This window comes from Urtica dioica, chromosome 9, assembly GCF_054948205.1.
Source record: "Urtica dioica subsp. dioica isolate 48M chromosome 9, U.dioica_male_clone48M_v1_H2, whole genome shotgun sequence".
NCBI classification, from domain to species: domain Eukaryota; kingdom Viridiplantae; phylum Streptophyta; class Magnoliopsida; order Rosales; family Urticaceae; genus Urtica; species Urtica dioica.
In genome coordinates this window covers 11,357,866-11,429,954 of record NC_142764.1, presented here as the reverse complement: position 1 = coordinate 11,429,954, position 72,089 = coordinate 11,357,866, and the positions used below count along the sequence as shown (strand labels likewise).

At 38.9% G+C, this 72,089-nt stretch overlaps 3 protein-coding genes across 3 annotated transcripts; 1 reads left to right on the top strand and 2 right to left on the bottom strand.

Moving 5' to 3' along the window:
• The first annotated feature begins 44,218 nt into the window (after positions 1-44,218).
• On the top strand, positions 44,219-45,844 carry LOC149384926 (transcription initiation factor TFIID subunit 8-like). Its single transcript, XM_089625230.1, has one exon. The coding sequence runs from the start codon at positions 44,316-44,318 to the stop codon at positions 45,054-45,056; it is 741 nt and encodes a 246-aa protein (XP_089481356.1). The 5' UTR covers positions 44,219-44,315; the 3' UTR covers positions 45,057-45,844.
• Positions 45,845-45,917: 73 nt separating this feature from the next.
• Positions 45,918-49,577, bottom strand: LOC149384925 (vesicle-associated membrane protein 721-like). The gene is made up of 5 exons (XM_089625231.1): positions 49,161-49,577; positions 47,685-47,826; positions 47,448-47,568; positions 46,468-46,530; positions 45,918-46,357 (listed from the first exon to the last, which is right to left on the bottom strand). Exons 1-5 carry the CDS (start codon positions 49,348-49,350, stop codon positions 46,208-46,210), a joined length of 666 nt encoding a protein of 221 aa, XP_089481357.1. The 5' UTR covers positions 49,351-49,577; the 3' UTR covers positions 45,918-46,207.
• A 14,539-nt stretch (positions 49,578-64,116) lies between these two features.
• On the bottom strand, positions 64,117-67,468 carry MSI1 (Transducin/WD40 repeat-like superfamily protein). The gene is made up of 6 exons (XM_089626004.1): positions 66,931-67,468; positions 66,283-66,609; positions 66,040-66,192; positions 65,618-65,742; positions 65,409-65,504; positions 64,117-64,576 (listed from the first exon to the last, which is right to left on the bottom strand). The coding sequence occupies exons 1-6, from the start codon at positions 67,273-67,275 to the stop codon at positions 64,351-64,353; spliced, it is 1,272 nt and encodes a 423-aa protein (XP_089482130.1). The 5' UTR covers positions 67,276-67,468; the 3' UTR covers positions 64,117-64,350.
• Between the last annotated feature and the right edge of the window lie 4,621 nt (positions 67,469-72,089).

The following is a 72,089-nucleotide window of genomic DNA, read 5'->3' as shown; positions in this document are numbered from 1 at the left end:
ACATATTGAAGACAAGACAAATCGAGAATTTCCCTTGCAATCTCGATTAAGTCCCCTAACCTGGCTCCAATCTCGGTCAGGCTGTCGTGATTCCAGTGGTCAAAAGGAAGACCCTCTAAGCCAATCCAGCTGTTTTTGAGAAACACCTCGAGATCCCTCCTCATCTCGTCGAAGGACCATGGACAAAGACTGGCGATTTCTCTCTTCTTTTTGACGACCACCGGAGAAGAAAGGGTGGCGGCTTTCTCTTCCTCATCAGCACACCAAATCACAGCTTTGTTTCCTGCAACCGGGGACCATGAGAGAGTTTTGTCCAACCTTTTTTGAATCTTTTGGATAATGTCTTTCCAAAGGTCCACCCCTTCAAACCTACAGACGAGCACAACTGCATTCCAATCTCGGGATAAGAGAGTCTCACTCTTGTCTTCGATACTTGGGCTCCTTGCATCCCTAAGCTCTTTACCTTTCGGTACTGAGGACGAAGAAAGAGATGAAGAACCGACGCCGGTAATGACTTCTTTAAAACTCCGTCCGTTCACCCCCGTGTCCTGTCTCATCTGCTATCGGGAGACGATGGACAATCTTCACGTCTTCGAGGATCTTGGAGAGAGAGCGAGCGAAGAGCTGCCACCCCTTCAAGTTCCTGCCTTCAGGAACAAGGATAATCTTTCTATTACCATTGGCTACCTTCAAAATTCTGATGCACCTGCCCCTTTGATTCTCTAACACGTCGATGAAGAGGAAAACATTGTTGATGGAAAAACGTCTGCGATAGAAGGCCGGGTGAAAAGCTTCTAAGATCTCCACCGTCCTGTCTCGAATCCATGCTGCTGCTCTCCTCTGAACAAAGATGCTGAAAAGCTTCCCTTTACAATCCTCCTGAATTCTCACTAAGTTACCATCCTTCCCTATAGAACATCTAAATTCCTTGTTTTCAAGTTTGAACTTGTCAACAAAGCCGTTTACGTGGTTCACACAAACGGGTGGGACGCGGGGGACGCTAGTTGCAGGACTTTCAAAAGTCCTTGGCGGTCGGTCTGCTCGGTCCAAGAAAAGTTCTTCTCGAGATGTGGCTGGAAAGTGCAAGATGGTTCAGTGGTTAGATTCTGGGAAGATGAGTGGGTGGAAAGCGATACCTTCTTAGATAGATTTCCTGGGCTTGCCCGTCTTTGCCCGTTCAAATTGGCTAAAGTGAATCGGTTTGCCATTTTTTCCGATGAGTTCTCTGGAAAAGTTGATGGGGATTAAAAATTTCCTCGGAATCTTTCGGATAGGGAAGCGATTGAATATGCGAAGTTAAGTCATCTTTTGGATCTGATCTCCTTATGGACTGGCTTCGAAGACCGAAGAAAATGGCTCGATGACTCTGGCTCCTTCTCTTCAAGGTCTATGTATTCAGATTTGGCTTCCTTCTCTCCCTCTCCAGCAGTGGCCATGGTCGATGAAATATGGAAGGCGAAAGTTCCTAAAAAGGTTCAATTCTTTGGATGGAGATTGGTTCTTCTCAAAGTAAACACGTTAGATCTCGTCCAAAGGAGTAATCCCCAGTGGACCCTCCTCCCTAGCTGCTGTCCCTTTTGTAGAAGGGCAGTGGAAGATATCCAGCATCTTTTCTTGGAGTGTCCCTGTTCATCCCTCGTCTGGGACTGGATCTTTAAGAATTTCTCGCTCGACAACCATCGGCCTACTTCCGTGCCCGAGTTATTTTCGTCGCCAGCTGCGTACAACAGGAATTCTAAATGGATGATTGCTTTCAAGATAGCTAGATTGGTCGCTGTTTGGTGTATTTGGGGCAAAAGAAACAAGATCATTTTCGAGGATGAGGATTGGAACTTCGGGGCAGTGATGGAAAGCATTAATCACTGTATTGCTCTTTGGTTACATGTTAACTGTAAAGATTTTAATGATTTCCCTTTCTCTATTTTGTCCAGGGATTGGGTTTCCGCTTTGATTTGATGTTTTTTTGGCTCGGCAGTTTTTCGTGGCTGTTGTTTTAGGCCTGTCTGAGCTTTGCTCTTCTCTGTACTGCTCTCCCTCGATTTGGAGTTTTTCCAGTTATTAATAAAATTTACCGTTTCTATTAAAAAAAAATGTCCTCGGTATTAGGGTCAAATGACAATCTAAGGTGAACTACGAGAAAATGGGGATAGTTCATGTGATTACGGAGATATGCCGATTCAACAACGATGTAGAAGCTTTCAAGGATCACAGTGCCCACTGGGTTGGTCAGTGAGAAGGATGGTGACGTGGAAGGGTCAGCTAAAACTTTAGAAAGCGATGATGTTGACAACAAACCTGAATCAAATGAGCCACCACGTCCAAAGGAACCAAGATGTGTGGTTTCAGAGAGCTGTCCCATTGAAACAGAAAATAAAGATGCAACTAAGAAGCAGAAAATACCGTAGATTTGGTGTCCGAAATCTTGCATTCAAAAGAGTTTGAAAAGGTTTACGAACGGACATGAGCTATTTGTCATAATCCTGGAAACCCGAAGAACAAGTTGCAGATCATGAAAATGTCTGACAGAATGACCTAACCAAGTATGTGTCAGAGGTAAGGTACGAATTCAGAGCTCTCAGCACTCTCTTTAGGGCTGCAAGTGTAGCCGCAAAACTAAAATATGTTAAAAAGGCAAGGGTTGAAGATACGATAACTTACTGAGGAAGTTATGGAGCTTGCCCAACTCACGAGCTTGACTTCGATTTCCAGTGAAGAAAAGTCAATCCACTGCCCTGGCGAAAAAAGAGAAAAGTCTAAACCAGGAACAAGTAACACGACGAAAAAAAAGACCGAACTCTATTAACATAAACCCTTTATCCAATCAAACAAAAAAAAGGACGGGATAAGAATTTTACATAATCAATGGCATAACCACAGAGACCGCTATCAGGCTTCAAGCGGGATGACATCATCTCTGACATCTCCCTCGCGGTGTCAAAATCAACTGATTGAGAAGGACCAGCTTCTTTTAGTTTCTCAACATCGGCGCTGCACAACTACGATTATAATAAATAAATAAATAAAAACAATATATGTTTTTATATATCAACACGCTTAGCTTCACGCAATACCATGCGAGAAAACATTCTACAAACTAATACAAGTAGATTTGGGAAAAGTACATGAATATTTGTTCGAGAGAGCTAACCGATATTTCACGCACCTACTGGATGGTCTTGTCTTGTCGTCTTTCAAGCCAAGTCGTGGAGACGGGCTTTGACCTTGTTATTGGGACCGGGATTTTGTTGTTTGGATTCTTGTAGTCGTTTTTTAGTAGTATCGTTTTTTTCTCGAAAGAAAATTGACATTATAACGTGTAACGAATACAAATTTCTTGCTTTTACCCTGATCAACTTTCGGAATTTCAGTTTCTTATGGGCTCTTTGCATCAAATGTCTATTCTAATTGAAGAACTGAATTACCAAAAAGTCTCATACCCTTTTTCTGCATCATAATTCTGAATGATATCAAACAATATTGCAGCAAAAGAAGGGCATTGTTATTCATGTTTATCTGTACTTGCTTTGTATTAACTGCAAATGGCTCTAAACATTACTGAGTAACTCTACTTTCACATTATCTTCCTTTCCTTTTCTTTCTTTTTTCCGGTAAGGAAAAATTCACAACAATTACGAAGGGACAGAGTTTTGATTATTGATCAGTATCAAATGAAAACGGTCAACCATATTTGTTATGTTTGTCTGCTTCAGCCACCTCAGAATTGGAAACATAAACGTATCCTAAAAAGTGCAATACGATTCAGGTTAAGCGATAATCTGAGTGTCATATGCAACAAGAGTTACAAATAATCAAAGGACATGACAGATTCTAATATCCTTTCATTAAAGTCGTTTACCAGAATGGAAGAAGGAAAGAAAAAAAAAAAAAAAAAAAAAAAAAAGCTGTTTTCCATTACCATCTTAACAAACTCAAGTAGTTTTGCAAGGTTTGAATGGTGTTAAGTTTAATACCGGACCGAAAAAAGCCTGCCCGCATGGCAAGGAACGGTCAATCTGACTATCATTACTATGTGTAACAATATGTACAAAGTGCAACAAAGCTGTAAATTTTGCTAAAATGTTCAACGTAGTAATTGATATGTACAAAAAATGCAATGAAAGATATCCTTAACCTTTCAACCTTCCCGGCCCTGCAGAGGCCGTTGAGCAGCAAGTTGAACGCCACGTTGACTCCTCCGTCACACGGTCGATCGTACGTGATCTTGTCCAAAGGACATCCGCGGAACACCATGTCGTTCACGAGCCTCTTTGATCTCGCCTCTTTGATCTCGCCTCTCTTCAAGAGATCGGTTATCAGCGTATTCGCGAGAACGACCTCCGAGAGCATATCGCGCAAGAGTCCCAAGGCCTCGTCGATCCTGTCAGCGCTGCAGAGCCCAAATATGAGCATTGTGAACATGTATACGTTGGGTTTACAGCCCTTGGAGCGCATCTCGAAAGCCCTATTCATGTTCCCGGCCCTGCACATCGTGGAGACGAGGCTGTTGACTCAGGCTTCCATTTCTTTCAAGAGATGAGGCAGTTACAGAGAGTGTCGATCAGCATGGTGTACGTCACCACGTTCGGCTTCGTTCCTTCCATATCGCTCACTAAAGAACAAGCCGAGTGAATCAGACCCTTCTCTCAGAGCCCGTGGATCAGCGTGTTGTACGTGAAGATGTCGGGTCGAGACCCGGCTTGAGCCATCTCGCCGTGGAGAATCTCCTCCGCTTCTTCGAGCCGGCCCTTGGTCACGTACCCGTGGATCGCGTGTTGAAGAGGATCTCGTGTTGTACGACGTCTCGGAAATTCCAAATCTCCGGCCAACAGCCCATCAATAGCATCTCCTCGAAGAGCTTCACGGTCTCGTTGACGTCGTTCTTCGACTGAGCGTGGATGAGAGTGTGGTAGATCTCTGAGCTCGGGACACAAGCGTGGATGAGAGTGTAGACAAGCCCTCGCTCAGCATTTCATCGAACACACGGCGAGCGACCATCGGACAGTCGCCGGAAACTCAGAGCGTAAGAGTAAACGGTCTTCATGTCAGAGAGAATTCGAGTCGCTTTCCCGGGAAACCCAGCTCGGCCGTAATATTTGATGATGAAGATGAATGTGCCTTCCCTGAAGATCACACCTTAATCTTTCATCCGGGCCAGCATAGCTTCGATGGCTTTGAATAGCTCCTCTGCGAACCAGCCCACTCGAAAATGTTGATCGAGGTCAGAATGTCCAATGGGAGCATGAGAACCTCGTAGAGCTAATTTGGACCCCTCTTCTCCGAAGCTCTATTAGATCAAAAGGCTTGATCAATCTTTCCCATTCATTCTCGGATTTTGTCTCGCGAGCTTTGTTTTCAAGGCTATCGTTACCCGACGAATCATTGGCTGAGAAAATCCCCGAACTCGGGTTTCTGAACAGGTCTTTCAAGCTTTTGCTCGGTTTTAGCATTACTATAAATGTGTAGCTAAGGATTTTTGTATTACATTAAGAGGATTGAGCAAAATGAATTGTTTTCGGTTCGAAAAGACTTGCAAAGATTTGGCTGGAAAGTTCAGTATGGCTCGTTTCTTTCAGGTATATCCCTAGAGTCACTATGGCTGGAAAGAGTACACTTACGTTTTATTGCTTTTAAACGTGAAAAAGCTATGAAATCCGAGGGAAAACCTGTGCAGACTTTTGCTGACTCTCATGTGAGAGACATGAGAGCAAGGTTTGCCTTAGAGATCACCAGAGGAAAATATATGAGAACTTGAGGGGTATTCAATAAATATTTTGTAAAAAATATATATTTTTCATATTTTGCAAAACTAAACATATTTTTCATAGCTCATCATACTTCAATCTCAAACGAAGACAAAGTTCAACATAAAGTTCAAAGTTCAAACCAAAATAAAGTTCAATATGAAATATCATAAGAATATAAATTTATTACAACACGTATGACAAAATATAAAACAAACTAATTAGTAATTATAGGTGGAGTGTTTGGAGTATCTCGTCAGTCGTGAATGTCTTTCATGTTCAGGAATCGATGGTAAGGCGACTTGACTTTTCATGAATGAAGACTCGATCGATGATTTTGGCCAACTTCTTCTTGACCCCGGGGTGCGATCTTCTTGGATCGGAGGACCCCGAAGATACATCGGGACTTTCGTTTATTTTTTCATCAGAGTCCCCTAGACTTTTCCGGAGGTCGGTTCGCATCGACTCACCCGAACTTTCACATTGCTTATTCTTTTGAGAGTTATTGTAGAGAAACTCTCGCAGTTCCTCATGTACTTCATGAGAAATCTTGTCGCACATCTTCACACTTTTAGTCTTGTCCATGTTTGCCAAGTAGTTCTTCACAAGAGTGACTCCACCACCGCCTATGATGTACCCGCAAAATTTGCATTTGCATGCATTCGGTCGTTCGTCCTTCGACGAGCTCGCAATACTTCCGTGCCAGTTCGGATGCCATACTTCATAATCATAATCATCAATTCATCAACATATTCATTATCACAATCATCTATTCATCATCATTTTCATCTGAAATCAACATACTCATCATCCTAATCATCAATTCATCATCATACTCATATAAAATCATCAATTTATCATCATATTCATGGATTAAAACACAAAATTAAGAAAAAATGAAAAAATCCTAAAATTCGAGAAATCCGAGTGAATTACTTCGCGGGTACCATGAAAGTTGACAACTTGTGCTTGGGACGATCGGAATCCAACGGGAAGCATGACCAATGTTAAGGAAATCGGGAAATTTGACCGGAAACTAAGCAGATGTGCTCTTAGTGAAACGAAAGCCGTGAGCCCATAGTTTCGTCAAAATGGGTGTCAGGAACTTTTCACAAAAATTAGACCAAATTACGCTTTTATTTAACGGAATCCAGTCCAAAGGAATCCGGTCCGGTTCGACCAGGTTCCCAAGGTTTCTTGAACGAAAACGATTTTGGTCTCTACCCTTCTGGTCCTCTCCGGTCGCCATATTAACAATAAAAACTAGCAATATTAATGAAATTAACGATTATTTACAACAATTTACACCATATTAACACCATATTTATGTTAGGAATTCTTGCCCATGAGAAGATTTATTTGTAATCTTCGCTGAAATGATCAATAAAATTAAGTTATGACATTTTATCTATATGAAACGAAAGCGTTATTTTTGTTTAAAGATTTATGAAACATTCATCAACTCCTTAGTCTCCGTATTAAACTGAATTACATGTTGGGCATCTAAGTTCGGACGGTGAACTAAAACAATGGTCAATGATTGATTCTGTTGGAATCGATCTAGGGTTTGAGAAAATAATTAACGCTTCGGTAAGCGGCGGAATTTTAAAAATTTTCTTTTACAAGTAAAAACGGTTTTTACTAACCTAGACAAGTGCAAGTACATGTAATTAAAAACCAATATGAGCTAGAAGTTTACTAACCTTTCTTGAAGCTTGAACTTTGAAGAAGCTTGTGGAAAGTTTGCAACGCTCGTCTCCCCTCGCAGCACGTCTCTCTTTCTTTCCTCGGCACCTCGAGCAACCACGAAAGTTTCTATCACTAAATCACTCGAAAAGAAGGAATCAGTGAGTGGGCACTTTTAAACACTACGACTTAAGAACGAGTCTCGAAGTCGCAGAGCTAAACACTAGGTTGAGTGAGGACCTAGGTGCCAAAGCAAGAAAAATCGAAAATATAAACTAGAGAGAGAGAGGAAGGGGCGACCAAGTCTAGAGAGAGAAGCTCTCAATCTCTAAAACTTGGATGAATGAAATGTGTGGAATGAGACTCCTATTTATAGGAGAGGTCTCACCTTCAATAAGGTAGTTTCCTCTTCTATAGAATATCACATATTCATGAGCAAATATTGCCCATTTCCCTCTTATTCCACACGGCCAAGGCAGCCTTCTAGAAGGCTTGGATTTGTTTCCTTTTATGTGCCTTGCCTTGCCTTTTTCTTACTTGGCCGAAATTCTTAAGCATCCTTATGCAAATTTGTTTCCTCTTTTTCTTTTGGCAAGTATCTATATACATTTATGCACAAAATAAACTCTCTTTCTTTGGGTATTATGGGCGCCCAATTAATCATATTATGGCCGAGTGACATTAAGTCATCAAATGAACTTGTCAAAATTTATTGACATCCATTTCATCCTTATGTCTCAAAAGACAAAAATACCCTTTCGACAATTTTCGTTCTTGTTTTGACTTAGCTTCCAGTTTAACTATTCCTATCGATGTGATTCGTGACAGTGACCTCATGGACCCAAATGAACAAAGCTTGAGCTAAACACTTGGACTCAAAAGTTCACAAACCTTTTCCAAGTTTAGCTTAATGCCAACTGACTCCACTAAAGAGCTGACACTGAAAATCTCTCGGTTCAAATGAATTTATTTTCTACTCAAGAATTCACCTAATTATAATGAGCGGATCCACTGAATATTATCTATGCTACCCTTCATGAATGTCATCAGCTAGTCGGGATTTACTAAATTACCATTTTACCCTTCTAGCTGTTATTTCCTCAACTCCTTTGTCGCTTGTGAATAAGTTAGAAACAATGTATTGACGAGGAGCTAACAAGTCACATTGTTTCATCCAAAAGAGTCAGGACTCAATTTGGACACTGGCCAGTTCATTTATTCACACTCCAAGGAACAAAGCATGAGGTGACATACATTGCATTTCAGCAATCTTGTACATGAATTCCATATCTATGAGAACTTCACAAAGTTACTCATGACAGACTCACAACTTAGTACCTCACCAATAGGCCTTGTTCGGAATCACATAGTGAGTCCGAAATTTGACTTTCTCAAATGAGAATACTAAGGTGTGAAATGACATGTCTCATTTCAGGATTAAGGTAAGCATGATGCAATTCATACATAGTGACTTCGAGACATAAGAGGTTAAATGGTTTGTTCTTATCTTGTCTCTAGAAGTGCACTGGTCAATTCAGTACCTTCGGAAGATACCTAGAAGAACTATAGAGTCTCCAACTCTCAATGCCTCATAACCAGACATCATAGATTCTTCTAACAATCATACTGAGGTCAATAGTCCTTTGACCCTAAGATTGCGAATATATCGTTTTAAGCAAACTACGAAGAGTTTGTTCATGCAAATCTACATTTGTCTCTTCGTAAGTTGTTTAGTTTGTTTATGGACTAAAAGACTATGGTTTTATCATAAAGCTTCAGACAAGGAAGATTGAATGAACGTTTCAACTTTTTATTAATGAATAAGCAATTACAAGCAAGAGTCTTCGTAAGACTATATGACATCAAATGTACATAAATACACACTACTACTCTTCTTGTGGGCACCATTGACAACAAACTCCCACTTGACTCAAAGAAGATGTGAGTAGTCCTACATGCCTAATCCCTCTCGAAGTTGGTCGAAGACCATGTTCGCTAGGGCCTTGGTGAATGGATCTTCCAGAGATCTACTTCACCTCCACGTCTCCGCGTTGCGCGATCTCTCGAATCAAATGGTATTTCTTGTCAATATGTTTAGAGCGCTTATGGCTTCTAGGTTCCTTTGAGTTAGCGACAGCCCCACTATTATCACAATAAAGGATCATGGGCTCGTCGACGTTTGGAACAACTTCCAAATACTTAAGGAACTTTTTAAGCCATACAGCCTCTTTGGATGCTTCACAAGCAGCCACATATTCTGCTTCCATTGTGGAGTCAGCAATGCAAGATTGCTTAATACTTCTCCACACAACAGCTCCACCATTAAGGATGAACACAGATCCCGAAGTGGATTTCCTGGAATCCTTATCCGCTTGAAAATCGGAGTCGGTATATCCCGTCATAGTCAGGTCAGTACCTGAGTATGTAAGCATCAAGTTCCTAGTTCTTCGAAGATACTTAAGAACATGCTTAACAGCAATCCAGTGCTCGGGTCAAGGGTTGGATTGGAAACGACTAACTACGCCAACGGCGAAACATATATCAGGTCTAGTGCAAAGCATAGCATACATGAGGCTTCCTACGGCAGAGGCGTAAGGAATCTTCCTCATGTCTTCAATCTCTTATGCAGTCTTGGGAGACTGGTCCTTAGAGAGTGAAACTCCATGCCTAAAGGGTGTTTGACCCCTCTTGCAGTCTTGCATCGAGAAGCGATCCATCACATTATCAATATAAGATGCTTGAGAGAGCGACAGGGTCCGGTTTTTCCTATCTCGAAAGATTTGGATCCCCAGAATGTACGCGGCTTCTCCTAGATCCTTCATATCGAATTGCTTTGCTAGCCAGACCTTAACCTCAGATAACTTACCCACGTCATTACCAATGAGTAGTATATCATCGACATATAGTACCAGAAACACAACTTTGCCTTCGTGTATTAACTTGTAAACACAAGGCTCATCTATTGACTGTTCAAAGCCGAAGCTCTTTACAGTTTCATCGAATCTAATATTCCATGACCTAGATGCTTGCTTTAGTCCATAAATGGATTTAAGCAACTCACAAACCTTGGTCTCTTGACCTTTATCCACGAAACCGTCTGGTTGAGCCATGTAAATGCGCTCGTCAAGATTGCCATTCAGAAAGGCTGTCTTGACATCCATTTGCCAGATCTCATAGTCGAGAGCTGCAGCTATGGATAGGAGTATGCGGATGGATTTAAGCATCGCGACTGGCGAGAAGGTTTCTTCATAGTCAATCCCTTCTTGTTGGGTATAACCCTTTGCCACAAGTCGTGCTTTGAACGTCTCGACGTTCCCATCAGGACCCCTTTTCTTCTTGTATATCCACTTACACCCTACGGGTTTAATCCCTTCAGGAAGGTCTACAAGTTTCCAGACTTTGTTGACATACATCGAGTGCATTTTAACTTTCATGGCGTCAAGCCAAAGGTTTGATTCAGAACAAGCCATCGCTTGGCTATAGGAAACAGGGTCATCCATGTCGGAGACGGCTACAAGAGAGTCTCCATAAGACATGTACCTGTCAGGCTTTTGAGTAGCCCTCCCACTACGCCTAAGTACTACTTGACGAGATTCTGATGAGTTAGGTTGTGTTTCAGTTGGGGTAAGAACAGTTCTTACAGATGAGGTAGAAGCTTCCTCACCCAACTTTTCTTCAAGCACAATTTTGCTTCTAGGTTTCGCATCCTTCATAAAGTCCTCCTCAAGGAAACGAGCATTCGTGCTAACGAAAGTCTTATCGTCCTCGGGACTATAGAAAGTAAAACCTTTGGTTTCCTTCGGATATCCTACAAACAGGCACAATTCTGACCTACTAGCCAACTTGCTAGTCTTTTGCCTCAGCACGTGTGCAGGGCAACCCCAAATTCGGATGCGGCCAAGATTCACTTTACGGCCAGTCCATCGTTCATAAGGAGTACCAGGAACCGTTTTGGACGGAACTTGGTTCAGAATGTAGGCGGCTGTTTCGAGGGCATATCCCCAAAAGGAAAGCGGGAGTGATGAGTAACTCATCATTGATCTAACCATCTCCATAAGAGTTCGGTTTCTTCTCTCTGACACTCCGTTTTGTTGAGGTGTGCCAGGTGCGGTAAGCTGAGAAGTGATACCTTCTTCTTTAAGAAAGTCATCGAACTCTCCAGACATATACTCACCACCTCGATCAGATCGAAGGGTTTTGATCACTTTGCCAGTTTGCTTTTCCACTAAAGCCCTAAAGACCTTAAATACGTTAAAGGTCTCGGATTTGTGTTTAATCAAATAGACAAACCCATATCTTGAGTAATCATCAGTGAAGGTAACGAAGTATTCGTATCCTCCACGTGCCTGTTGGTTGAGCGGACCACATACATCAGAATGTATTAGTTCCAGCAACTCAGTGGCTCTTCGACCCTTATCGGAGAAAGGTCGCTTAGTCATTTTTCCTTCTATGCAGGATTCACAAGTAGGTAGTGAACCTATTGCAGAGGCTTGGAGTGGACCATCCCTCACAAGTCTCTTAATCCTATCTAGACCAAGTCTTAAGTGCCAGAGGTATGTTGATTTTGTTAGATCGGAGGATTCAGAAAGTTTGATCCTCTTTGGCTCCCTAATTAGATCGTTATCTATTTCGGTGTCTAAAAGAGAAGGTTGAGTGGGATAGATGTAAAAAAGACCATTCTTCATACATGCATCAGTGACGAAAGAATTAGAAAAAGAAATGCGAATTCCATTCTTTATAAACTTTAAATAATAATCTTGCTCGAAATGTTGAGCAACAGATACTAGGTTTTTCCCAAAGGAAGGAACATAATAAACATTATTCAAATTTAAAGTTCGATCTTCAAAAGATAGCGTCACGGATCCCACAGCCTTCGCAGACACCACGCTCTCATCACCCCACTTGAAGCAGAAGTCGCCATCCTCTAAGCTTTTTCTTTTCCTAAAACCAGTCAAGGAGCAGCAAATATGGTTAGTAGCAGCGGAGTCAATAATCCACGATGATACATTATCAGCTACTAAACAGGCTTCAGTAACAAGTACAATACCTTTTGCTTTGGTTTTGAGGTAGGCGGGACAGTTCCTACGCAAGTGACCAGGCTCATTGCAGTGGTGGCACTTGTCTTTAGACTTGTCCACCTTCGGAGCCTTTGGCGCCTTCTTCTTCGTTTGAACCTTAGGTTGGTTCTTCTTCTCGGCATTGCGAGGTCTCTTCTTAGATCCAGAGGTGGAGGCAGTAGCATGTACTTCTCCTTGAGCCCTCTTTTTCTTAGTGAGTGCCTCAGCGGTTTGAAGTTCCTTCATGAGCTCGGTAACAGGGTACTCTAGCTTGTTCATGGAATAATTCAACTTGAAGGTATCAAAGGTTTCGGGGAGAGTTTCCAAGATCATATCTATTTTAGTCTCCCCATCAATCTCAGATCCAAGAATCTCCATCTCGTTGAGATAGCTAATGATCAGCATCATATGATCTCTAACGGGAGTTCCAGCCTTCATACGACAGTTCATGAATTGTCGGACCGCTTGTTGCCTAGCTTGACGTCCTTGCCCTCCAAACATCTCATGGAGATTGTAGAGCATATCGGTGGCAGTTTCATAATCACGATGTTGTTGTTGCAACACATTGTTCATCGATGCCAAAATGTAGCATCTCGCAATCTCATCGGATCGAAGCCAGGCTGCCAGGACGTCTTTCTCCTCTTGCGTCGAATCATCATTCGTTTGAGGACAGGGGGTGGTGAGAACCCATTTGTGCTTGTCGACAGTAAGGACTATGTCGAGGTTACGTTTCCAGTCGACGTAATTGTCGCCTTCGAGTTTATTCGAGGAAAGAATTGTAGAGAGAGGGTTGAGAGACATATTGCCTATAAAAGTTGAAACAAGTTTATAATTAGTCTTTGGTTTAGGATTTAAGTTTCATTAAGACTTTTGTAAAATCCAAAGGTGTTATAAACCAAACGATAATTTACTCCCTCAAGAGAAGGCCGCAAAAAATCTCCATTTATAAGTAAATGACACATCATTAATGCTAAGCCAAGATGTCAATACATCTATTTTGACTAGCCACCTTTTAAATTGGTTTGATCACTCACATCCTTTCGCAGAGCCTCAAGGGAGGATACTAGGGATTGAGCCTAAGTGTGCAACCAACCACTTAGTCCAAAAGATCAGCTTTGAAAAACAATCCCCCAAGGGGAGGCCTTACCATCATTGCATCACTCTCGGACGTAGCTCATTGAGCAATGATCGAAGCAATAACGCCTTGGAGTACTCACATTTAAGTGAGGGTCGCAAGAGCGGCTCTTAGTCCCACGTTATTGCATCTTTCACTAGTGTTGGGGATCGTGGGTTACAAACAACGAATATAACCCTCCCACTTAGTTTTTGGAGTTGGTTCATCGACTCTTATAATTTCGGAAACAAATTTCCTAGTTAGAGAGCGACAGAGCGGACAACTAGAAGAGAATCCTAGATCGACATGTTCAGAGTAGTATTAGTGCATAAAGGCACAAGGTACATACTCGATCTTTTCCTATTTTCTATTTCGGGAAAGTGCATGAGGGAAGTGTGAACTTCAACTCACTCGAACACTTGAAAGTTTGAGATTACACATCTTTTTATTTTTCGGCTTGTCTACAAGGAGACCTCCCACTCAAATTTTCAAGAGCATATAGATTTTGAACATATGTGATATAGATATAGTTTTGAAAACATTTTGAAAACTTATTTGATTTGGATGACAAAATATTTTCAAGTTTGAAAGTGAAAACGGTTTTTCAAAATTCAAACTAGTTTTGTAAAAATTCAATTTCAATTAATCTTTCAAAAATCAAAACTTTTAATCTTTACACATCATGTTTATAATCATATGAAAAACATTTTTGCTCAAGAAAATTTTCTCATTAGAGTTCTATAACTCATGGTAGTGGGGTTTGAAAATCCGGATTTCTAAAAAAACTGGAGTTTCAGACAGCCGCGCACCTCGGAGTAAAATCGCCATATCTGGCGGCTCCGATGTCCTTTTGAGCCGAAGCCGGTGGCATTGGACAGAGGACAGACAGAGCTTTAATTTGATTCAAGAATCATTAAATTTAGATTTCTGAGCAGAGAGTTATGCCACTTTTAATGCGGGTTTACTCCAGCTCGAAGAAAAAGAAATAAATTAAAACTTTGGTCCCTTTTAGGTGCGAAAAAGAATCAAGTGTAACGGAACGTTTTAAGATGTTGTTTAAAGCTTTTATTTGTGTTTTATTAGCAGGGTAATAACATAGAATAAAAGAAATAACAACAAGCATAAAACGAATACGGTAAATAAAAGAAACTAGAAAGACAAAGTAACTAGTCACAAAATTTACCGAAATTTCTCAAACCTTTAAAACACGTTTTTCAATATAAAAAATTAAAAACTTTTAGAACTGATTCTAATGTGTTTTAAAAACATCCCAAACTCATAGAAAATCAACATGCTTTTTAATTTAAAGACAAGAGCATTAAATTAAAAAAAATCTAAGATTACAATTCTAACTTGTCACAAAATTAGTAAACTTTCGAAAACGATTTTCAAGCTCATAATTTTAAAAACATGTACATGCATATCTTTGACCATAGCTCTGATACCATTTGTTGGAATCGATCTAGGGTTTGAGAAAATAATTAACGCTTCGGTAAGCGGCGGAATTTTAAAAATTTTCTTTTACAAGTAAAAACGGTTTTTACTAACCTAGACAAGTGCAAGTACATGTAATTAAAAACCAATATGAGCTAGAAGTTTACTAACTTTTCTTGAAGCTTGAACTTTGAAGAAGCTTGTGGAAAGTTTGCAACGCTCGTCTCCCCTCGCAGCACGTCTCTCTTTCTTTCCTCGGCACCTCGAGCAACCACGAAAGTTTCTATCACTAAATCACTCGAAAAGAAGGAATCAGTGAGTGGGCACTTTTAAACACTACGACTTAAGAACAAGTCTCGAAGTCGCAGAGCTAAACACTAGGTTGAGTGAGGACCTAGGTGCCAAAGCAAGAAAAATCGAAAATATAAACTAGAGAGAGAGAGGAAGGGGCGGCCAAGTCTAGAGAGAGAAGCTCTCAATCTCTAAAACTTTGGATGAATGAAATGTGTGGAATGAGGCTCCTATTTATAGGGGAGGTCTCACCTTCAATAAGGTAGTTTCCTCTTCTATAGAATATCACATATTCATGAGCAAATATTGCCCATTTCCCTCTTATTCCACACGGCCAAGGCAGCCTTCTAGAAGGCTTGGATTTGTTTCCTTTTATGTGCCTTGCCTTGCCTTTTTCTTACTTGGCCGAAATTCTTAAGCATCCTTATGCAAATTTGTTTCCTCTTTTTCTTTTGGCAAGTATCTATATACATTTATGCACAAAATAAACTCTCTTTCTTTGGGTATTATGGGCTCCCAACATGTCTCTAGAAGGAGCTTCTTCATTTGTTCATAACAACATGAGAAAAGCCCATTAAGAATTTTCAATAAAATTCTTATGAAACGAAATTAATTCACAAGGCCCAATTAATCATATTATGGCCGAGTGACATTAAGTCATCAAATGAACTTGTCAAAATTTATTGACATCCATTTCATCCTTATGTCTCAAAAGACAAAAATACCCTTTCGACAATTTTCGTTCTTGTTTTGACTTAGCTTCCAGTTTAACTATTCCTATCGATGTGATTCGTGACAGTGACCTCATGGACCCAAATGAACAAAGCTTGAGCTAAACACTTGGACTCAAAAGTTCACAAACCTTTTCCAAGTTTAGCTTAATGCCAACTGACTCCACTAAAGAGCTGACACTGAAAATCTCTCGGTTCAAATGAATTTATTTTCTACTCAAGAATTCACCTAATTATAATGAGCGGATCCACTGAATATTATCTATGCTACCCTTCATGAATGTCATCAGCTAGTCGGGATTTACTAAATTACCATTTTACCCTTCTAGCTGTTATTTCCTCAACTCCTTTGTCGCTTGTGAATAAGTTAGAAACAATGTATTGACGAGGAGCTAACAAGTCACATTGTTTCATCCAAAAGAGTCAGGACTCAATTTGGACACTGGCCAGTTCATTTATTCACACTCCAAGGAACAAAGCATGAGGTGACATACATTGCATTTCAGCAATCTTGTACATGAATTCCATATCTATGAGAACTTCACAAAGTTACTCATGACAGACTCACAACTTAGTACCTCACCAATAGGCCTTGTTCGGAATCACATAGTGAGTCCGAAATTTGACTTTCTCAAATGAGAATACTAAGGCGTGAAATGGCATGTCTCATTTCAGGATTAAGGTAAGCATGATGCAATTCATACATAGTGACTTCGAGACATAAGAGGTTAAATGGTTTGTTCTTATCTTGTCTCTAGAAGTGCACTGGTCAATTCAGTACCTTCGGAAGATACCTAGAAGAACTATAGAGTCTCCAACTCTCAATGCCTCATAACCAGACATCATAGATTCTTCTAACAATCATACTGAGGTCAATAGTCCTTTGACCCTAAGATTGCGAATATATCGTTTTAAGCAAACTACGAAGAGTTTGTTCATGCAAATCTACATTTGTCTCTTCGTAAGTTGTTTAGTTTGTTTATGGACTAAAAGACTATGGTTTTATCATAAAGCTTCAGACAAGGAAGATTGAATGAACGTTTCAACTTTTTATTAATGAATAAGCAATTACAAGCAAGAGTCTTCGTAAGACTATATGACATCAAATGTACATAAATACACACTACTACTCTTCTTGTGGGCACCATTGACAACAGATTCATGTCAGGATAGCTGAATCTAAAGTCATATATGTTGAATACAAGTGAAGGTTGATCGCTTGGTGGGAGCATTCTACACTTTTGGTAAGTGTACGACCATGACAGACTTTGGTTGTTGATGTATCGTTTAAGGACCGTTATGACACACTAACCAGGGTCGCTATGATGATCACAGTGAGACTTAAACTAAATCCCGAAGTAATCATGGACTTCTAGGAATGAGGGTGGAATGAATGACGCCACGAACGGCTGCGAAAGACCGTCTGATGAGTCGGGATCAAACTCTCACAAGCACTTCTTTGCAAGGATTCGAGTAGTTCTTAGACGAACTAAAGAGAGGAAATAAATTTTCACAAGTTTTGAAAAGTGGTAATCTGAGTCCTCTTTCATTCAGCTTGAACGGCTATTTATAGATGTTTACAACCCTAAATTTGTCATACTAGGCCCTTGAAAATGTAATAGGCACATAAGACTGGTTTTAAGCTAAATAACTATTAAAATAAAAGGCCCAACCCCAATAACATTACAAATGGGTTCTAAACAACAAGTTTATGGCCTAAAACATAAAATAAAGCTAGTCTAAATGCTCAATAATTAAAATGATGTCTTAATCAAGGTTGGCCCGAATAACATCCTTAAATGGTGTATCTTGGCCTCCTTGGATTCTTCTTTCTCCAACTTATCTCATGCTTCATCTTGGAGCTTCATGATCAGGTTGTTCAGCTCTTCCTTGAATTTCTTGGCGCGAGCTCTTGTCATAGGTCCTAATGGCACGCGATACTTGGCTTGCGACTCCTTGCTGATCATGTTCTCATCAGAGGAGCCCATAAGTGAATGTTTGAGCTAAATCGGTAGAGTGATCCCATGGTGCGGGCACTCTCTCAACATCTCTTTGAATTGCGCTCATACCTCATGTAATGACTCTCCATCCCATTGCACGAAATTGTGGATCTCGTTTCGTAAATGAGCTTTCTTCTCAAAAGAGAAGAACTTTGCGAGGAACGCATTGCAGAAATTGTCCCATGAGATGATGGATTCGGACGGGCTAAAACGTGCTAGGCATCTAAGTTTGGGCGGTGAGCTAAAACGTGATTGATGATTGATACATGTCTGGATAGCTATATCTATGTGGAACACAAGTGAAGGTTGATCGCTTGGTGGGAGCATTCTACACTTTTGGTAAGTGTACGGCCTGGACAGACTTTGGTTGTTGATGTAACGTTTAAGGACCGTTATGACACACTAACCATGGTCGCTATGATGGTCACATTGAGACTTAATCTAAATCCTAAATTGACCATGAACTTCTAGCTCATATTACCAAATTCTTTGACTCATTCGTTAAAGGCTACTATTATATTGGGATACTTATGTGTTGGGAGTTTTGAAAATGATGTGAGCGGAATATGATTCACAGATATGGAATCCAGCCTTCCTGAAAGAAGGGCAATATTCACTCACCCAAAGGTTGATTCCATAACCGACAGATTGCGTGCACTTTTGTAATAAGTACGTACGAAAGAATCTTCCGCTTAGAAAGCAACGGTGCTTAGGGAATATATGCATCAAGAAATGTATTACAGAATAATTGACCTTTCTCGATGCGGGTTCAACCTGGAGGATTTTGATCACGAACTGACTATATCAGTGGACGCTTTTACGATGAGTAAAATATAATTCTAGTAATAAGAGGAGTGCAGTCTTGGATTATTTTGTGGAGTATCCCGAAGATTGATGAATTGATTGAAAAAGAGAAATGATTGTTTCGTCTTTTTAATTGAATTTGTATGAGTTTTTGTTATTAGGTCCATAGTCCCCGATTCGGCTCTGATAAATACGGATAAGAACTATCTAGTAATAATGAAGATTATTTATTACAAAAAATTAGTCAAATAAGCCACCGAAAGTCTAAGAATTGCTAGATAGCCAACCTTTTGTAAATAGCCACCTCAAATTGTTTAAGGCACTCAAAAATACAAAAATACCCAAAAACATTCGAGCCTATTTTGGGGTTTTTTTTTGTATTTTGGAGTGCCATAAATAAGTTGAGGTGGCTATTTACAGAAAATTAATAAAATATTGGCTATTATACAAAACGCTATAAGTCAAATGGCTATATAGCTAAAAAAATCCTATTTATTATAATAATCTCATAGTTGTAAATTGTCTAGCAGCATTCATTCGGAAATTTGTCTATTTGCTAAATTAAATATTTATTGTGGAATTAATTATTTATTGTTGAATCAAGTAAATAATTAATTGAATTTTAAGTTGGGCCTCATGGACACTGTAAAATTTGAAAATTCATTGGCCAATGACCTTCAGTTGGGCTCTTACCATGGATATTAATTACTCAATATTCTTCGTTTGATTAGTTGCTAGATTTATTGAAAAGAAATCAGGTAACTAAATAAATAAGAGAGAGAATAACAATGGTTGAGATATTCTTTCTCCATTAAATAAAGAAATAAGATATTGTCATTTATTTTCTCTCATAATTAATTTCATAATATCTAGGAGAATAATAATGGTATAGATATTCTCTCCATAAAATAAGGAAATAAGATATTGTTCTCATTATTCTCAAATATCTAGATTCCTTAAATGTACGAGAGAAATAAGAAAATAGAATATCCTAGATTTTGATCTGATGGATGAGAGAAAAAGTCGGATTTGTAGTCAAGATCCAATGGTTCATGCTTAACTACAAAATATGAAAGAATATAGGAGAATAAAATATCTATAAGAGTTTCCTAGAATATCTTCATTCCACCACTATAAATATGGGTCAAGGAGAACATAATAGACACACAAGAAGAAGTCCACAAATTCGCCCACCACAAATAGTGTGGCCGAGTTCTTCTCTCTCCTTCTCCCTCGGAATTCGTGATTCCAATCCCATAAATACGATATGACCTGAATCTCTAAATCAAAGTCGTTGTGAGATAACGAGTGAACCCACATTTTCTTCTTATTTCATCCGGAGATTACGTTCCAGAAGATTATAGTATCATCTCTAGAGATCCAAATGATGAGAATCCTGTCATCGTTCCCGAAGTGAAGATCAAAGCTAAACCTAGAAAATTGAGTTATTGGGGCGCAAAACGGGATCTTGAAGAACTCAATTAAAAAGTCAGTATCAGATTGTCAAACATGTAAGTAATCTGAAAAACTCATATTTTAATCGGTTGCTTGAATCGCTCTCTCAAATCTAGCTCTATTCTATTCAAATCTGCAAATCTAGAGTTAGTTAGTGTAATCGTATAAATAATTAGCATGTTAGCGTAATTATTTATTTTCCGCACGATTATAGGGATGTCTAATTCCCAACAAGTGGTATCAGACTAGTCGATTTGCTTATTTGAATGATCTGTTCTAGCTTTTAAACTAATTATGGTTTGAATGAAATTATATTTTATTATGTTTTTCATTCGATTCGATATATGAATATGCGAATTTTTTTTTGTGTTGATCGTAGATTATTTGATTATCGCTTTCTAGAATTTTTGTACATCTGAAATTCAAAGGGTATAGGTTTTATGCAATTTTTTTCGGAATTTATTATTGTTGTTGTAATCCGACGAACGACGTTCTTGATCACGACGATCGGCGAAAGACGGACCCACAACGACAAACGAAGACCAAACCGGAGAAGGGCCTCCACGCTCGCAAAACAGCCCCGCCGTAGTGGCGGGGGCTGCTCACTAGAGGCGGTCTTTTGGTCGGCCGTGGATGGGCCGTGCTGCCTTGTGGTGGCAGGAGTCCAGCCTTACAGGCCTAATCCTGCCCACGGACAGGCTGGGGATTCGTGTGAGCTTCGGCCCGGTTGCCCGTGGGCCCACTAATTAAAAAAACTGGAAAATAAATAATTATGATATTGATTTATTTTTCTATGGGACATTGACATGAACCCAAAAAAAATTCATGGGCCAATAGTTTTGGGCTCATTGTTTTATTTAAAGAATCAAATAGGACGTGATCAAACTGAAACAAACCATGCTTGCTTATTAATGCTTGTTTATTTGATTGCTTTGTCATATATGATTTCTATAACTTTGGACTTGTTTCGTGGGTTGTTTGCTTGCATGGGCTTTATCCTTTAAAATATCTAATTGGATTAGGATATTTTTAATGAATAAGTTGAACGGACTGGAGAGCTTTGTCACCAAGCCGATAATAGGCTAAGCTGGGGGGTTCTTAAGAAGACCTAGTGTCTCACCTTCCCAACTGGAAGCTTTTTCGTGAAGAGATGCTATTAGGATAATCAAGACTAATTGTCACGAATTCCTAATATCTAAGCTATATTGAAACTTTGTTTTTAAGAGTAGCTTAGAATCACTTGTGTTTTTAATATGATTTAGTAAGCCTAAGTGTATCACCTAGATTAATGTTTAATGCTAGGATAATTAATATACTAAAAGTATATTGAGTCATTTATAAGGCCTCCAACATTGATGACAACAACGTGAGGATGAAAGATCCTCTCGAGTCAGCAACTCTTCTTCGTAAATGCTATGTCTGACGTTCCTTAACGAAAGGGCTTTTCTTATTCTAATATCAAGGTTGTGTCTCTGGTGATAGGTGAAAGAGGTGATCTTGTTCATGACTAGACCTTCTCTAGCACGTTTGGATTAAGCTTTCATCTGCTTAAATATTGGGTCAACTCATGCATCAAAATTTAATTCTTGCATGTGGCCATGATTCCTATAAAAATCGGTGGTTAATGAGCATATTTATGAAAGTACATGAACCGTGATTGTCCACTAATCTGAAATGGATTTTATTTTCGCTAGGTGCACTCCGCTATGTCACCTTTAGTGAGGCGGACTGTGACTATTAGTTGAATTATCGAGGAATATAAAAACTGAGGTCTTTTCGCTATTAGTATTTTTTTTCCCCGTGCTTGTTTGAGCATTAAGTTTTTATTTTCTAAACTTTGAATGATGAATGTTTTTTTTCTTTTCAATAGTTATTTATGTACTAGAATTTTATTAATTTCAGCATGACATCGAACTATAACCGCCTAAAGAAAATAATGGATAGTCGAATGAAGTCTGGAGAATGGGGGATATTATACATTAGAGATTTTGCTGACTCTATGAGTGTAGCTGGATTTCTTGGCGCAAAGTTTGATGTGGCCACTCGGATTGAAATCATTATGAATACGCTCAATGAGGAGTATGCCATTTTTGTTGTATATTTTCGAAGCATATGCCCAGATTATACGATGGCAAGGCTACTCATTGAAATATTCACTTGGCGTGATGGTTTACTTGAGTATGCTTACCATCAGATTTACCCTTCTGAGGGGACATCATCTCGTCAAAACTCACCAGAGGAAGAACCATTGGGAAATGTTCCCGCAGTGGGAGAGCAATGGTCTGTGATAGAGATTCCCGATGATGATATATATCCTGAGTCATGTGGAGGTAAAGTACAGTTCACTAACTTACATGTATTAGAAGCATTTTATGCTGGAGATTTATTCTCATCCTGGATAATCGATTATGGGACAACTAATCATGTTTGATTCATTGACAGAACTAAAAGACGACGAGCTCGTGCTTAGAGTCGGGAACGGAGAGTCAGTCACGGCTAAAGGAGTGGGAGTTGTGCGTCTTAATTTGGAAATAGATATTTGATTTTGGATTCAGTTTATTCTATTCTAGGGTTTTGTAGAAATCTTATTTCAGTTTATGAATTATCTAAACAGAAATATTCATTGTCTGTGAATGATGATTCTATTAGTGTTTCGTATGAAGAAAGAATAACTTGTTATGCTCTTTTATACAATGGTTTATATGTTTTAACCCCTGAATTAAATTGAACCATTTAATTTTGAAATGTTTACAGTAGCTAAATCTAATAAAAGAATTAAAGTATCTAGTGATGAACAAACCTATTTATGGCACTTGAGACACTACTACAAATGTTGGATTATACAACTCACTTTCTACAACTTTTAAGTGTTGTAGAAACTAGGGATTCTACAACGCTTATCACAAGCGTTGTAGAAACTTGGTGTTTTTACAACGCTTATGGATAAGCGTTGTAGAAACTGGGTGTTTCCACAACGCTTTGACAATCCGTTGTAGAATCCTCGCCGTGGCGCCACGTGTTTTATGCTGCGGCGAGAACTTTCTACGACGTATAGTGAAAGCGTTGTAGAAGGATGTAATACGCCGCAGCGAAATTTATACCTCACCGCGGCGACTAGTTTCTACAACGCTTAACAAAAGCGTTGTAGAAACCAGTTGCCGCGGCGAGGTATAAATTTCGCCGCGGCTACAATATCTCGCCGCGGTTAGAAATATTCGCTGCCGCGACGATGAGGATACCGTGGCCAAGCAGTTTTTTAAGAAACTGTCTCGCCGCAGCGAGGAAGGAATCTCACCGCGGTAAGAAGCTCCTACAACGGTTTTAATATCCGTTGTAGGAGCATCTCGCCGCGGCGAAGACATATTTTCGCCGCGGCGAGGTGTTTTAGGTTTTCACTATAAAAGGCCGTTTTCAGTTTTTTTCTCACTTTTTCCAATACCCACACACGAGACAACCATTTTCGGCCGCATCTCTCCAGTTTTTTTCTTCCAAAATCCCTCGCCACGTCCTCGCCGCCCCAAATCTCGCAGACGCCTTGTCCTCGCCGCCATTTCTCTCTCGCCAAGTCCTCGCCGAGCGTCTCTCTCGCGCCTCTCTCTCTCTCTCTCTCTCTCTCTCTCTCTCTCTCTTTTAAACATTGTAAGGTATGATTTTCAAATTTTTTTAAGGTGGTTATTGATTTAATTTCGTGTTGTTGATGTGGATTTCTTGTTGTTTACCCGAATTGCATATTGTTTGAATTTTTTAATTCACAAATTTAAGGTTTTGTTTGATTTTCTCTGTTTAGAACACGAAATTAGGATTTTGTTTGACATATTATGAATGAATTTATGTTAGAATGAATTTGAATGAGAATTTGAGTTAGATTGAAATATCCGGATTGTGTTTGACATATTGTGACATAGGTTAGTGGTTAAAATGGTTATGTTGATTAATGTTGAGATTGAATTGTTTATGAATTTATGATTGATCGAATTGTTCATGAATTTGCGATTGGTCGAATTGCTTATGAATTTGTGATTGTTGGAATTGTTTTAATTTGTCATGTTTAAATATATATAGTTGGAATTGATATATAATTTGTTATATGTGTGACATAGTTAGTATTTAAAATGGTTATGTTAATTGTAGAATTGTTTATGATTATGTTTTGTAGGAGCTTGAAAATACGTCGAACTAAAAATACGGCAGGCTCCACGGCTTCGAGCTCTTCCAGAGGTCAGAGTAAAGGAAAAAGTAAGCGACCTCGTCAATAGTCTCCCGAAGAGGAATACAACTCGAGTATCTTTACTAGCAAGGTCGGATACTCGAGTCTCCCGAAGAGGAACGCTACGATAAAATCTTGCCGCGTAACGTGATCCTTGAGAGAGGATTCAATGTGAGCAATACGTCGGATATAGGAAAGCTAATCCGCAACAGCATAGTTGGTCATGATTGGGGGATGTACTGTACTGTACCCGAGTTCGATGCGAACGTCAACTTCGTGTACGAATTATACGCAAACTTGCCGGACTCCAAACGTGATGTTGTGACGGTCCGTGGAAAACCGGTCGATATGAGTGTCGAAGCTATCAATGATCTTCTTGGGACCCCATATGTGCCTTTCGAGAACGAGGGCTATCGAGAATGGCTAAGAAGTGGCAGCCATGAGGAGATGTCACGGGTGTTGTGCATTCCGGGAGAGGATTGGGTCACTGAAAAAGGAAAAAAGGGTACTCAAGCGTGACCAACTCACCAGGATCGCTAAAGCGTGGATTTACTTTTGTTTGCGCTTGTCTCTATCTGATCAAGCACTTCACCACTCTCGACGAGGATCGTATCCAGGTGTTGTTCTGCATTGTTAAAGGCCTTTCTATTAACGTCGGTCGATTCATCTATACTTGGATGAAGAAACTCGACTATACTAATGAACGACACGGTTTGCCATATTTGTCGATCATTACCGGCCATTGTACAAATGCGGGGGTACCACGCTCGAAAAGGGATACGATCAAGACTCCAATGGGGCCTATTACGGATTCCATTATCGATCGGTACAAGATTAGGGAGGAACCACAAGCGGAGGAAGCGGAGGAAGATGGGGAAGAGGAACCACCACTCAACGAGCCCCTATTACGCTTACCAGCACCTCCGGTAGTCGACCCCGCCACCATCTGTTGTCAATGGTGCCCATAAGAAGAATTGTAGTGTGTATTTATGTACATATGATGTCATATAGTCTTACGAAGACTCTTGCTTGTAACTGCTTATTTATTAATAAAAGTTGAAACGTTCATTCAATCTTCCTTGTCTGAAGCTTTATGATAAAACATTAGTCTTTAGTCCATAAACAAACCTAACAACTTACGAAGAGACAAATGTAGATTTGCATGAACAAACTCTTCGTAGTTTGCTTAAAACGATATATTCACAATCTAAGGGTCAAAGGACTATTGACCCCAGTATGATTGTTAGAAGAATCCATGATGTCTGGTTACGAGGCTTTGAGAGTTGGAGACTCTATAGTTCTTCTAGGTATCTTCCGAAGGTACTGAATTGACCAGTGCACTTCTAGAGACAAGTTAAGAACAAACCATTTAACTTCTTATGTCTCGAAGTCACTACGTATGAATTGCATCGTGCTTACCTTAATCCTGAAATGAGACATGCCATTTCACACCTTACGTATTCTCATTTGAGAAAGTCAGAGTTCGGACTCACTATGTGATTCCGAACAGGGCCTATTGGTGAAGTACTAAGTTGTGAGAATGTCATGAGTAACTTTGTGAAGTTCTCATAGATATGGAATTCCTGTACAAGATTGCTGGAATGCAATGTATATCACCTCATGCTTTGTTCCTTGGAGTGTGAATAAATGAACTGGCCAGTGTCCAAATTGAGTCTTGACTCTTTTGGATGAAACAATGTGACTTGTTAGCTCCTCGTCAATACATTGTTTCTAACTTATTCACAAGCGACAAAGGAGTTGAGGAAATAACAACTAGAAAGGTAAAATGGTAATTTTGTAAATCCCGACTAGCTGATGATATTCATGAAGGGTAAACACTGATAATATTCTGTGGATCCACTCATTACAATTAGGTTGAATTCTTGAGTAGAAAATAAATTCATTTGAACCGAGAGATTTTCAGTGTCAACTCTTTAGTGGAGTCAGTTGACATTAAGCTAAACTTGGAAAAGGTTTGTGAACTTTTGAGTCCAAGTATTTTAGCTCAAGCTTTGTTCATTTGGATCTATGAGGTCACTGTCACGAATCACATCGATTAGGAGTAGTTAAACTGGAAGCTAAGTCAAAACAAGAACGAAAATTGTCAAAAGGGTATTTTTGTCTTTTGAGACATAGGATGAAATGAATGTCAATAAATTTTTTGACATGGTCATTTGATGACAAGTAACACTTGGCCATAATAAGATTAATTGGGCCTTGTGGATTAATTTCATTTCATAAGAATTTTATTGAAAATTCTTAATGGGCCTTTTTTTCATGTTGTCATGAACAAATGGAAAAGCTTCTAGAAGGCCTTTCTAGAATGATGCTAGGCGCCCAACATACCCAAAGAGAGAGAGAATATTTTGTGCATGAATGTATCAAGATACTTGCCAAAAGAAAAAGAGGAAACAAATTTCCTCTAAGAGGAACAATGAAATTCGGCCAAGACAAGTCAAAGAGGGAGAAGATAAATGAGGAAACAAATCCATGTGGCATAGGTAATGCCTTACACGCCCAAAATGAAAAAGGGAAACAAGGAATTTCTTCATGAATATGTGATATTCAATATAGAAGAGGAAACTACCTTATTGAAGGTAAAGCCTCTCCTATAAATAGGAGCCTCATTCTTCTCATTTTTTTCATTCCACATAAGTTAGAGATTGAGAGCCTCTCTCTCTAGAACTTGTATCCGCCTCTCTCCTCTCTCTCTCTAGTCAATTTCGTTTTATTGTTTTGGCACCTAGGTCCTCATTTGACATAGAGTTTAGCTCTGCGACTTCAAGACTCGTTCTTAAGTCGTAGTGTTTAAAAGTGCCCACTCACTGATTCCTTTTATTTCGAGTGATTTAGTGATAGAAACCATCGTGGTTGCTCGAGTTGCCGAGCAAAGAAAGAGAGACGTGCTGCGAGGAGACGAGCGTTGCAAACTTTCCAAAAGCTTCTCAAAGTTCAAGCTTCAAGAAAGGTTAGTAAACTTCTATGCTCATTATAGTTTTTTATTTATATGTACTTGCTCTTTGTCTAGGTTAGTAAAAACCGTTTTTACTTGAAAATAAAATTTTTAAAATTCCGCCGCTTTGCGAAGCGTTAAACTTTTTCTTAAACCCTAGATCAATTCCAACACCATCGACTACATTGCTCATTGCTCTAACTATCTCGTCGGCGGGTTCCAACACACGCAACAGTACATGCACCAACAAGCAGAGTATGACGCCTCTCACATCAATCAATTGAACGATCTCTACTCTCGGTGGGACATCAACCAGGAGAATCAGGTGTTATTTTCTCCATATCCTCAGTACTCCGACTATCCATACGCACCACCACAATGGCCACCACATATGGCACCTCCTGACTATCCGGCGCACTCATCACCACCACCACCGAATGACGAGTAAAATTTTAAGACAAATTTGTTTGATTTAAGTTGATTTGTTTTAAGTTTAAGACAAGTATGGTTTGTTTAATGTGTGTTTGAAACTTCATTCTATGTTTGAGACTCGTTTGGTGTGTTTTATTTAATGTGTGTTTGAAACTTGAGGTTATGTTTAAGACTCGTTTGGTTTGTTTTATTGATTGTAGAATTTTATTTGAATGATCATTTTTAGTTGGAGAACAGGTTTAATATGGGAAAAAAAAGCCGCGGCTAGGTACATTTCTTGCCGCAGCGTGACTATTCTGCCGCGGCGAGTTTATACTTTACTGTGGCGAGGGTTTCTACAACGCTTATAGAAGCGTTGTAGAAGGCCCTCGCCGCGGCGAACCAATTAAGTCGCGGCAGCGAGGTCAAGCGTTGTCGAAGCCTCGCCGCGGCGACATATAGTCCCCGCCGCGGCGAGTGTAGTACGCCGCGGCTGAAATATTACTTCGCCGCGGCGAGATCAGTTTTTAAAAAACGCAGACTCTTGGTATAAAAAAAACAGGATCTCGCCGCGGCGACTTACATGTCCCGCCGCGGCGATGAAACTGTGCCGCGGCATGGAATGGTCTTCGCCACGGCGAGATCCTGTTTTTTTTATACCAAGAGTCTGTGTTTTTTAAAAACCGGTCTCGCCGCGGTGAAGTAATATTTCACCGACGGCGTACTACACTCGCCGCGGCGGGGACTATACGTCGTCGCGGCGAGGCTTCTACAATGCTTGTTCAAGCGTTGTAGAAAGGTTGTCGCCGCGGCATGTGTTATATATTGCCGCGGCGAGATGTTCTTGCCGCGGCGAGTGTTATACTCAGCCGCGGCGATATCGGGGAAATGTAATTTTAATGTAAATGACATTGTATAGAGAAATTTTGAATGAAAAATAACGTTGTCCACAGGAGAATAACATAAAATCCAAAATGAAAATACGTTATCTAAATGTTCATTATCAAACAAAAATAGGATCTATATCCTTACGAAGTAGATGAGAAACATCGTCATCATCAAAATCATCCATCTCTTGATCAATAGGCGGTAATCCCGATGTGAACGGAGGAATGCTAGACATGTCTTCGTCTTCTTCTTCGTTACCGTTTCTCGCTTTCATATGAACCACTAACGATAACTCAGGATTAGCTGGATCCGAAACATAAAACACTTGACTTGCTTGCGAAGCCAAAATAAATGAATAATTCTCGTAGCCAATCCGTCTAAAGTCGACAATTGTAACTCCTTCATTATCAACTTTAACGTGATTATTGTCTGCCCATTTGTACTTGAATAATGCGACTCGCAACCCGCAATAATCAAGTTCCAAAATATCTTCAATGTATCCGTAATAATTCATAAAAGCATGTTTTGGATTCTTATCTTTGGCCGACGAAACATGTAAAACTTCGGCAAACAATGTAACACCACTATTTTGTACCGGATTCTTGTTGTCTCGTTCTCTTGTGTAAAATGTAAAACCATTAACAGACCAAGCAGTTTACCTTGTAACCATTGAAGAAGGCCCGCCAGATAGTTTACTCAACGTAGATGAATGTCCTGCCTCTTTAAATAAGCGTTTTCCAAGCCATTTTTGAAACAAACGGTTGTGCTCTTCTTGCAACCATTTTTCATTTCTACCCTTCTTTGGATTATTCACTCTCAACTCATTCAAATGAATATCCACAAATGGCGTGACCTCGGAAACGTTGTGTAGCACATGGAAACTGGCTTGCTCCCATTCTTTTCGGTTGACGCTCGAATAAGTACCTATAATGAAACAAATACTTAAAAAGAATGTTCATATATAATTTAAATAAACAAATAAAGTGTATAAAAAAAATACATGTAGATAGAGCTTTTAAATCAAAATTGGTGTTATTGGGTAACCCAATTTCGTCTGTTTTAGCTAAATACTCAGAACAAAACTTAATCGACTCTTCTGCTATGTAATTCTCAACTATGCTTCCTTCCGGCCTATTGTAGTTCTTCACGTAGATTTTCAACACTTTCATATAACGTTCGATTGGATACATCCACCGTAAAAACACAGGCCCTCCTAATTTCAATTCACGTACCAAGTGGACGGTTAAGTGGATAATGATGTTGAAAAACGAAGGTGGAAAGAACTTTTCGAGCAAGCACAGAGTTTTCACCAATTCTGGCTGCATTAAATCCAATCGAGTTGGATCGATGACCTTCGAGCAAATCGAGTTAAAGAATACACATATCTTTGATATTGCGACATCTTTTGGCACAATTCCTTGCAAAGCAAGAGGCAACATTTGTTGTAGCAGCACATGACAGTCGTGCGTCTTCATTCCAATAAGTCTCAAATCTTTCAAAGACACGAACCTCTTATAGTTTGACGAATGACCTTCGGGGACTTTAATAGAAGCAAACCAGTTACACAATTTCTTTTTCTCATTTCGATCTAGAGTGTACTTTGCCGGTGGTAATTTTGTTTTTTTTCTCACCCCCCTCATCGGGATGCAAAATGCTTCTTATATTCATCTCTTTGAGATCCAATCGAGATTTTATTCCGTCTTTCGATTTATTTGGATCATCAAGAAGTGTACCAATAAGCGATTCGCAAACATTTTTCTCGATGTGCATAACATCGAGACAATGCCGGACGTAGTGTGTCATCCAATAAGGAAGGTCGTAGAAAATCGATTTCTTCTTCCAAGGATTCTCTTTGAACGATTCTTTAGTACTAGCACTCCGCTTTCTTTTCCCAAGCACTTCATTGACGTTTTTAACCATTTCATAGACATCTTCACCAGAAAAAATTCTAGGATGGGGTCGTTCTTCTGAATTTCCATCAAATGCTTGTTTCAATATTCTATACGAGTGATCTCTTGGTAAAAATCTTCTATGACCAAGAAAAACAGTTTTCTTACCATGCTTCAAACGGATGGAAGATGTCTTTCATGCAAATCGGACAACCAATCGAGCATTTCACAAAGTATCCTGACAAATTTCCATAGGCCGGAAAATCGTTAATAGTCCACATTAACATTGCCCTTAAATTGAACGAATCTCCACGGTAAGCGTCTTTGACTTCCATCCCTTTCTCCCATAACATCTTCAAATCATCGACCAACGGTGCCAAATAGACATCAATATCATTTCCTGGTTGATTCGGTCCTGAAATCAAAAGCGTTAACATCAAGAACTTTCTCTTCATACATAGCTTTGGAGGGAGATTGTAGTTCACAAGTATAACCGGCCAAACACTGTATTTACTCCTCATCATGCTGAACGGGTTCATACCATCAGAAGCTAGACCAAGACATAAATTTCGAGTATCAACACTGAAATCCTTATACTCTAAATCGAATGATTTCCACTGTGCAGCATCAGCAGGATGTCTCAACATACCATCATTGATACGCTTTGCGGAGTGCCAAACCATGTTCTTTGCGTGTTTGACACTATTAAACATTCGACGAAAGCGCGGCATTGGAAGAATGTACCATAACGACTGAAATATATTTAACGAAAATCAATAATAAATAATGAATATGAGCTACATGTATTTCCTAATCAAGTGATGAAAATGTACGTACCTTGACTGGAACTCGTTTAACCCCATTACATGGAATTTTACCCTTCTTCCACCGTGACTCTTTGCACGTCGGACATTCATCTAGATCTTCATACTCGTGTCTATATAAAACACAATCATTTGGGCACGCATGAAATTTCTCGTACTTCATGCCTAATGTACCCAAAGTCTTATTTGCTTCATACATACTTAAAGGTACTTTATTGTCTTTCGGAAAGGCTTATTTCAGTGTTTCCAATAATAGAGTAAAACTAGTGTTTGTCCAACCCCCCGACGCCTTCAAATGAAATAATGTAACTAAAAATGACAACTTCGAATAGCTTGTACACCCTTCATATAATGGTGTCTCCGCACCATTCATCATGGACTCAAACAATTCCGGTCGCTCAACAAAATCGTCCTCCAAATCGTTCATCATTCCGCACATATCATCAATATCATCTTCAACATCATCATCGTTTTCCGTAGAACGAAAAATCTCACTATGGTAGAACCATCTTTGATACGAGGTCATTATTCCATATGCAAAAAAATGGGTCCGAATGACATCAATCGAAAAATGTCTATGATTTCCACATTTAATACAAGGACAACGAATAGATTTCATATCTACCATGTTCTCTCTAGAAAAATCACAAAACTCATCTACACCTTTCCGATATATCTCGTTCAATCTATTCTCCCACATCCACTTTCTCATCTTCATAAAAAAAAACCCTAATTATACAAAAAATTGCCCATTCTAATTAGTAAACTATCAAGAGAACAATATTTGGAACAAGTTAAAGAAGAACTTACAAGATTTGAATGTGTAGATGAGACTAGTAAACGAGGACGCGGTAGAATGAGTCGGAAAGGTACTGGAAATCTTTTTTCGAGTGAGGTTATGAGAGTTCAAAGTGAAAAAGACGAGAAATGAGAATTTATATCATCAGTCTCGTGTCACTCGCCGCGGCGACATTTATACTTCGCCGCGGAGATGACATTCTACAATGCTTCCATAAGCGTTGTAGAATGTCCTCGCCGCGGCGAGGTACACATCTCGCCGCGGTAGGCTTCATACGCCGCGGTGGGAACACATCTTCGCCGCGGCGAGAATCTTACCGAGAGCACCATGTTTCAGACACATAGTCTCGCTGTGGCAACATACATTGTATGCCGCGGCGACAGTATTACTCGCCGCGGCGACAAATCTCTTTCGCCGCGGCGAGGATCCTACAACGCTTAGGTATGCGTTGTAGAAGAGTCACGCCACGGCGAGATTTGTAAATCACTGCGGCGAGGACATCTAGGGTTATCCTCGCCACGGCGAAGGCACATTTTCGCCGCGGCAAGAGTTTTCTGGGTAATTCTCGCCGCGGCGAGAATTTTTTGTCGCCGCGGCGACGCTCCTACAATGCTTATTCTAAGCGTTGTAGAAGCATCTCGCCGTGGCGAGAAATCAACCTCGCCGCGGCGAGATCCTACAACGCTTAGAATAAGCGTTGTAGGAGCGTTTTAAAATATGGAAATTTCAATTTTTTTAAACTACTTTCCCATTTCATTTTCTATACTTAGCACTTTTTTCAATTTCCCCTCATTCTCATTCATCTTCTACTTCATTCTTCTCATCTCTCTCTCCACTCATCTCTCTCGCCGCCACTCTCTCGCCGCCACTCTCTTGCCGCCCTTTGGCCTTCACCTTGCCGCACGCCGTCCTTCGCCGCCATCGCCGTCCCTCACGCATCTCTCTTGGTGCCCCGCTCTCTCTCTCTCTCTCTCTCTCTCTCTCTCTCTCTCTCTCTCTCTCTCTCTCTCTTTCTCTCTCTCTCTCTCTCCCTCTCTCTCTCTCTCTCTTTCTCTCTATCTCCGGCCCTCACCTAGTTGCGCCCCCGCGCCCCCCCTCCCCCCCCGTTGTCCCTCACTCATCTCTCTCGGCGCCCCCGCCCCCTCCCTCACCTCTCCGCGCGCCCACCCTCGCGCCCTCTCACGCTGCCCTCCGGCCCTCACCTCGCCGCCTTCGGCCATCACCTCTCCGGCCCTCATCTCACCGCCCTCTCTTCGCCGCCCTTGTGCTCGTCCAACTCCGGGTAATGTTTTTGAACATTTTTACATGGACTTATTTAGTGTGAATTCGATATTGATTTGAAATTAGGAAAATATTGTATTGGATTTGAGTTTATTGAATTTAAGTTTGATATTGATTTGATTTGAGAAAGATATTTGATATTAGATTGAATTGAGATTGAAATTGTGTTTTTGTTTAGAATCAGATTGGATTTGAGTTTATATTGTGATTGGAGTTGAGTTTGATATTGATTTGAAGTTAGGAATATTTTTTTTTACATTAGATTGAATTAAGTTTCAAATTATGTTTTTGTTTAGGGTTTGAGTTGAACTTTTGATTACATTTGAGTTGAAATTTTGATTACATTTGAGTTGAAAATTGAAATTATGTTTTGAATTTTGTTTATTAGATTCAATGTCGTCCACTGCTACTACTTCTAGCGATAGTGGTAAAAGAAAAATTAGAAGACAACTAGCACTAAATTCCGATGAAAAATGAAAAAGAAGAAACGCTCTTATGAGTCGGGTTAATAAGGTCAAAACTCTAGGTAAAAAAATTCAGGTACAATTTGATGATAAGGGACAACCAATGGGTAAGGAGGGTGATGACTTGTCGAGTTACTTTGGCGTGCTAGCTAGAGAATACGTTCCATTTTCGATGCGCGATTGGAGATGTAAAAAGAATAATCAAATTAAAGAACGGATTTGGAACGAAATGTTAGAAGGATTTACGATTCCTATTGAACAAAAGCACGACTGCCTTATGAGAGTCGGAGAAGCGGCAAGGTTATTTCGTCATGAGTTATACAACGATCTACTCAAAGACATCATCAACGATCCAATCGCCTTAAAGAGACCGGCTTGTGTTTTGAAATTCTACACAAGTGTCACCGAAGAAGATTGGATAGCATTTGTTGAGTATAGACGAACCGAAGTGTTCAAACAAACATCGGAATATGGGAAATCAAATACCGGAAAAAGTGTGTACAAATCTCGAACGGGCCGAAATGGATATCGAAAGCTTGATCAAGAATTATTTTTTAATTATTGTATAATTACTTCTTACTAGCACGACGAAACGGGGGAATGGCCTACGAAAGAGGAACTTTGGATTGACTCGCGAATGAAAGACGTAGATAACTACAAGGATGAGAAAGACAAACTAATGGGAGAAAAAAATCATAATTACTTTACATTTGTTATAACAATTAATCTTGTAATTTTATCTACAAATAATTTTGTGTGTAGAAAACGTTATCACAACAAGCAACGCAAGGGACATGGGTGCTGGAATCGGGAAAGAGCATTTTGCAAGAAGCTTTTGGAACGTCGCGAGTTTGCGGTCAATCCAAACACACTTCGCGTTTCAAGTACTTTGTTCCTCCAACGCCGAACGAAGAATTAATTAGGATGCGTCGGGAGATGAGCGAGTTGAAATCTTTGATGATGAAAGCCTTCGGTGGAAATGGTAACATTAATGTCGGAGATACTAATATCGAGTCGCCTAGTGTCGAGCGTGTGAAGAGAATCTCAAGGACAAGGTTGTTGATGATGAAGACATGGCAAACGGTGAAGAACACGTTAATGAAGCGGTCTCTTTAGGTATGTTCATTATTTTTTTTTATCTATAAAGCTAAATATTTTGGTATTAAGATATTGATATATATTCGTGATTTGCTTAGAACACGACGATGTTGCCGATCGTCCGAAGATCGATCCTAACATCGTTGTTGATCGTCCGAAGATCGATCCTATCGTTGTGGAAAAACCCAATAGTGTTCGTGCTAGTTTCTCATTGAATCCAACCACGCCGGTGACACCGAGTTCGGATGAAAGCGTCGAGTGTCTTCTTTTCATTGATGATGTTGTGAAAGGAGGCACAATTCATGTTGCAAATGGGCGAGCGTACATGAATGGAGGCGTAGTTCACTTCTCACCTTTGGAGGAAGGAAATTTACGCGTGGCCGTTTTGGGGGTTTTGATTAAAAAAGAAAAATGGCCAATTCCCACCGAAGAAGCTCAAACCATTGAAGATGCTATAGGAGGGTTTGTCTCGTGGCCGAAGAGACTCATAGAAATGGACACGGGAATAGAGAGTCGCGGTCCGGTTGTCAAACAACTCTCAAAGCTCGGTTTTGAGAGTGAAGCTAGCATCGATGATGCTAAGAAGATTTCGTACAAGGTGATTAATCCCAAGTATCGATTGCTCGCTCAACATGCCAACAAAGTAATGTTACCGGAAGGGGATGTGATTATGGTCAATGTTAGTCAAATTCTCGCAGCTATCCCGATTCCGATGTCATTTGAAGATGTTTCCGATTTTTGCAATACTTGGAAATTGGCGCGGGGAGCATAACGGTTTATATGGAGTAAGAGTTTTCTTTATATGCGTTTTTTAATATCAATATTCAATATTTAGTGTTTTGATCAACTAAATATTTGTTTGTCATAGCTATCTACGCTCGAGGTTAGAAAGGCGAAGAAGACTCGAAACTATTGTTTTATAAATCTGAGCTTAAGTCCGTACATCGAAAATGACGACGAGGAGGCTTATTTGTCAAAACGAGTCAAGGACGTTGGAAACGTGGTTCAACAATGCAAATTTGGTGAACTAGTTTTGATGCCGTATAACAAAGGTAATCATTGGATGCTCGTTTTCCTCGACCTTTGGAGAGATAGCACTATGTTCTTTGACCCTTTGAGAAATAAAATCCCAATCGATTTAACTCGATTGATAAAAAAGTAATATTTTGAATTCTTAAATAATTTTTATTATAAATCGTTCTAGTGGTTTTTTCTCTTATAATCTCCGTGTTATATAGGATTCTTGTGGATTTCAAGCTCGAGCATCAAAACACCCATAGTAACGGGCAATCAACGTACATCAAGGCTTGGGACGCTCCGAGACAAACCGGAAACACATGTGATTTCTTATATGCGTGATATAGTCGTAGGAGGTGTAGAAAAATTAGAAAATAAGAAATCCTATACAAAAGAGGATTTAGAGAGAGTTAGGGAAAAATGGGTAAGTTATGTACAAACATTTATTAACTGTGATGATTAGTTAGTTTTTTTTATTGAATTATGGATTGGTTGTAGATGTAAATATTTGCTTTTGAATGTTTTGAAGATGAAGATATTATTTTTTGGATTGAAGGTTATTTTCAGGTGCCAGTTTTTTACAACGGGTTTCAGTACCGTGTAAAAACAGATTTTGGATTAAAAAAAATGATTCTCGCCGCGGCGACCTATATTTCTCGCCGCGGCAAGTAATTCGAGCCGCGGCGAGAAATATTATTCGCCGCGGCGAGAAAAGATACCGAGAGCAGGCAAATTAGAAATCTTACTCTCGCCGCAGCGAGATTTTTTCGTCGCTGCAGCGAGTTTTTTTAAAAAAATTCATGCCCTTTCTACAGCGCATGATTATCCGTTGTAGAAGCATCTCGCCGCGGCTAAGATATGACATCGCCGCGGCGAGATGGACGCCGCGGCGACGTATAATTTTCGCCGCGGCGAGATGATTTTACAACGGATATTATATCCGTTGTAGAATCATCTCGCCGCGGCGAAATTTATATGTCACCGCGGCGAGTGTTTTTTAATTATTTGAAAATTTCACAATGGATGTCTACCGTTGTAGGAGGTTCCACAACGCCTAAATATCCGTTGTAGAATCTTGGATTCTACAACGGATATTTAAGCGTTGTAGAAAGCTCTTGGATTCTACAACGGATGTTTAAGCATTGTAGAAAGCTCTTGGATTCTACAACGGATATTTAAGCGTTCTAGAAGCTTCTACAACGCAAGATTCTACAACGCTTGACAAGCGTTGTAGAATCATTACACAACTGTTTTTGAGCGTTGTAGAATCCTTGTTTTGTAGTAGTGAGACTTAGTCATATAAATATAAAGAGGTTGGAGAGGTTATCAAGGCTTGGACCGTTGAAACACCTTCAAGTGGGAACTCTACCTGTTTGTGAATCCTGTATTGTAGGAAAAATGACCAAGAGATCTTTTACTGGAAAATAATCAAGAGCCACCGAACCATTGCAACTAGTTCACTCTAACATCTGCAGACCTATGAGTTAAGCTGCGAGAGGCGGTTATGAATATGGTTACATTTACCTAATGCATCGAAAATATGAAACTTTTGATAAGTTTAAGGAATATCGTGCATGTGTTGAAAACTAATTAGGTAAGACTATTAAGTCCTTTGATCCGATCGGGGATACTGAGTTAACCAATTATTCGCTGGAACATGAGATTGTGTCGCAGCTATCGGCTCATGGTAATCCACAACAAAATGGAGTTGCTGAAAGGAGAAATAGAACTCTATTAGACATGGTAAGAACCATGATTAATTGTGAAACGGAGCACATACTAGCTTGCGACATTTCCGAATATGGGGTTATACTGATCATGTCTTTAAAAAGAAATCGAGTAAACAGGAACCAAGAACAAACGTATATTTCTTCGTTGGATATTCAGAAGGGACGAGAGGGGGTACATTTTATGATCCTATTAATAGGAAAACTTTCGTTTATACTCATGCTACTTTTCTTGAAGATGATTATGTTAAAGCGTTTAAACCTCGTAGTAAGATTATACTTGAGGAAATGATAAGACCTACCCCGAAACATCGAAAGGAAACCGCCTTAACCTACAATAGCTAAGAGAGTGGGAGATAAAGAAGAAAACACAAACACTCGTCCAAGTGTTTCACAGTCTCGTTGTAATGGGAGGGTCTCTAGAGAGCCTGGCCGATATCTTGGCTTTGAAGCAAACGTCGTTGCATTGGATGTGAACGATAATGACCCGGTGTCATATAAAGTTGCCATGGTCGACTCGGAAAAAGATAAATGGCTAGACGCCATGTATCAAGAGATGAAGTCAATGCACACGAACTCAGTCTAGACTCTAGCAGATGCACTCGAACAAATTAGACCGATTGGGTGCAAATGGATCTGCAAGAGAAAGAAAGGAGATGATGGACAAGTCGGAACCTTTAAGGCAAGACTTGTGGCTAAGGGTTTTACCGAGGGAGAAGGAATTGACTACGACGAAATTTTCTCTCATGTAGCCATGTTTAAATCCATCAGAGGTCTTATCGCCATCGCTGCTCATTATGACTATGAGGTCTGGCAAATGTACATAAACACAAAATTCTTGAATGGCTATATGGAAGAAGAAATCTATATGACTCAATCAAATGGATTCATACAAAAGCGTCAAGAGCACAAGGTTTTCAAACTATTGAAATCCATTTATGGACTCAAGCAAGCGTCTCGATCCTGGAATCAAAGATTTGATGAGGTTAACAAGACCTATGGCTTTGAACAAAATCTTTATGAGCCTTGTGTATACAAGTACTCAAAAGATAAAGTTACGGTTTTCTTAGTGCTTTATGTCGATGACTTCCTACTCGTAGGAAGCAACATGCCATTGTTGTCCGACATAAAAGCGTGGCTGAAAAAGCAATTCCAAATGAAAGATTTGGGAAATGCAGCTAATATTCTTGAGATCCAAATCATTCATGATAGGAAGAACAAAGTACTAGCTCTGTCTCAAGGTACTTATATTGATAAGGTACTTGCTCGTTTTTCGATGCAAAATGCTCTTGGCGCATTGTCACCGATGCAGTCAGGGATATTCCTTTCTAAAGAGCAGTATCCAAAGACACTGCAAGATGAAGAAGAGGATATGAGACGATTACCATATGCGTCAGCTGTTGGGAGCCTTACATATGCCATGTTGTGTACAAGGCCTGACATATGCTATGCAGTTGGGATAGTTAGTAGATACCAGTCAAACCCGGGTCTTGATCATTGGACAAGTGTTAAACATATATTGAAATATCTTAAGAGAATTAGGGACATGATGTTGGTATATACAAGTAAGAAAGTGGTGGTGTAAGGATACACTGACTCTGATTTTCAAGCAGACCGTGACATGTTAAAGTCTACGTCTCGGTCAGTGTTCACTCTCAATGGAGGAGCAATTGTTTGGAGAAGTATAAAGCAATCCAGTATCGCAGACTCCACGATGGAAGCCGAGTATATTGCGGCTTCCGAGGCTGCCAAAGAGGCAGTTTGGCTTAAGAATTTCTTAGCCGAACTAGAGGTAGTTCCTAACATGAGTGAACCTTTGAAACTCCACTGTGATAACACTGGAGCAATAGCAAACTCAAAGAAGCCTCATAGCCATAAGAGAGGAAAGCATATAGAAAGAAAATACTACCTCATAACGGAGATAGTTCGAAGAGGAGACGTGGCTGTCGTGAACATCTCAACACCGGATAACATAGTAGATCCGATGACAAGAGGCCAATGACTCGTGCTAGACAAAAGCTCTCACGTTGCGAACCCTATAACATGTGCTCTGTGCCGAGACCTCACATGTACCAAAGACCCTCGCGCTACGCACTCAAGACGCCGTAAAACCAAAGGCCAAAAATACTCCTAATAGCTAAAGGTCCTCATGCCACGAATTCGATGACCTGCCTTCCTCGTCGAGGATCCCTCAAGTCGCTGAGCTCGCGGAGAACCCTTGGGAGCATGTTACCCCTCGTCGGCCACGCCTTGCCAAGGAATTGAAGTGTCACTAACCCCTAAGACACCTCGGCCAAGAAACTTGGCCTTGAACACAAAGCTGACTAGGCCCATTAAGCATGTCAAATCTCCAAGGCTCACTTATAATATCTTCTCAACATATGTTTGAAGTAATTTCTCTCAAATTGGCGAAACTCTATCTCTCTCACCTCACTTTGTCTCACTAAATACACTTCTTCTCTCTAACTAAAAAACAAAACTCGCACTCTTCACCTCACTTATCTCCTCGAATTGATGTTTAGCGTTAGAGCGTGCGTAGGAAAAAAATCCATATATGTCATCTGTGTTCACGTTTCTATCTTTTCTTAAATGAAGATAAGTTGAATACCACTTTCTAGCGAGAAATGATAACTATTAAGAAATACTACCACCATTAAACACATTCGCGATCATATGATCTTTGTCATAAGTCAATTCTAAGTGTTGAAATGGATAGTAATAGGCCTAGATAGTAACATAGCTTATGCCAATTTACTTTTAATTTTCATTCTTAGATTTAACTTTTGAATAGCTAATAGTATGAACTCGAAGCATGAAGTTGTGTTAGTGTATAGTTAAAATACGATCACAAACAAAGATTTATAATTATAATAAGTTAATAGAAATTTTGATATAGAGAATTTTGTCTTATTCTTTAAGAGCAGTAGCTCAATGATTTATCTTCCTTTTAAAAAGTAGTCAAAGTTTCATTTTATTAAAAAAAAATTGTCTATCAGCCTGCAGTAAATTAAATTAACTCTTTAATTTAATTTACTGCAGACTGGTGGTTTTTGTTTTAATAAAATGACACTTCGACTAGAATCTTAAAATGAGCCCATAGAATAACTAGTTACTACTGTTTTTTTTATATTAGGGTTAAAGTTCTATGCCTAAATTTTAAAAATTACATGCAAATAACACCAAACCAACAAATTTATCCAATCAACGGATAAAACCCCAAATAGGAGATAGGAAAAAACTTAGAGAGAGAAACTCTCTCTCTAAAAAACCAGATCGAGTTTTATTAGGGTTTCAAACGCTTTTTACATCTGAGCTCGGCCGCCATTTTCCCCGGGTTGTCGGCGCCATAAGTAGCGCCACTCTAACCTGGGGGGAGCCTCATCCATCTCCGGTGCTTCTCGGACTCGGAGCTTTTTCCAGCGAAACAAATTTGGGTTTTTTTTGTTTTCCTCCGGCTTCCTTCTCCACCTCTTCGACCATGACCACCGTTGCCTCCTTGGTTGTACTGTCGGCATCGCTTCTGAATATCTCTAGATCTCCGGTTATGTTATCGCGGTGTTGCTCTGACTCGCCGGTGTGTCCCTCTCAAGATTTGAGATCTATGAGTTTTTCTGCACCTCTCCTCGTGGATGAGCCCGAAAGCATTTCTTTGTTGTGGATATCCTTTTCAGATTGGCTTGGCGGGTTCTCTACAACACTCTTTGTGGCCATTGTGTCCTTTCTGGTGTTTTCGGTGGGGAGCCCCACTCCCACCGGAGGAAGATCCGGAGTGTTAGCCCGCCGCGCCGATCTCGGTCTCACGTCGCTCCTCAACAAGGTGTTGAAACTTTGGTGCTCAGTGCATACGGAGGTCCACGACGACGCCCCTCTCCGGACGTGGTGGAGCTTCTCACAGGGCCTTTTCTCACTCATTGAAGGCTTCGTAAATGTGATTGGTTTGTGGTTGGAAGGTGATGGTTTGAGTCAAAGTAGTCTTTTATTTTTTTTGCTCTTTTAGGTTGTTGGTTTGCTTAGACTCTAGCTTACTTTAAACTTGTGTTTTATCTAGATTTTGTTGTTATGTCCACTATTATTGAGTGGTTTTCGTGTCCCGAAGAAGATTTAGTCTCCTTGCGGGTTAGGAGTTCGAGTTTTCTATTAGCATTTTGGTGGTATAGACTTTCGAACGTCTTTGTCCACAATCGGTGGTCCTCGAGCGTTTTGGTTCATCCAATAACCTCTGAGGGAATGTTGAAAGAGCTATTAAGTTGTTCGAAATTCAGTGTGATAAATCTTTTGCTTGACGGAAGTCCACACACGATGTGCGTTCACACGATTCTAGTCTTGAATCATCATTATCTTGATGTATCGTCCTTTGTTGTCAAAAGATGTACGATATTTGTACTTTTGGGTGCTATACCCTTATTCTATTAGAAAGCCTCGAGCTACTGTTATAAAATTTAAAAAAAAAAAAACAAACAAACAAATTTTATCCGATCCAACACTGCAAGTTACTAATAGTGTAATACAATACTTATTGAACACATGATATACCAACAAATACATGTATTTTTAATTAAATTATAAACAACTCTTGATCTAAATAAAATTATAAACAATAAAATAAAAGAAAAACTTTATACAAAAAATGCAATAGAATACTTTTCGTAAATATCTGTATACATCAAGGTAATAAAAAAAAGCTAAATAAAACTATTTACGGTAAGATTAAGAAAATTAAACTAAATAAAACTTGTATAAGCTAAATAAAACTGTATAGGGTTGTAGACAATTGACGTAAGGTTAAGAAAATTTTATCGTTATTTGGAAAATTAAGTTTGAAAATTTGGTATGCCAAGCTATTTTATTTATTTATTTATTTAGACAAAATAAAGATGGGAAAATTTGCAACATTTTCTTCAAAATAGTGGATATATTAAATCATTCTAAAAATAGTATTTTTCAAACGTTATTTGATATTATCAATAAAACTATAAATAATAAATAAAGTTAAATAGAATTTAAAACATATTTTTTTGAAGAAAAAAATTGTTCAAATAGCCATTTGAAACTAATTAATCAGCAAAATAGTCAAAGTTTCAAATTTTCAGTAAAATAACAAAAGTTATGTTGTCAAATATTTTTGAGAAAATATCATGTATCTCTTATTTTTAATCGAAATGCTACGACTATTCCTCCAATTTTTAGAAATATCACATCTATCCCTTCAAATTACTAAATATATAATAGTTATACCATGAAACTCATTTATATAACAAATGTATCCATGAAACTAAAATTTCATTTACTTTTGACTTTTTTACCCTAAATGATATCAAATATTTATTTTTTATTTTATGAAAAAATTAACATATATTAATGAATACTTACCATTTAGTGATTCTCAGATATTAGACAAAAAAAAAAAAAAAAAATAGTGTGGAGACGGAAAAAAAATCGTATCGGACACATTTCGCACATTTATTTCTTTTTTCTTCGACAAACCCACAAAATCCAAAGTCATTGTCATCACTTTCTTGGGCCGCCTGAGCCAATCTCCAAACTTATAGTAGGATGAATGAGATTTTTTTAAAAAAATAAAATAAAAGGTAAATAGAATTAAAAAAAAATGAAAATAAATAGAAGATCCCATTAAATATTTTATGTGCATTTAATATATATTACATTAATTCTAAAGTCAATTAAAAATTATGAAAATGGTTATATTTGTTTCAATACATTTTTATAGGGTATAAACATGCTATAAATAGTAATCTGAAGGGATAGATGTGATATTTTTAAAAACTGTAAGAATAATCGCAGTATTTCGATTAAACACATGAGATTGATATGATATTTTTCCAATATTTTTTTTCACCAAAATTATTTTTTTTTACAATTATTATAAGTAATTTATCACTTTCAAAAATATAAATCCTAAGATTAATTTTGTTTTTGAAATTTGATTATTAGACATTTTGACTATTATTCTAATTTTAGGTAAATTTTGACTATTTTACACTTTTTTAACTAAATCGACTATTTAGTTAAATCATTGAACCCAAAGTGATGGTTTAGGACATGCAATTTCCAACTCAAAAAGGGTAGATAATTTGATCTAGTGATAATCTCACACATATCTCGACAGAGAGGTCATGAGATCAAGCACTATGGTATTAAAAAATGTATGTCCCTTAAGATTTATTTTAAATTATGTAATATTGACTAATATTGTAATATATCTGTAATAATATCACCTCTAAAAAAAAAAAAAAAAATTCCAACCCAAAATACTTGAACCCGACGGTAATTTTAAATGAACAAACGATAGTAAGAAACCCCGTGTAACATAGAGAGAGAGAGAGAGAGAGAGAGAGAGAGAGGGATTACAATTTCGGCACTAGGGTTTAGAGAGGCCACATACAAAACCCCAAAAAAAAAACTTGTAAAAAAAATGTAATCAAAATGAAAGGAAAATCAAATTCAAAAGCAAGACGACCTAAATCGAAAAAGAAATCTCCGCCAACAAGAGAATCATCGCCAGAAGAAGATGTAGATTTCTCATTCGCGGTGGCGAGAATCGCAGTGTCGCAGATCTGTCAGTCGGTGGGCTACAAGTCCGCGAAGACCTCCGCCATCGAAACCCTCACCTCCGTCGCCGTGAAATTCATCGAATCGCTCGCGAAATCGTCCTCCGCCGTCGCCGCCTCCGCCAACCGCACGGACTCCAACATCTTCGACATCGCCGCCGCTCTCCGCGCCTTCCGCGCCGGCCCCGCCCTCTCCGCCGCATCCGCTCATCACCGCCGATGCGCTCTGAGCTCGCCGGACCTCGACGAGATCGCCGATTACACCGCCTCCGTCGTCGAGACTCCGTTCGCCAAGCCCGTCCCGCGCAACAACCGTCGAAATCCGGACCCCGCCGCACGTGCCGCCCTGGCCCTTCCTCCTCCGCCGCACGTGCCAAGTTGGCTGCCGGAGATTCCGGAAATAACGACGGCGGTGAGTCGCAGGGGAGGAGAGAAGCTGTGGGGGAATGTAGAGGTTGGTGACGTGGCGGATTCGGAGGAGAAGAAAGAGGTTGCGGTGGTGTGTAGAGAGCAGAAATTGGGGTTGGGAAAGGGAAGAGAGAGAGTGAGGTTTAAGCTGTGTTACAGGAAACACAAGAGTTGGAATCTAAAAATGGTGAAAGAAAGTGCGGAGTAATTTCTTACATACACACAAGTCACCACAACAAAACTGCTATGGCCTTTCCCGCTGTTTACAGAGTTAATAGGGTACGAAAATAGTGCTCGTTTTGTCCTCCGCGAGGCTTGAACCGACGATGCTCTAGTCAATTAACGGCTCACGTGCCAAGTTGACCGTCTATGCGTAGAGTTGAAGCTTAGTACAAACAATGCTTACTACAATTGTTTGCTTCTTTCTCCATATTACGCTTCCATTAGCTTTTCTTTCATTTTTTTAGTAGTGAACAAACAAGGACATCAATCAGACTAGATCGGACTACAAAATCAAAAACTTTGTAAACATATGTAAGCTTAGGCATTGTCAGATTAGATAAATCGACTTAAAAGCAAAGTGTGAAATGGAAGGACATTCGAAAGATTTCTAGTTTCTGAAATCAAGAGCGTGATATTGTTTGTGTGAATTAATCTATCACAATTGTCTTTCTTGTAGGAAAAAAATATCTCACGTAATGTAAGTAACTAATTACCTATAGTTCTATGGGCAAGGAACCTGATCACCGACTAATTTGTCAAATATTAGGCTAAGTTTCGGGTGCTTATCACGGAAACAATGACGCAAAGGGATGTACAATATTATTCAGGATCCTTGATGCATGACCAAACGATAGATATGCCTCAACAATTAGTTTCTGTGTTCCTTGTAAAAAAATCGTCTCTTCAAAAAATAATAAATATTATTTCACAAACTAGTGAATGATATTGACGCACAATCTTCAGATTCTTGCCTAACTTAAAACTTCGATATTTAAACACTTAATAACACGCATGTTCATGCCCTCGCTTTCTGTAGCACACTGAGACCCGTCATCAGAAAACACAGTTAATACAAAGCAGGGAGTAAATTTTATAAACTTTTTCAAACAAAATAAATCGGCAAAAACATTGTCTCGAGCTTTTCATTTCTCTCTAATACTTTGTACTGACTAGCATATTAGGAAAACATGCCAATATAAGACCGCTCACACAAGATTCACAGGTTTCTTTGTGCCAAATACCTGTATATGATAGCCCATATTCCTTGCTATATATCATCTCATCTCTTATACAACAATCTCAAAAGTATAGATCAACAAAGATCTCACATGCCTCTATCGGATGTAAAAGCATAGCTCACTTTCCACAGTTGAAACCATGGCACACCGAAAGGACTATGATGAGGATCAAAGCGATGAGAATCCCCAAAACAATCAGTTTGACCTTCATGTTCTGCAACCACATTCTCCTCCGAATTTGTGTTCCTGAACTCTTAAAGTCTTGTGCCTGTAACCAAATTCATATTTACATACATTTCATATCCATCACATGATAGTTACAGAGAAGAATCGTTTCGTTTTCAGGTGGAAAATTATTACTGTATTTGAACGACTAACCTGTTGATGAAGATTCTCACTTTTGTCAACCAAAAGTTCAATCTTCTCCCCTCTGTCTAGGACCTGCGTCAAATTCAAATTGTATATTCTTGGATTATCTTAAACACATCCGTTGGAAGACCAACAACATTTGTACTATGCTAAGAAAGAAACATAAACTTTAACATGTATAAGAAGGGTGAATTGAGACGCAGGCCATATTGCTGTTCACTTTCGTTTCAACTCAAATAAAAGGTTCTATTGATATAGAAGAGCAGATATCAAGTCCAAATATTTCAGGTTAGAAACTGTCAGTAAGAACTGTAGTTTTACAATGAGACTTTAATGTGTGCTTGAGCAGAGTGCATTATCAACATCAAAAGTAAAACATGATACCAAACAAAAAATAAAAAGCAGAAAATATTTCTCAGGGTATTATGTTATCAAGGTACATAGACCTTGACTGTTTGTCTTTTAATGATTAACCTTGTTGAATGTCAATAACTAAGACACAATGCCTACGATTATTAGACTTGTTCAATAGTACATAGGCCTCAACTCTCGGTTCTATGATACTTGACCTTAGTGAAAATTATCAACAAGGACACCATGCTAACAATGATTAACCTTATTCAACAGCATTTACCAAGACACCATGGCTTAATTTTCTGATTGTAACCATTTAATAGGATACCGTGGCATGTTAGTTATTCAACCATATGGAATCTGATGCATCAGAAAATGAAAAGAAAAAAAAAAAAAAAAAAAAATTTGCATTCAACACCTATAAAACTTATTCAGTAATATATTGAGTTGTAAAATCTATTATGCGATATTACTTATTCAGTAATACAAGGGCAAGAAATGTCCTGCATTATGTTAAACCCAATGCTATTTCAGGGATACAGGTACTCTAAATGCATATTCTTAAACGTCCTTTATAAAATAATACCAATTGGAATTATTTGAATATTTTTTTTCACACGTCAACTGCAATTTACCTTTTCAATGTTCTCCATCATAACACCTTTCACTTCTGAAACCTGAGCCTTCACCTTTGCAAGCTTGCTAATCTCCTCAGGGTGATCCACACAGTATTGCATGTGTTCCTTCAATTTCGGCCTACAACGTTTGGTATTGTGTCATCCACTCCAACAAGAAAATATGTACGTTCAATATAAAGATGGTACATATGTATGTATATGTATATAAGTGTGTATGTATGTACAAGAAATTACCCGAACTCCTTGCTAAGGCTGTTTGCTGCTGCAGTGGCAGCCTTCCCACCTCCATATTTTGCAATAAATTCATCCTTGATACGCTCTAGGAAGGCAAGAGGCACTTGCCTCCCAACCGATTCGTCAGCAACCACACAATATGCTGCAACATAATTAGTCAAGGTCAGACATTTAGGTCCAAAAGTATACGCAGTAATGCCAACAGTAATACTTTAACTCGACCATTAATTTTTTTTTTTAAAAGAAACTCGGACTTTTATTGAAAAATGCGGCTCAGCCGAAAAAAGTACAGGAAACTAGAGCTGAGGAAACTCAAAACCAGCTCCGAAACAACAAAAATCAACACAAACCAGTACAAGGTATGTAGCTTATCCAAATTTCCACAAGTTAATTATACGGCATAAATCTTGCTCTAGAGTCCTGAACTATGAAATGAAATTAACATTTATATATATATATATATATATATATATATATATATGTGTGTGTGTGATGTAAGAAATCAAAATCAAATCGAATCCACCAATAAGAAACTATAGCAGCGTCACTAAAAAGATAACTGAAAAAAGAACCTCATAGTCCTAAGAAAAATGTAATACTTTAAAATGCGGCACGCTGAAATACAAGTTTAGACATAAAAACACTCTAATAGTTCATATAATATATTAGACCTTAACCTATCTTCTTCAAGTAAAATCTATAATGGCCTTCATTCTAGAAAACATAGCCAGAGAAGTTACAAAAATTGCTTCTTAATAGTTGAATCCAACACCTCTGAAAAACTTCGAAAACCAAGCATACCGACAAAGCTTAAAAAAAGTGATTGATTGCGGACGAATGAAATGTGCCAAAGCAACTGCGAAGCTTTCATCAAATAAGCTCGTTTAATTTGATGTTGAAAAACTAACAAACCCTAAATCATTGATCGACAATAGTCAATGACACATAATACGCTTCAAATAATTGAAAATACAAAAGATAAACACTAAAAGTGAACCATTTTAATCTTATAGGATGCTAAAGGCTTATAGTCTTTAAAATTGCTGTTTGAAAATGACAAGCCCTTGCTTCGAGGAAGAAAAAAATGCATTGCTGAACAAACAATAAACTACGGAAACTACTGAAAAATATCCGCATTCAATTTACTTCATTGCGATTCTAAAAAAAACACGAAATGTACAAGTTCAGGTATAAAAACGAAACAATTTTATTTCTCAGATCTTTAAGATTTATTTTCCTTATAAACGTGTTTCAAATGATATACATATCGTAAATATTAACATTATCCAAGATTGTAACTGAGCGGGAAAAACAGGCCAGAACAACATAGAAAATTAGTACGATTTAACCGATCAACAGCGCGAATAAAACAGCAAAGAAAATAGCCATTGTACATAAATTACTCAAGATTTATCGCAATCAAGATTTACTCAAGAACAAGCAAAGACAAGCTAAAGAAAAAGAGAATAAACGCACTATAGCCATTGTCGACGAGGTAATTGAAGGTGTGACCATCGCAGTTGTAAGTAAACTTGTTGTTCGCCGAGGGAAGCTTCTGGAGGCACTGGAAGGCTATCGAGTTGAAATTTCCAGTGAACTCAGTGTAGTCCGCGAGAATCACAGTCCCTCGAGACACGAAAGCGTAGATCAGAGATTTCTGGCCCATTTTCTCTTACTTCTGTGGTTTTTCTTGAACCTAGGGTTTCCGAGAGAGATGTAGAAAAATGAGAGAGATTTTGAAAACCTCTTCACCTTTAATTGGTTTTCGCCTTGCTTTTGCTTTCTCTTTCCGCCGGGAAAATTTTGAAGACTCGTTCCTCTCTCTCTCTCTCTCTCTCTCTGCTTTTGTCAGGGATCGAAAAAGTAAAACGAATGAGACGGTGGGTTATTATTTTTTTTTTAAGTTTTTAGTGACGGATTTATTTCATTTTAAAAATAAAAATAAAAAGTTTTTAATGAGGATTAAAAACAGACGACGAGACTACAGCGGCTAGCTTAATTGTTAAGTATCCTTATGGTATCGAGTCCCTCTAAAACTAAAATGGATCAAAATATAAAAACGAAGAGAGGAGAGTTTTGACATTATAAAAATGAAATTTTATATTATTCGATAGCACAGTAACATTACAAGTTACACTCGTGCAGGACAAATGGTATTGGCTTAATGGTAGCCGTTCATCTATCCGCGTGTAAGCGGTTTAATGGCTACCATTAAGCCATTAAATGCGGTTGTGGCTACCATTAAGCCAATGTCAGCGGAAGGGTATCGATTCACATTTGCCAGTGGTCTCAAATTGTACCGTTATGCAATATTCAATTGATTTGTAACGTTAAAAAATTGTAAGAATGAATTTCAGCCATTGATTTTGTATACGTTGGTTAATCAAAGGCCGAATTTTTTTGTCCGTTAATTACCGTTATTTGCATTTTTGACCCTATTTTGAAAATTCACTATAAATACATACATTTCTCATTTTGCTCTCAAATTTTCACCGATTCTCACTCAAACACTCTCTCAAATATTATATACTCTCTTCTCTCTATAATATATATTATATATACTGTATACTCTCGCCGATTATAATTTATCACTATATATTATATACTTTTTTATAATTTATATTAGTTTTAAACTGTTATACACGGTATATATACTATACTATATAATATAACATATATTATAGTTTATATTTGCTTTTTCTTATAACATATACTATACTCTAGGTATTATACTATAGTTATAACATATATTATAGTAACTATAGTTTATATTATAGTGTATCATATAATAAGGAAAAAAAAAGTACTTAGTTCTGTAATTTTTAAAAAATTTATATAATATCATAAAATTTGAAAAATATATATTACATATCATAAAAAAATTTAAGAAAATTATATAGTACATCAAAAAATATGGAAAAAAAAATTACATAGTTTTGAATTTTAAAAAAAAATTATATAGTTATGTCTGCCGAGTCATCTCACCGAGGCTCTCGTCGAGGTTCTCGTCGAAGCGAAAGTCGCACCGTCACACCATCACCCTCACACCATGAAGATGAATCTCAACACCACGTAGTCGATCAACCAACTCACCATCATCAAAATTGGTTGAATCTTTCCCAATATCCAAACTATGAAAACACCGAATTTCATCCCGTCCCCCCTCCAACGCACTCATATCAACCACCACACTTCAACTTCACCGAAGACGAGATGACCCAACTAAACCTATTTGTCTCCGTGTCCCCTTTTGCTCCACCGCAACCACAATATTACGCACAACAACCATCACCACCACCACCACCACCACATCCTCACATGTCACAACAACCTCGATCTCCCGTTTACGAAGATGCTTACACGGCATATCAAGAAGGAATTCGTAGATTTCAACGAGAGCAAACTCCTCCACCACATCCACCACCTCCACAAGACGATCCCGAACACAACCCCGAAGACAACCTCGACGACAACCCCGAAGACAACCCCGACGACAACCCCCAAGAAAACCCCCAAGACAACCCCGAGCCTTCTCGACAAAGGAGGAGAAGGAGATCGCGTTCCGAGATGTGGAAATATTTCACCGAGATCAACGACGACGAAGGAAGAAAGGGTCGATGCAACAAATGTGGGAAGATCCTCAACGCCGACAATAGGAGTCAAGGGACGTCCGCACTCCACCACCACTATAGGATGTGCAACCCAATCGACACCTCTTCTTCGGCTCAGGTACGCACACACGATCAACAAGAATATAGAAAAGAACTTGTGAAATATATAGTTTCTACCGATCAAGCATTTTCACATGTTGAAAGTAAAGGATTTGGTAGGTTCGTAAGTTATTTAGCTCCTGATATTATCCAAATTTCTAGAGCTACTGTACGTAGAGATGCTATAAAATTCTTTGAAGAAGACAAAGAATTTCTAAGAGCCCTATTCATGGCTTCTCAGTTTAAAGTTGCGCTCACATCTGATATTTGGTCTGGTCCTGCGAAAATGGACTACATGAGTGTGGTAGCTCATAACATAGACGAGGCTTGGAAATTAAACAAGCGTATCATAGCCTTTAAGAGAATAGAGGATAGTCATACCACAAACGCCATCTTAGCCATACTTTTAGACGTTATAGAAGAGTGGCACATACGTGAGAGAATCATATCCATCACCCTAGACAACGCCACAAACAATAACGCTATGGTTAGAGCTTTACAACGTAGGATACCCAACCAAGCCTCACTCTTACACCAAAGATGCGCTACCCATATCATAAACCTTATAGTGAAAGCCGGGTTTGAGCATTTTATACCATGCATTTCGAAGATTAGATTAGCCATCACTTGGATAAACAGCTCAACCCCGAGAGTAGACGAACTTAAGAGAAGGTTTCTATTGAACGGCCTCCCCGAGAGAAACTTTCATACTGACAACAACACTAGGTGGAATGGAACTTGGATGATGTTGACTAGCTTCTTGTTACACATTCTAATTTTCGAGCAAAAAAAAAAAGTTACACATTCTAATGTCATAATTTTACAAATTTTGAATCATTTATGTACTAGCATATATTATATTCTATATGCTATTTATTCGTTTCATCGTTGGAAGTTGGAACTATATACAATTCGCATGTCAATATGTATTGCATTCTAGGGCTGAAACTGGATCGATTCGGTTCGGTTTCTTACATTTTTTATTTCTGAATCTGAATATTCGGTTTTTAAAAATCCGGTCCAATATCCGATCCAATTTAGTCTAAAACCGAAATTCGGTTATCCAAATATTCGGTTATCCGGTTTCTTAAATCCAATATCCGTTTTTCAAAATTCGGTTATCCGATTCTTTAAATTTCGGATCAAGTTTTATATCCGGTTTAAACAAACCGGCTATCCAGTTTTTAACATACATATCTAGTTCTAAAATTATGACAATGATTTAAATACGAGTACAAAACAAGTCATATAAAGCTCTAAAATAATAATCCATAGTCTAAAAAATAAAAAATAAAAGTTAGGTAAAAAATGTTGTGAAATTTTTATTTTTTTTCAAAATCATGGTCTAGGTGGTCAAGAAAGACCTATGTTTATTTATTTTTAATTTAATTTTTTAAATAAAAAAAATTCGGTTATATAACCGATATCCAAATTTGTATAAAATCAAATCCGATATCCGGTCCAGTTTTTGAAACCGGATCGGTTATCCGAATCCGAATTTCGGTTATCTGACATGGCTCAAGATTTCGGTTTCAGTTTGGTTTGGATATCGGTTTTATCCGATTTTCGGTTCGGTTTTGTACAGTCCTATTGCATTCTATACTTTCATGTATATTTTGAGAAAGTGAAATTCCCTGTTAGGTTCTTGATTCTTTTGGGATCTTTTGTAAAAACTGAGCCCCTGTTTGGTTTAGTTTTCCAAATTTGTTTTTTGTTTTCTAATTCTAAATTCTAGAAAACACTTTTAGAAAACATGTTTTGTTATTAATTTAGAAAACAAATTTAGAATTTTGTTTCTTTTTCTTTGAAATTTGTTTAGAAAACAGAAAACAATGAAAAAATGTTTTCTATTTTATCTCTCTTATATTTTAAATTAAACTCTAAAACAATTGAATGTAAAACATAACCAAACAACATTTTAAAATATTCTGAAACGTAATTCTAAATCTGTTTTTTAAATTTGAATTTGGAATCAGAAAACAAAATTTAAAAACAAAAAACAAATTTAGAATACTAAACATAAAATTCTTCATATCGAATAGTGTGTTTGGTTAGAGATAATGTTAATCATATTTTTAAACATTTTAAAAATTACCTTGTTTGGTATGATTTAATTGGATATTAAAAAATATTCTCGAGAATGTGATTAACTAGTTAATGAGATTACCTTAAAATTGAGTAATTCTAATACCATCAAACACGTGTTATTCAAATTACCACCTCAAGAATTCTTATTTATTTATTTATTTGTTATTATATATTTAAGTTATATAGGTGTTAATCGCGTTTTTGGATTAGCATTCAGAACCGTCCGTGGATCGATCTAGGGTCGGACCCTATGACCGCACATAGGTTAGGTGTGGTGAAATTCTTCTATTCTCGTCGTCCTTGCCTCGCCGGAAAGTGATTTCTGGCTCCTCGTCACTTCGTATAGTCGGCTTTCGTGTTCTTCACGTTCTTCGTGTTCTTCAACCTGAGAATCAAGAATCATGAACTAGGAGGACGCGGAGGGTTTTCCCCCGACGCGCGCTCCGACGCTCAACATTAGCAGAGGTGGGGGGTCTCATCTCGTCTCTAGAGGGTAGAGAGAGGAAATGTTTCTTTAGTGAGAGAGAGGCGTAGTTTTTCAAGTTAAGAGAGAACTTTTCAAGTTCAGAGAGAATTTATGATTCGAGAATGACTTCTCTGAGTTTTTAATGACTTACCTTGAGAAAGAGAGAGATGGGGTATTTATAGGATTTTGGCGCTTGTCGCTTGTTGCTTGTTGCTTGGCGCTTGGCGCTTGGCGCTTGTCGCTTGGCGCTTGGCGCTTGGCGCTTGACGCTTGTCGCTTGGCGCTTGTCGCTTGTCGCTTGACGCTTTTCGTTTGGCGCTTGTCGCTTGGCGCTTGGCGCTTGTTGCTTATCGTTTGGTGCTTGTCGCTTGGCGCTTGGCGCTTGTCGCTTGTTGCTTTGTGTATGAGCTTGATATGTCAATTTTTGCTATCCGGGTGTTATTTATACCATGTGAAAATAAAGATATAACATTAACCCCCCAGTTTCTAGAGCGACTTGTCGAGCGAGAAATTTAATTTGAATTCCCCGAGAGCTTCGTCGTTGATGTCTTTAGACTGTTTGGCTTTCCATTTGTGATTTAGATACGTATCTTGTAGCGGTACACCTCGTGGGGCGTGATTTTGCAAAATTTAAGTCTCGTGGGACGTGACCTCGTAAGGCTAACCCACTGGGGTTGATCCCGTAGGATTGCGTCCCGTGGGACGTGGCCTCGTAAGGCTAACCCAGTGGGGTTGATCCCGTAGGATTAAGTCCCGTGGGACGTGGCCTCGTAAGGCTAACCCCATGGGGTTGATCCCGTAGGATTGCGTCCCGTGGGACGTGGCCTCGTAAGGCTTGATCCTGTAGGATTGAGTCCCGTGGGACGTGGCCTCGTAAGGCTGACCCCGTGGGGCTGCGTCTCGTAAGACGTGACCTCGTAAGGCTGATCCCGTAGGATTAAGTCCCGTGGGACGTGGCCTCGTAAGGCTAACCCCGTGGGGTTGATCCCGTAGGATTGCGTCCCGTGGGATGTGGCCTCGTAAGGCTTGATCCTTTAGGATTGAGTCCCGTGGGACGTGGCCTCGTAAGGCTGAGGGACCCAAGAAAAACTTATGTTGAGTAGTGCAACAACCCAAACTTCTTATGGCTGAGTAAGTCTCTTTCGTGGTTGTGCTCGATCTGAAAGATCATGGTTTTGGGAGACCATGCCTCGTAAGGCGGGCTTTGCTCGAGACCGACTCGAGCCACTAGTGGTACGGGGCATTGCACTCCTCAATGTAGATTTTGTTAGGGTCTCTCTTAGGATCGAATCTTTTTCGAACCGCCGGGAGTTTAAGTGAAACAAACTCCGAGTAGCATGATGACTCAACCACTAACGGCCAAGGTCGGTGCCATTTTGGGCTAGGCTCGCTCGTACCCCTTGAGGTCAGGGCTTCGCCCTTCTTAGGACTAGTCCAAGCCGTATCGGGTCGGAGTCATTATGCCACTCGGGGCCGATCCCACCTTAGCTATCCGGGGTCAATCTTCGTCGTATTGAAATGTTTTCCGCGGAGAAAAAGAGTCTGCTGGTGGAGAGCCCGTGGTTGTTCTCGGGAACCCCTCCTTCTAGCGCCAAAATGTTAATCGCGTTTTTGGATTAGCATTCAGGACCGTCCGTGGATCGATCTAGGGTCGGACCCTATGACCGCACGTAGGTTAGGTGTGGTGAAGTTCTTCTATTCTCGTCGTCATTGCCTCGCCGGAAAGTGATTTCTGGCTCCTCGTCACTTCGTATAGTCGGCTTTCGTGTTCTTCACGTTCTTCGTGTTCTTCAACCTGAGAATCAAGAATCATGAACTAGGGGGGCGCGGAGGGTTTTCCCCCGACACGCGCTCCAACGCTCAACATTAGCAGAGGTGGGGGGTCTCATCTCGTCTCTAGATGGTAGAGAGAGGAAATGTTTCTTTAGTGAGAGAGAGGCGTAGTTTTTCAAGTTAAGAGAGAACTTTTCAAGTTCAGAGAGAATTTATGAGTCGAGAATGACTTCTCTGAGTTTTTAATGACTTACCTTGAGAAAGAGAGAGATGGGGTATTTATAAGATTTTGGCGCTTGTCGCTTGTTGCTTGTTGCTTTGCGTTTGGCGCTTGGCGCTTGTCGCTTGTCGCTAGACGCTTGTCGCTTGGCGCTTGTCGCTTGGCGCTTGTCGTTTGGCGCTTGTTGCTTATCGTTTGGCGCTTGGCACTTGGCGCTTGGCGCTTGTCACTTGTTGCTTTGTGTATGAGCTTGATATGTCAATTTTTGTTATCCGGGTGTTATTTATACCATGTGAAAATAATGACATAACAATAGGTATATTTTGTTTCTTAAATATGTTGTCTTTACACGTATCAACGTATTTATAACTGATATATATATATATATATATATATATATATATATTACTAACTAAAATTACATATACGTAGTTATATATACATATATATATATATATATATTTATAACTGATATTATATGTTATTAACTATATATTAATGTATAGTTACGTATATATATATATATATATATATATATATATATTTGCATGTTTTTTAAAACATATACGGTTTTTTTTAACTCTCAAGTATATATAATTTTTTATATAAGTATAATATTGTTCTTTAAGTTTTATATTACTATTTCTTTTTCTCTGTGCTTTTTTTACTCATATTTAATATATGTGTTTCAAAGTAATTAGTGATATAATAATACAGATAAAAAAAAATCATCGGAGGGATGAGATTTTAAACATAGTATCAACATTGTATCGGTATAGTAGGACTTTCCTAGGGGATCTCCTAAAAATTATTATCGGGCCTTTCAATCTCAACATCATGGCTTAATTGCTATCTCTTAAAAATAATTAGTGGAAGTAATCGAAAGTAACCGTTTTTCGTAAAAAAAAAAAAAAAAAAATTAATAGTAACCGTTGAACCTTCTAATTTTCATAAATGACCGTTTTCAATAATAGTTAACCAGATTTCAATAGTTGTTGACAAGATTTCAATAGTTATTGACTATATTTCAATAACTATTGACCAGATTTCAATAACTTTTAATCAGATTTCGATAACAGTTAACCAGATTTCAATAACAGTTAACCAGATTTCAATAGTTGTTGATCAGATTTCAATAATTGGTGATCAGATTTCAATAATCGTTTACTAAACTTTTGAAATATGAGGGTATTTTTTTTTTTTTTCCGAAAAAACGGTTATTAGTGAAATATTTTGAAAATATGAGTGAAATAAGAAAAGTGACGCATGTTTTAAGTTAGTTATGAATTTTTTTCAAATATTATTTAGTCTTTCAATTTCTTATTCATGGCCTAATTATGCAAAACTCGGCCCTCAAAATCTAGCTAGGCCAAATGGGCACGGTCCACCTGCGATGTGCATGTTCGGCCCATTGACCAAACTCATTTTTAATTTTTGAGCTTGGCCAACTTGTCGAGCTCATCATGTTTGTTGAGCTCGAGTTGGGAACTGGGAATAGCTTAAGTATAACAGAAAGCTAATTACGCAAAAGACGAAGCTCAGTCAAGAACTGCCTCTCCAACTACTTCGTTCATAGATTGAGGAAGAAACGTGTCGCGAGCCAAATAGAGAATATCAATTCAACCATGACATGCCATCTATAATACAGAGAGCTCATGTAAAAGTGCATGTCTACAAATAAGTGTTCGGAACCTAAAAAATGTATAAATGTATTATTATTATTATTATTTGGGACAGTTAGATATATAGCCATATGTACACTTTTAGATTGCTATTTAGCCAAGCTTTAGTAAATATTTGGTAAATAGCCACGTCCACGTATTTACACCCTTAAATTGACTAAAATATCTCATTTTATTTACACATTGAGTAGGAAATATAATTGGGTATTTTAGTCAATTTATGGGTGTAAATAGACATGGCTATTAATCGCATTTTTGGATTAGCATTCAGAACAGTCTATGGTAGTAAAATGGGTTATTTTAGTCAATTTATGGGTTTAAATACGTAGACAGTGACTGTTAATCGCATTTTTGGATTAGCATTCAGAATCGTCTGTGGTTTGATGTAGGGCCGAACCCTATGACTGCATGTAGTTAAATATTTGTGCTTCCCACGTTCAATGAATCTCCTTTGTGCTTCCCACGTTCATCATGCTTGTCGTTCTCATTGTGTTCTTCGTGTTATTTGGATCTCTGAGTCCTTAAATATTTGTGTCTTTGGGTCTTCGAGCTTTTGGAACTTTGGGTCTTTGCCTTCTTTGTGTTTTTTTTTTATCTTCGAGTTTTCGGATCGTCGACCCTTCGGGTCTTCGGATCTTAGACTCTTTGGGTCTTCGAGTCTTTGATCTTTCACCTTCTTCTTGTTCTTCATGTTCGTCGGGTTTGATCTTCATCGAGTTCTTGAGCATTCGCCTCCTCAAGTCGTCAACCCTTTGAACCTCTACAATGCCTTGCCTTTACCCCGTGAAACCTCTTCCGAGACCTTGCCTTCAACCCTTAAAACCTCCTTCAACTCGTTAAACCTCTTCCAAGACCTTGCCTTCAACCTGTTGATCTTCTCTCTGAGTTTTCACATCATCGTGTTCTTTGCGTTTGTCGTCGAATCTTCGGATCTCCGAGTTGTTCTTGGATATTCAATTCCTTCGTGTTCCTCATCGAGCCTTCAAATCCTTGCACCTTCACCTAAGAAAAATAAAATGTAAATCTAGAGGGACGCGGAGGGATATGCTTTTCCCTCGACGCGCGCTTTGACCCTCAACGTTAATAGCGTAGTATTTTGTTATTGGTGAACGATTTGTGCTCGTCTCTATATTTTCTAGAGAGGAAAAGTTGTGGTGTCAATTATGTAGAGTTGTGACACATGGGGGACTTGATTTCAGCCTTGGAGGATTGTGGATCATGGTGTGGCCTTGCGGCACAATGAGGTCCTTGACCTTGGCTAGTTTGCGGTAACTATTGGTTGTACAAGAGAGTTGACGGAAACTCTTGGTAGCACAAGAGAGTTGGTGGCACTATGAGGTCCTTGGCCTTGTCTAGTTGGCGGCATCAAGGACTTGGATTGGCGAAAATAGGTATTGGGTAGATTGGCGACGTCATTAGGTTGGCGATGTTATCAGGTTGGCGACAAGGCTTGTCTTACGGCCAAAATGAGTTGGCGCCAAGGCTTGTTTGATGACCAAAATGAGTTGGCGTCAAGGCTTTTTTTGTGCCCAAAGTGGGTTGGCGCAAGGCTTGTTTGATGGAAAAAATGAGTTGGCGCCAAGGCTTGTTTTGTGCCCAAAATGAGTTGGCGCCACCCAAAAATGGATTGAAGGAAAAGCTTATTTTATGGCCAAAATGGGTTGGCGACAAGGCTCATTTTGTGGCAATAATGAGTTGAAGGAAAACCTCATTTGGTGGCTAAAATGAATTGAATACAAACCTTATTAGGTTGCCAAAATGAGTTGAAGGCAAACCTTGTTTAGTCATGGTCGTGCACTTGGGGTTGGCAACAAGTCATGGGGTTGGCGCAATCATGGTAGGGTTGGCGGAGATGATGGCCTTGGTCACCATTTAGAGTTGGCGGCAAGTCATGGAGCTGGTGCTATCATGGTAGGTTTAGCGGCAAAGATGGCCTTGGTCACCATTTAGAGTTGGCGGCAAGTCATGGGGTTGGCACCATCGTGGTAGGGTTGGTGGCAAGGATGGTCTTGGTCACCATTTGGATTTGGCGGCATAGTTTGGGGTTGGCGGCAACCCGAGTTGGAGGCACTTTGGGTTGGCATCAAGGTTGAGGTTGGTGGGCACATGGAGGTTGGCGATAAGGAGGGGGTTGGCGACATCAACATTTGGCAACAAGGGTGAGTTGGCGGCAAAGTGTACTAGGCGGACATCAATGATAGTTGGCATCAAGAGGTTGGCAACGAAGAAGGACTTCGTGGCAAAGACTTGGTGGCTAGGAGGATTGGAGGCCACATGGAGGTTGTAGACAAGGAGGAGGCTTAGTTGAAGTTTTGTGCCCTTTTTGAGCTTCTTGAGCCATTGTTTGTGAGTTTGTCTCAAATATTTTTCTCTTGACTTTGGCACGAATATTTTTTCAAGATGAGCATGAGAACTTCATTGGAGTCTCATTTGTGGGCTTGGTTGAGAGGCATTTTGTGAGAGTCGTTTCGCAGAACTTCTCCCGAGAGTTTGACTCGAGTTTGAATTTAAGCGTTCTGTTCATGGGCTTGTGCCTAGCGCATTAACTTTACTTGATGTTTTTTTATTCTCGGGGTGTCATTTTTACCTCGTAAAAATTACGGCGTAACAGTTGCTATTTACCAAATATATACTAAAAGTTGGATAAATAACTATCTAAAAGTGTAAATATGGTTAGTTTGCTAATTATTTGTTATTATTATTATTATTACTATTATTATTATGTTCGAATATTTCATTTTATTCTATTAACTAAGTGCTCGAGCTCACCTTCTCATCATAACAAAATCAATATTCTGCCTTATTTTGTTATTATTATATATTTATTTAGTCACATCCACATTTGACACGTTGACATGAAACATTATTTTTCAATTATATTTTTGTCAAAATTGAGTGAGAAAACATATGTAAACAAAAATTCGAGGCCCCATAACAAATTCAAATCGGACTTTTGTTCTTGAAAGTTTGCATTGTTTGAGGAGAATTCTCACGTCAACAAATTGGTGAAGTTTGTCAAAATTAACTAAATTCTTGATCGATGAAAGAAATTAGTATCATTCTAAAACAATTTACAAATAAATAAATCAGAATATAAATAATGAACAATGTCGCCACAATAGTTGAACTAAACTTAAATATATCGTCCGAGTTGATGGACATTTAGACCCCCCTTGCTTAAAGAAACTCAATAAGAAAAATCGAACCATGCCCTCACAAATTAGCTCAAAAACTTTGCCGCACGCCAAGCCGAATCTAATCTCGCCTTAACGCGAGTAACATTACATCAACAAAACCATGTAAGGAACATCCTAGAATTAGGTTAGGAGGAGACCACTCTCATCGAGAGTACTTGGATTCACTTCTTCATAATACTATTCACCATAACACTAATAGGAGCAATAGTTCAGATTCAGATTCTCTCTTCTTAATACACTACAACAAATACGACATTTACCGACGATTTATTTCGTCGCTAAAAACCCCGAAATCGTCGCTAAATTTCTTTAGCGACGATAATAATCGTCGCTAAATATGCGTGCCTAAATCTATTTAGCGACGATTTTTTCGTCGCTAAATATTTACCGACGATATTAGCGACGATAATGTCGTCCCTAAATGTCGTGACGAGAAGTTCAGCCGGCCAGGCAAGTTCACTCGGCCAATGGCCGAGTGAACCTCCCAGCAGTTCACTCGGCCAATGGCCGAGTGAACCTTCAGCCAGCTAGGCTCTTCACTCGGCCAAGGGCCGAGTCAGCTTCATATGACCCAGGTTCAGCCGGCCATTGGCCGGCCCAAGACATTCACTCGCCCAAGGGGTTCCCCAAACACCCCTTGGTCGCCTATAAATACAAGGGTCCCTCCCTTGACCCAGGGAATCCATTTTTGAGTCCTGAAACGCTGCCGAACTCATAACTCGCTCGTTTCGCTCATCTTTGGCCTCTAAACACTTAAACCCTCAATATTCCACCTCAATCCTACTAAGGTTGAGCGTCAGAGAGGTAAATAGAGGCACCCCCTCTGTTTTCCCTTTGTAGTTCACACCTCTTTTCTTATCTTTTCAGGTGTTCGGACGAGATAGACATCACCAATAGCTAAGGGACGACTTGGGATACCAAGTCCGACACGCTCGAACCGAAGCGAGGCCACTTGGTCCGGCCTTGGGCCTAACCACTTCCGGTTCCTAAATCGTTGTCCGAAAACGAGCGACAACAGGTTTGCCCCATGGTGTGATCACCCTAGATACTATGACCACAAAATCGAGAAGCGCCGGGCTTTGCAAGATAAAAAGCAGCCATCTCTGACACCATAAAACAAATTAATATTGTAATAGGAAAAAATTGGGACAATATATTTTGTTTATACAAAGTGTGTTTTGTAATATTTTTTAGGTCCTCAACTATTTTGGGATATGGTTTTGGGTCCTCAACTGTTTCGGGACATTTTGTTGTTATATTTTGAGACAAAACTGCATTATATTGTGACGCTTGCAAGAGTTCAAGACGAATTTATATAATTTTACTCATATTAGAATGGTAAGTAATTAGATGCAACAAAGACACTGTAGACTCTGCAAACACGTACACTAATAAGAGCACCCTGGCTAACGAATAAAGGAGGTATCTTATTCTAGAGTGTCGTTTCCCTCTTTTCTAATCTAGATCTAGATCTCCTCTCTCTACTCTCCCCTGAGGCCAAATCCGACGGAGATTTCGGTCACCATTTGGGTGTCTTCCGGCCTTGGGGGAAGAGGTACGATGTGAGAGTGACCGGAGGAAGAGAAGTGATATTCGAATATGATGATGGAAGATTGGGTCTTTGTTTGGGGTCACTGTTGGCGATGGAGGCGACAATGGAGGCGACGCTACCTGATTCCTCGGGCGAAGGCGATGCTGCGGGTTTCATTGGCAGCGGTAGCGGTGCAGAGTGGCTCGTCGACATTTGCGGCGCGGCCGTGTTCGTCGGCCTTGGCGGTGCGGAGTGGCTCGCTGGCTATGGTTGCATGGTTGTGTTCGTCGGCGATGGCGGTGCAGATCGGTTCGCTGGTGATGGCAGTGCGGCTGGGCTCGTCGACGACGGAGGTGCAGTTGGGCTGGTTGACATTGGCAGTGCAACTGGGTTTGTCGGCGATGGTGGTGCGGCGGGACCCCTCTGGTTCATCTTCCGTCCATCATCTTAGTGTTGTTTATCAGATCTCAATCGCTTATTTAACGTTCATTTTAGTTTATTTAATTTTCGGTGTTGTCGTGGAACTCTCATTTTATTGTTGTGCTTTGCTTTATTTGGTTTGTTTTGGAGTCGGATTAGCCGTCGTCCCCTATCCCGTAGTGGATTTCCTGTTAAGTTTTGATCTATGCAGGTTGAAGAGTCATCTTATTCGTGGTCGGACCGAGGTTGGTTGGATTTTTCCATCGACCATCTTTGGGTTTTTGAATGAGCCTCATGTGCGCTCTATTTGTGCTCGTCGTTCTTCCCGTTGTCAGAAGCATGCACAAAACGTATGATTACCGGAACTTAATGTTAGATTCACTTCGACTTAGGTCTTAGTGTTCCATGTACTAAGGTGTTATTTTTCTGTATTGATGAGTTTTTTTACCCAATTTTTAATAGAAATTCCGTTTCATTAAAAAAAAAAAAAAAAAAAAAAAAGCACCCTGAATTGTTTTTTAACCTTTAAAAATACAAACTCTACAGATTTAAGTCTTTATCTTGCTCCACACAACTAGAAGACCATTTAGTAGTTAATAGCTTAAATATAGGAGAAAGAATGGTAATGCTTTTAGAATGATAGACAATGAAAATGCTCCACATTTACATATAATTTTACACTAAAAGAAATTAGTTTGACAACATACGTAAAATGAGGTATAAATTCCTACCGTTCAAAAAGATAAGATGGACAACCGTGTTTAAATCCCAAAATAGGTACGCTTCATTCTCAAATACAATAATTAGAGTATAATAGTTGCGCTCTCAAAATATTTCTACCATTCTCACAACTAAAGAAAAATACTATAAATTATGACAACTTTTATTAAGATGAACAAGAAAGAAAAAATAAGGGTTATAAGGGTGACTCCGTAACTTGAAAATCAATGCGAATAAGTTTCACTTGATAAAATTATCAATTCACAAATTATAAAATTAAAATTTCACTGTCATTTGAATATATATATATATATATATATATATATATATATGTACATATATATATATATATATGTACATATATAGATAAACAAGCACACTGCACACACAAACCAATCAGCCGACTAAACTTGAGAACTATTCATGTCATTCATATCATAAAATCAGAGCTCGGAAGTTCCATCCATCTTAATCCACTACTAAAATATTCCAAGTGAAAAATGATCATCTATCTGGGATTCGTGAAAATATTTTAAGTTCGTCTTTGTGACTTCTATTTTATTTGAAGAGGAAAGAATTGGCCTTACAAGAGTAGTGTAAAAAATTAGAAATCTAACAGGCGAGGTTAAAGAATAACATCTACCGTCCAAATCAAGCATTTAATTAACATAACATACAATGGCCAGTATAAATGACTTGTTTGGATCATTCAGCAACATAAACAACTTTCAGATGAATAGTAAAGTGCGCGGAATGACGAGCAAAAAAACAATAATACAGAAGAAAAAAAAAGTCCCTAGAAGCTCCAACAGCTTCACATTCTAAATCTTAGTAGTCATTGTAGGGTTGGGATATTACACTAAGATACCTTGGCAGGTTCTTCTGGTAAATCATCTTCATCATGGTAGATGTTCTCAGCCATCTGCCAGATCTGAAGAATGTTATCTTCGGCGACACTGGAGATTACCCAATCCTCACATGGGTTCCATGAAAAGTCAGATATTTTACTCGTATGACCACCGTGAATAAATAGCAGTTCTGGCGGACCATCTTCAGCATCCTCAGGTGCCTGCTCTTCGTCGATTCTACATAGCAGTATAAGATATTGCAAAATGAGAATGATAACCACATTTAATTCATGTTTATTGAGAATAAAATAGACCTTTCTTACAGATTTAGAAAACCACAACGTTTTGCAGAATTCTGTACTTAGCATCATGTCAATGTATGAATCTTTTAGCAGGGTTTTTTTTATAAAAAAACCGTGGTGTCCGGGTTAAGCCAGACTAAAATCCACGAGGCCCTGGCATTACCAACAAGGAGACTACCCAGTGACCCCAATTTTTGCGTCTATGGGGAATCTAATTTGGCACTAACAAGGTCCCAAGAATCACCCTAACTACTAGGCCAACCCATTGGGGTTTATCTGGCTGTACAAATTGTTTCTGCCTTGCGTGAAAGATCCAAGTGAAAGATCCAAGGAATTCAAATATGCTTTGTAATTCTTTATTTTATTTTTTTTCTCTACCCCATCCATTTACTAGGGGACATTTTAAGTCCCACGGATAGTCATGTTTTTTTTTTTTTTGGCATTGAACCCTACAGCCTTGTTCGACAATCATTATGCTCAAATAAGAGGGTATCGATCACAATCTTGATCAATGAACACCATCCTTGTGGTATTTCGGATTTCAAAGCTACGCTATACCAACCGCAAATTTTCAGGAGATTCATCGAAACTCTGAATTTTAAATGTGAAACATGATTTGCAACATGAGAACCGAATACTATAATTTTCATTGGCAACATCACATGCATTTAAATAACTTGACCTCTGTTTTCTAAATGCGAAAAAAAAGAAAGAAACGAAATAAAATTCAAGAGATGAACTATCGTGAATGATCAATGCAGGAATACCTGCTAAGATCCCACACCATTAGTCTCCGACCAAGGCAGCAAGAAGCTAGGATTGTCTCATTCTTAGGATTCCAACCAACTTGGAAAACTTCCTCCCTATCACAATGAATAGAGAAAAGAAGTTACAAATAAATTTGTAGTGATGCCAAAGACTTTTTTTTTTTTTTTGCACACTCATTGTGTGTTCTGGCGAAGTGAAGAGTCCTTACTTGTGACAGTCGAAGGTGTGAAGTGAGGTACTGATCTTACGTAGATCGAATAGTTTAACAGTTTTGTCTGTGGATCCAGTTGCGACAACCCATTCATTGAAGGGGTTAAAAGCCAAGCAATTAACCTAGCATAATGCCACCACAACAAGCGTTTGTTTCATAATTGATAACAGAGGAAAACTGTATAACAGTTGCGGAAACTCAAAGCAGCTATAACAAGTTAAAAAAAAGAAAAAAGAATAAAAAAAGAGAACTTATGAGTGCTACTACCTAAAGTATTAGCATATTAAATGGAGAAGACAATTATATGAACTATTGTTGGGAATTGCATGTATTACCAGTTACACTGAAACATTAAATTGACACTAGCTTGTGAAACTATAGGTACACAAATGTTTTAAATCATCGGCTAGAACACTCACCTCGCTCTGATGAGCAACTACAGACTGCACAGGCTTGGTGGCAGATGGAGTTCGCAGGTCCCACACAAGTAGGTATTGATCATCGCCAACCGAGCCAAACAAATACTCGTGCCTCAAATGCCACGCAACATCTTCCACTACACCTTCATGAACCTGTTCCATCAATTATTTTAGCGAATAAGCACACAAACACAGCACAGTGCACATTACAGAATTGTATCAATTATAAATATGGAGAAGCACCTTAAATATATTCATGGCATCTAGAGTTTTGTTTTTGGGAGTGGCATTAATATCCCACAAGCAAATCTGAGCATCATCAGAACCGCTAAGTAAATGGCCCTGTTTGAATTTACTCCAAGAGAGCCCATAGCCTTCGGTACTGTGTCCTCTCAGCCTCAAATCGGGGCTGCACGCACCATCCAGTGGTGGCTTCGATGGATGTTTGCTATAATCAAACACATAGACTTCGGCGCTGACTGTCTTAGTCGCGATAATAAACGAGTTTTGAGGCATGTACCGAGCTCGATTAACCTCTCCCTCGTGATTTATCTGCTGGATTATTTGTACCTGGTGTATACCCGGGGAAATAATCGTCAAAACATTTATGTGAAAAGAAATAAGAACACATACTTTAGAGTGTACATTGACTCCACTTACCCCCCCAAAAAAAAAAAAAAAAAATAGGAAACATAAATACATGGCTTCCAATTTAATCTAGAAACGGAAACAAAAGCAACAGCCTATTAACTCCCGAAATTATTTCAATTCCCTTCTCTAAAACCTAACCTTGAGCCCAATTGAGGATTTTAGCCCTAAAAATTACACTTTTAAATGGTAAGAATTCACGGAGAACCAAACAGGAAAAACAAAACAAAAAAGCTTCAGTACCTTGCCGTTGGCACAACCAAACCCGCCGACATCAGCGCGATCGTCGTCGTAATTTCGGGCGTCATTCTCGGCGTCCTCCAACGGAAGCTGGACCTGAGCAAGCATGAGGTAGTTTGGCTCGTTCTCGGAGGTGTGAGTTCCGAGAATCATCTTCTGAACAGAGTAGTCCTTCCCGGGAGGCTCTTCGCGATCCGGAAGCCATTCGACGGTGAGAGAAGGCCATTCCAGGGCGTGAGTTATCACCAGATCGTACAGAAACGGCGTGTTCTTCTTCCATATCTTGTACTCTTCGTTCACCAGTCTCTCCTCTATCTCTCCCCTCATCTCTTCCTCGTCTTTCCCCATTATCTACGGTCAACGGGTTCCAATTTCCTCCTTCGATTTGTTTTTTGTTTTCTTTTCTCACAGTCGCTGATTTTCTCTGGAAAATGTTTGTGTTTGGTAATTTTGCCCTCTTCTTTGCTCCCGCCAAATCTTGAGACGAAACCCTAGAGAGAGAGTGAGAGTTTAACTTTAAAGCGAGTGTTTTTATTGAGTTTGAGATCTTTGGGCTTCATTGTAGCAGAGGTTTTGTTCCGCTGCGATACGGCTTATCTTTGAGAAATTTAATTGGACATAAAAATTAATAAAATATCAAAGACTACACTTTTACTTCAAAAATATTTAAAAATAGATTTTTATCTCTATTTTTTACAAAAATACCCTTCTGACCATCGTGATATACAATGTCATACGATACCATACGATGCGTACAATGCCATTTGATGCTATATGGTCAAGAGGGCATTTTTATCCGAAGTAGGAGAAAAAATATATTTTTAAATATTTTTGAAGTAAGAAGTCTAATCTTAATATTTTGTTAGCGTTCAGGTTCACATAATGAAATTTCTCTTATCTTTCTATTGTGGACAATTGTTTTTATTGGTGGCAAAAATACTCAATATTTTCAATTTGTTGCAGTCTAATACTCATTCTTTAAAAATTTCAAAAAAAAAAAATACTCAATGTTCCAATTTCCTTCCACCGTTAATCCATGTCCGTTAAAATAGATGGAAAAACACATATAAACCATATAGATGAGCAAAATTAAAAAAAAAATAATAAACATAATTAATTTATAATATATATATATAAAAAATAAAAAATTACTCTCTCTCACATTGACTTGAATCATCTTCCCCTTCAACAGATCTTCGTTTAATTAAATATTTATTTTACACTAAAAACTCTTTAATATTCTTTATTTTTTTTATATAAATTACAAATATATTAAACTAACAATAAATAAGGAGTCAAAAAGACTTCATTTTCTATTTAATTTAAAATTATTTATTTTCTAAAGCATTAAAATCATGAAAATAAATAATAAATAATAAATAAAATGCTATTTACATGAAATTTGCTAAAATAAAAAATAATAAAAAAATCATATATATGAATAGAATAAATATACATGCTCATGGTTGAAGAAGGAGAGGAAATGAGAGAGAATTAATTTTTTGTTTACCATAATAAAAAAAATTATTTATTTTTAATTTTACCCACTTAAATGGCTAACATGTATTTTTTTCATCCATTTTAACGAACAAATATTAACGTTGCAAGGATATTGTAACATTGAGTATTTTTCACGCAACTATTAAAGAATGAGTATTAAACTGCAACAAATTAAAAACATTGAGTATTTTTACTGCCAATCACTTGTTTTAATTAACGTTTTTCAATTTTACCAATTTTCTCTCAAACTCATATACTGTGTTTATAATTTATCTAGCCTATTTTATCACGCTTATAGTTTATGTAATAACAAATCATATTATTATTTTTTTAGATTTATCACTAACTAAGCCATTTCAAAGCCAACTTCAATTTAAGAGTATATACATATAGCCATGTAAAAGTGAGGCTTTTGTCTTTTTGTGTTTCTTTTTCTCTTTAAAGTCTGCGAGGGTTTTTGGGCTTCGTGTGAGTTTTGGTGAACGATTTTTGTGGGTTTAGGGTTTTGAGCTCTTTTTGTCCAGGGAGTTTTTTTGGGATACACAGAGTGCAAGTGAATGTTTAGAATGGGTTCTTTCACAAAGGGCATGGTGGGGGGTTGTTCAAAGCGGAGCGATGGTGATGGGTAGGAGAAAACGGGGTCGACGAGGTCAACTTTTATGGCTAGTAAGTTGATCATCTTAGAGAGGGTTGATGCAGACGGCGAATAGGAAGCACCAAAATCTTAGCGACCAAAACGATGGGTGCACAGAGAGTTCATGAAGTCTTCGGTGGGATATGGAGGTGTAAGAAGCCTTGGTTTGTAAATGAGATAAAACCGGATATCTTACAGTTTCGATTTGGTGAGAGAGAGAGAGAGAGAGAGAGAGAGAGAGAGAGAGTGAGTGAACAAGGAAATAGCTCTGGGTGGTAGACCATGGACGATGAAAAGGGGCTCAGCTTCTCCTTCAAGATTAGCATGCACACCTGATGATTGACGAAATCCCCTTTAACCTTTCCCCTTTCTAGGTCAGGCTATGTGGACTTCCATCGGGCTACTTGAACATTGCTAGCGCTAAGGAGCTGGCTGTTATGTTTTGTCACTTCCTTGTTTTTTTCGGTGGCTATGGTGAAGTACTGAGGATGAAGGTAAAAGTGGATATTGGAACTGCGATTTGGGCTGTTTTTTTATGGAGCGTGATAAGCTGGGCCAACTCTGAATTCAGGCCAAGTACGAAAATCTGGCTCGTATGTGCCACAAATGTGGGGTGTTGGGGCATGACGTCGATAAGTGCGCTCAAGTGAGGTCGATTAAGGTCGTGGCTGACCATTCCCCGAAGGTCAATATGTATGATTGGTGAATACGAGCAGAGTCGGCCTTTAGGAACCGCTTCGCTAGGCTGGAAAACCTTATTAATAGGGGTAAGTTTCTAGAAGCCGTCGAGTGGGTAGCTCTGCCAGAGAATGGACGGTCTGTGTCGGAATGGATACTACCGAACGACCTCTATCCACACAAAGGCATTCCGTTTGTGGAGGTTCTGAGAAGGGGTCTGTAGGGGTTTCAGAGGCAGAGCATGGAAGAGAAGGCCCAATGGGTTTTTCAACTAGTCACTGATGGGAAGGAGTTGCAAGTGTATCAGGGGAACAAGACTAGTGGACGTAGTGCGGAACCGAGGAGGGACACTCTGACATTGGCCGCCTCGTTTGTTAATTCTCTGAATTTGGTAGACTTTGTCGCTAAGAAAAAGTCGCAATGCGACTTGGAGGAAGGTGAGGGTCACGCGGAGTCTGCTTCCTTTAGTTCGTTTGGGTCGAATTCCAAGGCCCATCCACATCAGGTGGATAAGCCAAGTGGTAGGCCTGAAACTGGAATTGGGCTGAAGAGAGGGTAAGATGAGAGGGAATCATCGGATGGACCTGAGGTTGAGATGTCTGGGCCGATCTGCATGAGGGCTAAAGTTGAACAAGATGCCCAGACCACGAAGATGACAACTCAGGCCTAGGCGACGCATAATTGAGATAACAAGGAGTTTACTAGGGACAAAGTCGTTGATTTTTCCAGTAATCTGAAGCTGACCTTTTTCGGTTGGGCAAGTGAAAAGTCAGGGTGGTGAGGCAAAAACATGTCGTAAAATTCCGAAGGGCGGGAAACGAGCGACTTGGACAGGAAGTGAGGAGCTAAAAGATGGCACTATGGCAGGAAATGGTGGCTCCAGAGCTATGTTGTCAATGGTGCCCACAAGAAGAGTAGTAGTGTCTATTTATGTACATTTGATGTCACATTGACTTATGAAGACTCTTGCTTGTAATTGCTTAATTATTAATAAAAGTTGAAACGTTCATTCATCCTTCCTTGTCTGAAGCTTTATGATAAAACCTTGGTCTTTAGTCCATAAACAAACCTAACAGCACATGAAGAGACAAATGTAGATTTGCATGAACAAACTCTTCATGGTTTGCTTAAAACAATATATTCGCAATCTAAGGGTCAAAGGACTATTGACCTCAGTACGATTGTTAGGAGAATCTATGATGTCTGGTTATGAGACATTGAGAGTTGGAGACTCTATAGTTCCTCTAGGTATCTTCCGAAGGTACTGAATTGACAAGTGCACTTCTAGAGACAAGATAAGAACAAACCATTTAACCTCTTATGTCTCGAGGTCACTACGTATGAATTGCATCATGCTTACCTTAATCCTGAAATGAGACATGCCATTTCACACCTTAGTATTCTCATTTGAGAAAGTCAAATTTCGGACTCACTATGTGATTCCGAACAAGGCCTATTGGTGAGGTACTAAGTTGTGAGTCTGTCATGAGTAACTTTGTGAAGTTCTCATAGATATGGAATTCATGTACAAGATTGCTGAAATGCAATATATATCACCTCATGCTTTGTTCCTTGGAATGTGAATAAATGAACTGGCCAGTGTCCATATTGAGTCTTGTCTCTTTTGGATGAAACAATGTGACTTGTTAGCTCCTCGTCAATACATTGTTTCTAACTTATTCACAAGCGACAAATGAGTTGAGGAAATAACAGCTAGAAGGGTAAAATGGTAATTTTGTAAATCCCGACTAGCTGATGATATTCATGAAGGGTAAACATGGATAATATTCAGTGGATCCACTCATTACAATTAGGTTGAATTCTTGAGTAGAAAATAAATTCATTTCAACCGAGAGATTTTCAGTGTCAACTCTTTAGTGTAGTCAGTTGACATTAAGCTAAAAATTGGAAAATGTTTGTGAACTTTTGAGTCCAAGTTTATAGCTCAAGCTTTGTTCATTTGGATCCATGAGGTCACTGTCACAAATCATATCGAGTAGGAATAGTTAAATTAGAAGCTAAGTCAAAACAAGAACGAGACAAGTTTCGGGAAAATTGTCTAAAGGGTATTTTTGTCTTTTTGGACATCAGACGAAATGAATGTCAATAAATTTTTTGACATTGTCATATGATGACAAATATGAAACTTAAAACCACTGGGCCATAATAAGTTATTTGGGCCATGAGGATTAATTTCATTTCATGGAATTTTACTTGAAAATTCTAAATGGGCTTTTCTTATGTTGTCATGAACAAATGAAGAAAAATCTAGAAGTTCATTCTAGAAGCCTTGCATGTCCAACCTAAGGAAAATAAGGCTGAATTTCGTTCATGTCATAGTGTGAAAGAG

Bases quoted from the DNA above. Each gene is read 5' to 3' on its own strand.
- LOC149384926 (XM_089625230.1), top strand. From the start codon at position 44,316: ATGAAAGGAAAATCAAATTCAAAAGCAAGACGACCTAAATCGAAAAAG.
- LOC149384925 (XM_089625231.1), bottom strand. From the start codon at position 49,350: ATGGGCCAGAAATCTCTGATCTACGCTTTCGTGTCTCGAGGGACTGTG. The intron at 47,827-49,160 runs GTGCGTTTATTC...ATTATGTTGCAG, and splicing joins CCTCGTCGACAATGGCTATA to CATATTGTGTGGTTGCTGAC. The intron at 46,531-47,447 runs GTAAATTGCAGT...AATTTGACGCAG, and splicing joins TGATGGAGAACATTGAAAAG to GTCCTAGACAGAGGGGAGAA.
- MSI1 (XM_089626004.1), bottom strand. From the start codon at position 67,275: ATGGGGAAAGACGAGGAAGAGATGAGGGGAGAGATAGAGGAGAGACTG. The intron at 66,610-66,930 runs GTACTGAAGCTT...GGTATACACCAG, and splicing joins TTGGTTGTGCCAACGGCAAG to GTACAAATAATCCAGCAGAT. The intron at 65,743-66,039 runs GTGAGTGTTCTA...GCATTATGCTAG, and splicing joins TAGTTGCTCATCAGAGCGAG to GTTAATTGCTTGGCTTTTAA.